The 71,618-nt window shown below is 43.3% G+C and overlaps 4 protein-coding genes across 11 annotated transcripts in view; 1 reads left to right on the top strand and 3 right to left on the bottom strand.

Annotated features, from left to right (window-relative positions):
- Positions 1-18,187: 18,187 nt before the first annotated feature.
- LOC110528373 (zinc finger protein 76) lies at positions 18,188-31,199 on the bottom strand. 4 transcript variants are annotated; one of them, XM_036983972.2, is made up of 13 exons: positions 31,098-31,199; positions 28,173-28,272; positions 27,959-28,042; positions 27,770-27,847; positions 27,388-27,578; positions 26,977-27,162; positions 25,161-25,362; positions 22,574-22,753; positions 20,765-20,968; positions 20,573-20,664; positions 20,139-20,300; positions 19,906-20,019; positions 18,188-19,819 (listed from the first exon to the last, which is right to left on the bottom strand). In XM_036983972.2, exons 2-13 carry the CDS (start codon positions 28,243-28,245, stop codon positions 19,730-19,732), a joined length of 1,656 nt encoding a protein of 551 aa, XP_036839867.2. In that variant the 5' UTR covers positions 28,246-28,272; positions 31,098-31,199; the 3' UTR covers positions 18,188-19,729. The 4 variants fall into 4 exon arrangements, with proteins under 4 accessions (XP_036839867.2, XP_090097898.1, XP_090097897.1 ...); XM_090241772.1 differs by having other exon boundaries at positions 20,573-20,661; XM_090241771.1 differs by lacking the exon at positions 31,098-31,199 and adding an exon at positions 29,111-31,074.
- Positions 31,200-31,424: 225 nt separating this feature from the next.
- On the bottom strand, positions 31,425-42,825 carry LOC110528371 (bombesin receptor-activated protein C6orf89 homolog). Of its 5 annotated transcripts, none has more exons than XR_016497396.1 (8): positions 42,460-42,822; positions 41,633-41,920; positions 41,097-41,262; positions 40,834-40,982; positions 40,498-40,646; positions 36,125-36,260; positions 35,639-36,004; positions 31,425-34,317 (listed from the first exon to the last, which is right to left on the bottom strand). XR_016497396.1 is itself a non-coding variant. In XM_021610391.3 (8 exons), exons 2-8 carry the CDS (start codon positions 41,819-41,821, stop codon positions 34,235-34,237), a joined length of 996 nt encoding a protein of 331 aa, XP_021466066.2. In that variant the 5' UTR covers positions 41,822-41,920; positions 42,460-42,825; the 3' UTR covers positions 31,425-34,234. The 5 variants fall into 5 exon arrangements, 4 of the variants coding, with proteins under 4 accessions (XP_021466066.2, XP_021466067.2, XP_090097916.1 ...); XM_021610391.3 differs by having other exon boundaries at positions 35,881-36,004; positions 42,460-42,825; XM_021610392.3 differs by having other exon boundaries at positions 35,881-36,004; positions 41,633-41,953.
- A 205-nt stretch (positions 42,826-43,030) lies between these two features.
- LOC110528372 (ADP-ribosylation factor-like protein 8A) lies at positions 43,031-55,498 on the top strand. Its single transcript, XM_021610393.3, has 7 exons — positions 43,031-43,498; positions 51,298-51,378; positions 51,504-51,577; positions 51,773-51,866; positions 52,898-52,965; positions 53,063-53,133; positions 53,236-55,498. The coding sequence occupies exons 1-7, from the start codon at positions 43,376-43,378 to the stop codon at positions 53,289-53,291; spliced, it is 567 nt and encodes a 188-aa protein (XP_021466068.1). The 5' UTR covers positions 43,031-43,375; the 3' UTR covers positions 53,292-55,498.
- Positions 55,499-70,162: 14,664 nt separating this feature from the next.
- The window catches only part of LOC110528370 (G protein-coupled receptor 37-like 1), a 4,682-nt gene continuing 3,226 nt past the window's right edge, over positions 70,163-71,618 (bottom strand). The window contains exon 2 of the mRNA XM_021610390.3: positions 70,163-71,618. This exon is cut by the window's right edge and continues 1,251 nt beyond it. The gene's annotated coding sequence lies outside the window, so the exon portion shown is untranslated.

Here is a 71,618-nt window from a genome sequence, read left to right as displayed (position 1 = left end):
TGGACGAGACCTGGGCTCGGGAACATGACATTCCTCTCAGACAGTTAAGGGAGTCCACGGCCTTGTTCGCCCTGGATGGTAGTCCTCTCCCCAGGATTCAGCGTGAGACGCTACCTTTAACCCTCACTGTTTCTGGTAATCATAGCGAAACCATTTCTTTTTTAATTTTTCGTTCACCTTTTACACCTGTTGTTTTGGGCCATCCCTGGCTAGTTTGTCATAATCCTTCCATTAATTGGTCTAGTAATTCTATCCTCTCCTGGAACGTCTCTTGTCATGTGAAATGTTTAATGTCTGCTATCCCTCCTGTTTCCTCTGTCTCTTCTTCACAGGAGGAGCCTGGTGATTTGACAGGGGTGCCGGAGGAATATCACGATCTGCGCACGGTGTTCAGTCGGTCCAGGGCCACCTCTCTTCCTCCACACCGGTCGTATGATTGTAGTATTGATCTCCTTCCGGGAACCACTCCCCCCCGGGGTAGACTATACTCTCTGTCGGCTCCCGAACGTAAGGCTCTCGAGGATTATTTGTCTGTAGCTCTTGACGCCGGTACCATAGTCCCCTCCTCCTCTCCCGCCGGAGCGGGGTTTTTTTTTGTCAAGAAGAAGGACGGGTCTCTGCGCCCCTGCATAGATTATCGAGGGCTGAATGACATAACAGTGAAGAATCGTTATCCGCTTCCTCTTATGTCTTCAGCCTTCGAGATCCTGCAGGGAGCCAGGTTTTTCACTAAGTTGGACCTTCGTAACGCTTACCATCTCGTGCGCATCAGGGAGGGGGACGAGTGGAAGACGGCGTTTAACACTCCGTTAGGGCACTTTGAATACCGGGTTCTTCCTTTCGGCCTCGCTAACGCTCCAGCTGTCTTTCAGGCATTAGTCAATGATGTCCTGAGAGACATGCTGAACATCTTTGTTTTCGTTTACCTTGACGATATCCTGATTTTTTCACCGTCACTCCAGATTCATGTTCAGCACGTTCGACGTGTCCTCCAGCGCCTTTTAGAGAATTGTCTTTTTGTGAAGGCTGAGAAGTGCACTTTTCATGCCTCCTCCGTCACATTTCTCGGTTCTGTTATTTCCGCTGAAGGCATTAAGATGGATCCCGCTAAGGTCCAAGCTGTCATTGATTGGCCCGCCCCTAAGTCACGCATCGAGCTGCAGCGCTTTCTCGGCTTCGCGAACTTCTATCGTCGTTTCATCCGTAATTTCGGTCAGGTGGCAGCTCCTCTCACAGCCCTTACTTCTGTCAAGACGTGCTTTAAGTGGTCCGTTTCCGCCCAGGGAGCTTTTGATCTCCTCAAGAATCGTTTTACATCCGCTCCTATCCTTGTTACACCTGACGTCTCTAGACAGTTCGTTGTCGAGGTTGACGCGTCAGAGGTGGGCGTGGGAGCCATTCTTTCTCAGCGCTCCCTCTCTGACGACAAGGTCCACCCATGCGCGTATTTTTCTCATCGCCTGTCGCCGTCGGAACGTAACTATGATGTGGGAAACCGCGAACTGCTCGCCATCCGGTTAGCCCTAGGCGAATGGCGACAGTGGTTGGAGGGGGCGACCGTTCCTTTTGTCGTTTGGACTGACCATAGGAACCTTGAGTACATCCGTTCTGCCAAACGACTTAATGCGCTTAAGGCGCGTTGGGCGCTGTTTTTCGCTCGTTTCGAGTTCGTGATTTCTTATCGTCCGGGCTCTAAGAACACCAAGCCTGATGCTTTATCTCGTCTCTTCAGTTCTTCAGTAGCCTCCACTGACCCCGAGGGGATTCTCCCTGAGGGGCGTGTTGTCGGGTTGACTGTCTGGGGAATTGAGAGGCAGGTAAAGCAAGCGCTCACTCACACTCCGTCGCCGCGCGCTTGTCCTAGGAACCTTCTTTTCGTTCCCGTTCCTACTCGTCTGGCCGTTCTTCAGTGGGCTCACTCTGCCAAGTTAGCCGGCCACCCTGGCGTTCGGGGTACGCTTGCTTCCATTCGCCAGCGTTTTTGGTGGCCCACCCGGGAGCATGACACGCGTCGTTTCGTGGCTGCTTGTTCGGTCTGCGCGCAGACTAAGTCCGGTAACTCTCCTCCTGCCGGCCGTCTCAGGCCGCTTCCCATTCCCTCTCGACCGTGGTCTCACATCGCCTTAGATTTTGTCACCGGACTGCCTTCGTCAGCGGGGAAGACTGTTATTCTTACGGTTGTCGATAGGTTCTCTAAGGCGGCTCATTTCATTCCCCTTGCTAAGCTTCCTTCTGCTAAAGAGACGGCACAAATCATCATCGAGAATGTTTTCAGAATTCATGGCCTTCCGTCAGACGTCGTTTCGGACAGAGGTCCGCAATTCACGTCTCAATTTTGGAGGGAGTTTTGCCGTTTGATTGGGGCTTCCGTCAGTCTCTCTTCCGGCTTTCACCCCCAGTCTAACGGTCAAGCAGAACGGGCCAATCAGACTATTGGTCGCATCTTACGCAGTCTTTCTTTTCGCAACCCTGCGTCTTGGTCAGAACAGCTCCCCTGGGCAGAATACGCCCACAACTCGCTTCCTTCGTCTGCGACCGGGCTATCTCCTTTTCAGAGTAGCCTCGGGTACCAGCCTCCGCTGTTCTCATCTCAGTTCGCCGAGTCCAGCGTCCCCTCCGCTCAGGCTTTTGTCCAACGTTGCGAGCGCACCTGGAAGAGGGTCAGGTCTGCACTTTGCCGTTATAGGACGCAGACTGTGAGGGCTGCTAATAAGCGTAGAACTAAGAGTCCTAGATATTGTCGCGGTCAGAGAGTTTGGCTCTCCACTCAGAACCTTCCCCTTAAGACGGCTTCTCGCAAGTTGACCCCGCGGTTCATTGGTCCGTTCCGTATTTCTCGGGTCATTAATCCTGTCGCAGTTCGACTTCTTCTTCCGCGATACCTTCGTCGCGTCCACCCGGTCTTCCATGTCTCCTGTATCAAGCCCGTTCTTCGCGCCCCCGCTCGTCTCCCCCCCCCCCCCCCCCATCCTTGTCGAGGGCGCACCCATCTACAGGGTCCGCAGGATTTTGGACATGCGTCCTCGGGGCCGTGGTCACCAGTACCTCGTAGATTGGGAGGGGTACGGTCCTGAGGAGAGGAGTTGGGTTCCCTCTCGGGACGTGCTGGACCGTGCGCTGATCGAGGATTTCCTCCGTTGCCGCCAGGTTTCCTCCTCGAGTGCGCCAGGAGGCGCTCGGTGAGTGGGGGGGTACTGTCATGTATTGTCATGTTGTGTCTTTCTGTCCTTTCCTTTCACCCTGTCTCCCTCTGCTGGTCGTATTAGGTTACCTTTTCTCCCCCGCTTTCCCCCAGCTGTTCCTTGTCTCCTCTGACTACCTCATCCACCCCTTTTCCCACCTGTTCCCTTTTTCCCTCTGATTAGGTCCCTATATCTCTCTCTGTTTCTGCTTCTGTCTTTGTCGGATTCTTGTTTGTTGTGTTTCATGCCTGAACCAGACTATCGTCATGTTTGCTGTAACCTTGTCCTGTCCTGTCGGAATCTGCCGGTCTATCTGAGCCTACCTATGTTTGGTTATTAAAGAAGCTCTGTTTAAGTTAATTCGCTTTTGGGTCCTCATTCACTCACCGTAACAAATTCAGCTTCCCTGACACAAGATCTGCTTTGGCCCTTGGGAGGTAGACAGGGGGTTTAGAGTGGTACAGTGACACATTAATGTATTACGTAATATTTGCAGTGAACATGTTGCTCATATAATAGTGATTATGTTCAGCACAACAACATGTTCCCTGTCTAAAATGCCCTGTCAATTTGACCTGCTGGATTGTAAAATTGGCTCACAAATACAATAAATACTGTTGCAGTATCTCTGTTGGCAGGTGCCGAGTTTGTAGATTGACGTGCAGCAACTGACGTTCACCATGGTAGCTTACGTTTGCCTGCATTTTTCCTGAAGTACAAGGTACAGTAACTGTTGAGAATAGTTGTGATGTTGTACTCTTGGTTTCTACAGAGAGACAGACAGGAGTGACGTCAGTGGGGGCTCTCTGTCTGCAACACACCTGACTGAGTCAAAGGGGCGCTGTGTGTGTGTGTGTGTTTGTGTGTGTGTGTGTGAGTGTGTGTGTTAGAGAGAGAGTTGTTAAAACTGTCTACTATTTATTCAGATGACAACTGAACACTCACAGCTTGAAAAGTAAACTCAAATGGTAATTGTATGTGTGTTCATTTGATAATTCTAGTCAGTTTGTCGTTTGATTCGGTCCATGGTTGGGACATAGATCGGAGGTGTTATACATATCTCTCTCTCTCTCTCTCTCTCTCTCTCTCTCTCAAGAGCATTAGTGAGGTCGGGGACTGATGTTGGGCGATTAAGCCTGGCTCGCATTCAGCGTTCCAATTCAGGTGTTCAAGGTGTTCAATGGGGTTGAGGTCAGGACACTGTGCAGGCCAGTCAAGTTCTTCCACACCGATCTCAACAAACCATTTCTGTATGGACCTTGCTTTGTGCACAGTGGCATTGTCATGGTAAAACAGGAAAGGGCCTTCACCAATCTGTTGCCACAGTTGGAAGCACATAATCGTCTACAATGCCATTGTATGCTGTAGCATTAAGATTACCCTTCACTGGAACTAAGGGGCCTAGCCCAAGTCGTTATTCCTGCTCCACCAAACTGTACAGTTGGCACTATGCATTGGGGCAGGTAGCGTTCTCATGGCATCCACCGAATCCAGATTCATCTGTCAGACTGCCAGATGGTGAAGTGTGATTCATCACTCTAGAGAATGCGTTTCCAGTGCTCCAGAGTCCAATGGCGGCGAGCTTTACACCACTCCAGCCAAAGCTTGCATTGCATATAGTGATCTTAGGCTTGTGTACGGCTGCTCAGCCATGGAAATCCATTTAATGAAGCCCCTGATGAACAGTTCTTGTACTGACGTTGCTTCCGGAGGCAGTTTGGAATTCGATAGGGAGTGTTGCAACCGCTTCAGCACTCTGCGATCCTGTTCTGTGAGCTTTTGTGGCCTACCACTTACACGACTGAGCCTTTATTGCTCCTAGATGTTTCCACTTCGCAATACCAGCACTTACAGTTGACTGGGGCAGCTCTAGCTGGGTAGAAATTTAACGAACTTACTTGTTGGAAAGGTAGCATCCTATGACGGTGACACATTGAAAGTCACTGAGCTGTTCAGTAAGGCCATTCTATGTTTGCCTACGGAGATTCTATGGCTGTGCGATTGATTTTATACACCTGTCAGCAACGGGCTGAAATAGCCGAATCCACTAATTTGGAGGGGTGTACACATACTTTTGTGTGTGTATAGTGTATGCTGACCAGAAAAATTATGGGTATGTACATTTCTGTAGGTCATTGCCTTAACAAAAGCTCCAGTCTGTCCTGTTGTGTCTGTAATGGATCCATGCCCTCCTTCCCCCTCTCCTTCTCACAGCCAGAACTCTGTGGGTTAAAGGGCTCATTGACAACTGAATGGATGACCTCTGACCTGTAGGCAGCTGCTGGGGCCAGTCAAACTTTGTTTATAGACCTGTCTGTTTTCTCATTGGTCGATGGCGGTATCCAGGCAGGTTTCTTGGTTTCGCTCCCCCCTCTTTCTTTGCTTCTCTCTGTCTCTGTCTCTATTGCTCTCTATTTCTGTGCCTTGCTCTGTCTCTTTCTGTATCTCTTTCTCTCTCTCTGTGTCTTTGTCTCTGTCTCTGTGTCTATGTGGGACTCACTGACTTCCCACAATTCCCACAACAAAGTAAAAACGTGTTCTTCATGCTGCAGTATATGCTACTAACAGTCACTTCTAGAAGTAGAGAGATAGTAAACAGTAATGCTAGTATGTCTCTTCTTCCCCAAGTGAAATAGAGATTCAACAGCTTATTTGACAGAGCAGTCCCCACATGTAGTTGGGTTCCCCTATAATCATATTCATTTAGAATCCCTAAGTTATAGGATCTTAAAGCTTTTTTTTATTTCTCTTTCATCTCTCTCATTCTTCTTTATGATACCCTTCCCTGCCCTGAGGCTACCAGTGTGTTGTCTCAGCTCAGGCTTCATCCCCTAGTCTGCAAGCAAAAACACACACACACCCCCCTCCCACAACCCACCATAACTCAGAGTTGTTTGGCCTTGGCCACCCCAGACCGTCCCATTGTGGAGGGAGACACACCAGTTGGTGTGCAGTGTGAGCGGGCGGGTGGTTGGGTAGATCCCCTTTGAGGCCATTTGGCTAATCCCTGGTGCTGGGTACTGTAAAGACCAGACACTCTCCCCCCAATTACCCCAGAGTGGGCTGAGGAGCTGGGCCAGCCAGCGGGCTGGGGGCCCCTCGCCCTTGAGGGCTGGCCAGCTCAGTCCTCCAGGATTTCCCCGACCCTGAGGCATGGGGATAATTGGTCTGGCGCTTCACAATGGTTTAATTTCTGTGTCATTACTGGAGAATGTCAGGGTTTGTTGTTGTTTTTTTTAAAGGGGTTGTTTCAGGTCAACAGTGCAACTGTGGGCTCTATTCAATCCGTATCGTGGAAGTTTTAAAGGCAATGATCCGTTTTAAAGGCAATGATCCTGCGTTAGCGAAATTGCATTCTCTGTAAAAGTTGCATATATCTGCTCAGTCAGAAACTACCTTTATATTTCTATCACACAATCTGTAACTCTTCAGTGGTACAGATGGAATAGAGCTCCAAGTCTCTACTGGACAGTAGGGCCTGTCTGTTGTTTGGTTGTAGTACCTCGTTTAGAGATGGTTGAGTTTATTGAAATATGCATATCATCCAGAATGTAAACAAGATTGTAAGCAATTGAATCAATACAATCAAAACAATTGTATGTAATTGATATGATTCCCAAAATCATGTTTGTACGGTGGTACTACATAATAAATATGTACTGTGATACTACATAATAAATATGTACTGTGGTACTACATAATAAATATGTACGGCGGTACTACATAATAAATATGTACTGTGATACTACATAATAAATATGTAAGGCGGAACTACATAATAAATATGTACTGTGATACTACATAATAAATATGTACTGTGATACTACATAATAAATATGTACGGTGGTACTACATAATAAATATGTACGGTGGTACTACATAATAAATATGTACTGTGGTACTACATAATAAATATGTACGGTGGTACTACATAATAAATATGTACGGTGGTACTACATAATAAATATGTACTGTGGTACTACATAATAAATATGTACGGTGGTACTGCATAATAAATATGTACGGTGGTACTGCATAATAAATATGTACGGTGGTACTACATAATAAATATGTACTGTGGTACTACATAATAAATATGTACGGTGGTACTACATAATAAATATGTATGGTGGTACTACATAATAAATATGTACGGTGGTACTACATAATAAATATGTACTGTGGTACTACATAATAAATATGTACTGTGGTACTGCATAATAAATATGTACTGTGGTACTACATAATAAATATGTACGGTGGTACTACATAATAAATATGTACGGTGGTACTACATAATAAATATGTACTGTGGTACTGCATAATAAATATGTACGGTGGTACTACATAATAAATATGTACTGTGGTACTGCATAATAAATATGTACTGTGGTACTGCATAATAAATATGTACGGTGGTACTACATAATAAATATGTACGGTGGTACTACATAATACATATGTACGGTGGTACTACATAATAAATATGTACGGTGGTACTACATAATAAATATGTACGGTGGTACTACATAATAAATATGTACGGTGGTACTACATAATAAATATGTACGGTGGTACTACATAATAAATATATACGGTGGTACTGCATAATAAATATGTACGGTGGTACTACATAATAAATATGTACTGTGGTACTACATAATAAATATGTACGGTGGTACTACATAATAAATATGTACTGTGGTACTACATAATAAATATGTACTGTGGTACTACATAATAAATATGTACTGTGATACTACATAATAAATATGTACTGTGGTACTACATAATAAATATGTACTGTGGTACTGCATAATAAATATGTACTGTGGTACTGCATAATAAATATGTACGGTGGTACTACATAATAAATATGTACGGTGGTACTACATAATAAATATGTACGGTGGTACTACATAATAAATATGTACTGTGGTACTACATAATAAATATGTACTGTGGTACTGCATAATAAATATGTACGGTGGTACTGCATAATAAATATGTACGGTGGTACTGCATAATAAATATGTACGGTGGTACTGCATAATAAATATGTACGGTGGTACTACATAATAAATATGTACTGTGGTACTGCATAATAAATATGTACGGTGGTACTACATAATAAATATGTACGGTGGTACTACATAATAAATATGTACTGTGATACTACATAATAAATATGTACGGTGGTACTACATAATAAATATGTACTGTGGTACTGCATAATAAATATGTACGGTGGTACTACATAATAAATATGTACGGTGGTACTAAATAATAAATATGTACTGTGATACTACATAATAAATATGTACGGTGGTACTGCATAATAAATATGTACGGTGGTACTACATAATAAATATGTACGGTGGTACTACATAATAAATATGTACGGTGGTACTACATAATAAATATGTACTGTGATACTACATAATAAATATGTACGGTGGTACTACATAATAAATATGTACTGTGGTACTACAAAATAAATATGTACTGTGGTACTGCATAATAAATATGTACGGTGGTACTACATAATAAATATGTACGGTGGTACTACATAATAAATATGTACGGTGGTACTACATAATACATATGTACGGTGGTACTACATAATAAATATGTACGGTGGTACTACATAATAAATATGTACGGTGGTACTACATAATAAATATGTACGGTGGTACTACATAATAAATATATACGGTGGTACTACATAATAAATATGTACTGTGGTACTGCATAATAAATATGTACGGTGGTACTACATAATAAATATGTACTGTGGTACTACATAATAAATATGTACGGTGGTACTACATAATAAATATGTACGGTGGTACTACATAATAAATATGTACTGTGATACTACATAATAAATATGTACTGTGGTACTACATAATAAATATGTACTGTGGTACTGCATAATAAATATGTACGGTGGTACTGCATAATAAATATGTACGGTGGTACTGCATAATAAATATGTACTGTGGTACTACATAATAAATATGTACGGTGGTACTACATAATAAATATGTACTGTGGTACTACATAATAAATATGTACTGTGGTACTGCATAATAAATATGTACGGTGGTACTGCATAATAAATATGTACTGTGGTACTGCATAATAAATATGTACGGTGGTACTGCATAATAAATATGTACGGTGGTACTGCATAATAAATATGTACGGTGGTACTACATAATAAATATGCACTGTGGTACTGCATAATAAATATGTACGGTGGTACTACATAATAAATATGTACGGTGGTACTACATAATAAATATGTACTGTGATACTACATAATAAATATGTACGGTGGTACTACATAATAAATATGTACGGTGGTACTACATAATAAATATGTACTGTGATACTACAAAATAAATATGTACTGTGGTACTGCATAATAAATATGTACGGTGGTACTACATAATAAATATGTACGGTGGTACTACATAATAAATATGTACGGTGGTACTACATAATACATATGTACGGTGGTACTACATAATACATATGTACGGTGGTACTACATAATAAATATGTACGGTGGTACTACATAATAAATATGTACGGTGGTACTACATAATAAATATATACGGTGGTACTACATAATAAATATGTACTGTGGTACTGCATAATAAATATGTACGGTGGTACTACATAATAAATATGTACTGTGGTACTACATAATAAATATGTACGGTGGTACTACATAATAAATATGTACGGTGGTACTACATAATAAATATGTACTGTGGTACTACATAATAAATATGTACGGTGGTACTACATAATAAATATGTACTGTGATACTACATAATAAATATGTACTGTGGTACTACATAATAAATATGTACTGTGGTACTGCATAATAAATATGTACGGTGGTACTGCATAATAAATATGTACGGTGGTACTGCATAATAAATATGTACTGTGGTACTACATAATAAATATGTACGGTGGTACTACATAATAAATATGTACTGTGGTACTACATAATAAATATGTACTGTGGTACTGCATAATAAATATGTACTGTGGTACTGCATAATAAATATGTACGGTGGTACTGCATAATAAATATGTACGGTGGTACTGCATAATAAATATGTACGGTGGTACTACATAATAAATATGCACTGTGGTACTGCATAATAAATATGTACGGTGGTACTACATAATAAATATGTACGGTGGTACTACATAATAAATATGTACTGTGATACTACATAATAAATATGTACGGTGGCACTACATAATAAATATGTACTGTGGTACTGCATAATAAATATGTACGGTGGTACTACATAATAAATATGTACGGTGGTACTACATAATAAATATGTACTGTGATACTACATAATAAATATGTACGGTGGTACTGCATAATAAATATGTACGGTGGTACTACATAATAAATATGTACGTACGGTGGTACTACATAATAAATATGTACGGTGGTACTACATAATAAATATGTACTGTGATACTACATAATAAATATGTACGGTGGTACTACATAATAAATATGTACTGTGATACTACAAAATAAATATGTACGGTGGTACTGCATAATAAATATGTACGGTGGTACTACATAATAAATATGTACGGTGGTACTACATAATAAATATGTACGGTGGTACTACATAATAAATATGTACGGTGGTACTACATAATAAATATGTACGGTGGTACTACATAATAAATATGTACTGTGGTACTACATAATAAATATGTACGGTGGTACTACATAATAAATATGTACTGTGGTACTACATAATAAATATGTACGGTGGTACTACATAATAAATATGTACGGTGGTACTACATAATAAATATGTACGGTGGTACTACATAATAAATATGTACGGTGGTACTACATAATAAATATGTACGGTGGTACTACATAATAAATATGTACGGTGGTACTACATAATAAATATGTACGGTGGTACTACATAATAAATATGTACGGTGGTACTACATAATAAATATGTACGGTGATACTACATAATAAATATGTACGGTGGTACTACATAATAAATATGTACTGTGATACTACAAAATAAATATGTACGGTGGTACTGCATAATAAATATGTACGGTGGTACTACATAATAAATATGTACGGTGGTACTACATAATAAATATGTACGGTGGTACTACATAATAAATATGTACGGTGGTACTACATAATAAATATGTACGGTGGTACTACATAATAAATATGTACTGTGGTACTACATAATAAATATGTACGGTGGTACTACATAATAAATATGTACTGTGGTACTACATAATAAATATGTACGGTGGTACTACATAATAAATATGTACGGTGGTACTACATAATAAATATGTACGGTGGTACTACATAATAAATATGTACGGTGGTACTACATAATAAATATGTACGGTGGTACTACATAATAAATATGTACGGTGGTACTACATAATACATATGTACTGTGGTACTACATAATACATATGTACGGTGGTACTACATAATAAATATGTACTGTGGTACTGCATAATAAATATGTACGGTGGTACTGCATAATAATAAACATGTCTGTAACCTATTCACTGGTCCAAGAACATGTTGGTTGAAATGGCAAATGATTTCTCAATCTGTCTTTCTCTCACCCCATGCCAACACATCATTTCCTGTTGGGCTATAAATGAAACTTTCGCTTCCTTTGTCTAAATCTCCCTAAAACACCATTTAATTTGTTTCCCGGAAAATACTGTAGAAAGATACTGCTGACACTTGTGTTTCATAGTCGCAGCTGGAGACTAAGATGTGGCAAGAAATAATGTTTTGTTTATTTCGATAATCCTAAAGTAGTTCACAACAGAAAAGTGTTAGGAAGCCACTGTCTGAAGGGAAAGATAGAGCAACAGGCCCATGGGTTATTAGTCGTATGACCTTGGATATGACTGTAATGACACCCAGAGCTCCTTCCTCTGTGACCTGTCTCCTGAGAGACCATTTGATGTGAAAGTGTGAACGGTGGCTCTCGACACTATATTTACAGGTTTACCTCCCTGCCCCATACATTACAATAGACCCAAGTATTGTCTCTCACTTGGCTGTCTGTCTGTGTGCTTGTGTGTGTGAGGGAGAAATAGACTAGAGGGGCTTCTCAATAACATTCTCATTCTCCTATCCTCTCCCACTCATTATCTATCCATCTCCTATGTGTTCCATCTCATGTGAAACCATTTGTCTCTGTTGTGCTTGGTCTTTCTTTCGCCCACCTGTCTCACTTCTCATTTAGCCTACTGTCAAAATGGCGGAAGGGAACTGAGACGTACTGTATCTGTGACGCTAACTGGGGGAAGCCCCTATGGAGAGGGGGGGGGGGGGGGGGGGGGGGGTTGTTAACAGTAAAAATGCAGGTTTTAACTTTTATGTAAGTTTTTGTTGTTGTTTCTACTGAAGTGATACTGTAAACAACAAAACAATTGTAGGACACAAAGCCACAGTACCTGCAGGACTTTCTCTCCAACCTGTCTAGAAAAGACCCATGCTCTTTATCTTTGTGCTGGGATTTTACCTCAGATAATTAAACTGAAGTGTAGGAGCATGACTCTTTTTTTCCCTTCTCAAAACCCTTATATTTTTCTTCTTTATCAGGGAACTCATGTCACTCATCTTACTTGTACAATCGTACAAAACCCAACCCTGAGTGTTCCTTTATGAGTAGAAACATACAAACAACCACATTATCTACTGTATATACAGATTAGATCAGAGCTTCTCTTGGTTTTTATAAGTAATAACAATGAGCAAGAAAGACAGGGTTTAGTGAGTTACTTTGAATAAGAATGAAAATACATTACAGTTAGCTCTGCCCCAGCAAGTTCTGAGTGCTCAGTGCTAAACATGATGTAAAAATGGGGACTTCTCTTCTCATATAACAGAACGTTCAGATAGAAATGTATTGAGTAGAACAGAAAATGTCACATAACTGAACAGTTTCATGGTCCTGAATGACCCTAGCAGCTACCTGTGGACCTAAAGTCAAACCCACTGGAACAGGGAGACATTCGTCAAACAGCAGTAAACTCCAGAAATAGGCCACCTTAAACATGCAAAGGTGAGACTTTAAAAGGACAGGCTGAGTTTTATGGGTTGTGTGAGTTTTTTAGCAGCTGTTTACCAACTCTCCCTCCTCTTGGCCCTCTCACCATGTCCCCCTCTTCTCTCTCACCCCCTAAATCCCCCGCCATCACTACCCCAACCCCCTTACCTCACAAAGCCTAGATTGTTCCCTGTTGATGCCGGGAACTCGACCTAATCCAAGGGCAGCTGTCTGAATAAATCCCCCCCCCCCCACACACACCCCGCTTGTGGTCAGACATTAAAGGGGTGCCCCCTCCACTCCGTCCCAGACTCCCTCCCAGACTCTTGTCAAATCCTCCCCCTCTCCGGTCTTCCCCCATAACAACCTCCCACGTACCCCTAATCTCCCCATCCCAAAACAACTCCCACATGGCAGTCCCCTCCATCCCCCTCCACTGGCCAAACACTCTCCAGCTGTAGCTCACTGAGCAGTCCTCCTTTGCCATGTTAACCCCTTAGTGGTACCCACACCCTCACTTACCTAAACACACAATGGTGCCCTATGTATGCTCACACACCTAAGCACAGACAGACATGCACAATACTAATACAAAACTCATGACATTACACAAAGTTCATACAAAACTACCTAAATGCACAGAATCCGACTAAGCCACACATACAAAAGAACAACCACAGTGTGGTTTGTTTTTCTCTATTGCTGGGTTTTCCATCATGTTAGACAGCATGGGGGAGTAGGGAGGATGTGGTGAGTCAAGACTGTCAATCACAGAAAGTAGCTGTGAAACTGAGAAGAAAACAAATAAGATGTTCTTTACCGTGACATCAACCCACTGATACACACCTGGTTAGATGACAGTCTATGTGTCAAAGGATATCATTAGAATTTTTTTTACCTTTATTTAACTAGGCAAGTCAGTTAAGAACAAATTCTTATTTTCATTGACAGCCTAGGAATAGTGGGTTAACTGCCTGTTCAGGGGCAGAACGACAGATTTGACCTTGTCAGCTCAGGGGTTTGAACTTGCAATCTTCCGGTTGCTAGTCCACCGCTCTAGCATTTCCCTACACCCGCAATAACATCTGCTAAACACGTGTATGTGACAAATAAAATGTGATTTGATGAGTTACTGTTACAAAGAGAGGGAAATAAGTTAGTAATGACATGTTTTTTCTTAGTATATCATACTGCATCTTCCACTGTAAGTATGAACAACTGGTGGTCAGGTCTGCTAAAGGTTTTGCTTGGACTGCTGTTCCTGCTAATGTTCTGTGGGCCTTTGTGTCTGTGCGTATGTGCACGTGCGCGCAGGTGTGTGTGATTCTCTCTGACTGTGTTGATGGAGAGGAGGATAGGGGCATGGGGAACCCTTATGGAAAACAAGCATGTTGAGTGCTTGAAAAACAAACACTACTCCACTTAAGTGGGCCTTGCCACTGGCCGCCACCACACCCAGGCCCTCCTCTCCTATCTGGCCCTGATAACAGCTCCAATGTCGGAGAGCAGCCGTCTGGGTTTTTTACCCACTGGCAAACGATAATAAGCCAGCAGAATGGAGACAAGATGTGGGTCAACACACAATACTTAGCAGGGCCTTCCCTGAAGGGAGAGGATTTCGATTTAGACTGACTAGGCTGGTCCCCCAGGTTGTATTCCCCCAAGGTCGTGACATGTTGGGTGTTGTTTCTCCCTCCTCTCTCCCCCTTGAGCTGTTGTCATCTGCTTATTGGGTCAGGGTGATATGATCAAACCCAGACCTCTGGGGTGACTGAACAATAGCCAAACTACTCTACGTCAGAGCAACAGTATGTGTTACAAGGCCCAAATCCCCATCATCAGTGGCAAGTAGCCTAGTGGTTAGAGCGTTGGGCCAGTAACCAAAAGGTCATTGTAAATAAGAATTTGTTCTTAACTGACTTGTCTAGTTAAATAAAAATCAGTGTGACGAAAAGACTGAGAAAGGGGGCAGGAGGGTGGGGTGCCTTGTGAGAATTTGCCTACGAGGAGATAAACCCCCACCACCTTCTGTATTATTGGCCAACGTGCAATCATTGAAAAACAAACGGGACGATCTACGATCAAGATTATCCTACTAAAGGGACATTAAAAACTGTAATATCTTATGTTTCACAAGACTTGGCTGAACGACGACACAGATAATACAGAGCTGGCTGGCTTCTCTGTGTTTCGGCAGGACAGAGCACGACTCCAACACCATCATTAAGTTTTCTGATGACAAAACAGTGATCACCGACAACGATGAGACAGCCTATAGGGAATAGGTCACAGACCTGGCAGTGTAGTGCCAGGACAACAACCTCTTCCTCAATGTGAGCAAGACAAAGGAGCTGATCGTGGACTATAGGAAAAAGAGGGCCTAACAGACTCCCATTAACGTCAACGGGACTGAAGTGGAGCGGGTCGAGAGTTTCAAGTTCCTTGGTTTCCACATCACCAACAAACTATCATGGTAAAAACATACCAAGACAGTCGTGAAGAGGGCATGACAACACCTTTCCCCCTCAGGATACTGAAAAGATTTGGCATGGGTCCTCAGATCCTCAAAAGGTTCTACAGCTGCACCATCGAGAGCATCCTGTACGGTTGCATCACCGCCTGGTATGGCAACTGCTTGGCATCTGACAGTAAGGCACTACAGAGGGTAGTGCGTATTTGTCCAGTACATCACTGGGGCCAAACAACAGGACTAATGATGAAGCCTTTTCTATAATGAATTGTGTGTCAGCATGCTTGTGTATGAGTAAATGAGAGATCCTGCACGTGTTTGTGTGTCAGCATGCTTGTGTATGAGTAAATGAGAGATCCTGCACGTGTTTGTGTGTCAGCACATCATTCCAACACACAGATTCATATCACTCAGATCTGGATAACAGAGGGAGGAGCCTAGGTCACTCCTCGACCTCCTACACAGGTTGCACTGTACACCTCTGGCAAGAAGCCAGCTCCTGTGAATGTCTCTTTGTTCATCAGATTAGTAAACCAAGATGACAGCTGATTATACTAACGGTGAGGTGTGTTGTTTTAGTTATGGCTAGAGCCAGCCACCCTATCAGCCACAAACACAACACATGAGAGGTCTTACGACGTCAACCAACCCAATCAAAAACATTTTTGTTGTTTATGAGACCCACCTAATGCTTTTAGGCCACCAAGTCAACAAAACCAATGTTAAATCAGCAAGTAGTCAAAGTATCCTGAAATTGTAATCTGAAGGGAATCCTCCCCAACCCACCAGTCCCAACGCACTATTTATGAAACACTAGTCTGGCATCACTTAGCTGAAGGAGGTGATTATAGGCTATAAGGGGGTTTCACTGAGTGTTCTACTTCAGGGAGTTTGTGTGTGGGAAAGTGTGTGAGATTTGAGTGTGTTTTGGTGCTAGGCCTTGAGATGTGTGTGTGTGTAGTTGTGTGTGTTGGTACTAGGCGTAGGCCCTATTCTCCCCATTCTCCTTTCAGACAGGATGCAGCCAGGGCCGCTCTAACACGTGTCAGTAATCAGAAGAACTACAGGAAGCGAGGGAGCACGGAGAGCTGGGAGGACCACAATAGAGTAGGTTGTCCAAAGCTCCTCTCTCTCTGGCTCTGCTCTATATTTCTCCTAACCTCCTCTTACATGTCTTTCTTTGTACCTCTCCTCGGTTCTCCTGTCTCAAATCTCTATTTACAGTTTCACCTCTCACTCTCCCTTTACACCAACTCCTTTGGCTCTGCTCTCTCTACCTTCTCTCTCTCACTCACTGCAGCTGTTGGTCCCGATGAGGCGTTATGTCACAGCGGCCCCTGCCAATCAGGTGCTGTTGTCAAGGGAGAACAGAGCAGCAAAGCAGAGGAAAGGAAGTAGGAAGGGTGGAGAGGAGGAAGGGTTTGGTGTGTCCTGTGGTCTGCCTGGTGGGAGCTGGTGTAGATTATGGGTGTGTTCCTCTGCCCAGACGTTGCTGACGCATTACAGATCTAACTACACCTGGCAAGGTACTGTATTTTACGTATCAGATAACCACAACATATGTTATAGCAATCTGTCTGACGATGACGTGGCATCCGACCATTGGTTGATGCATGTAAAGTCTGAGCAGGGGAATGTGACCAAAACACGGTTGTTAAAGGCTCTCCTCCTTCTGAACAGCTATGAGATCCAGATCACCATACCTCCGTGTTTAGTTCATTTTCTTGGCCTGAACAACAACCACCACCACCACGAGAGTCGTGATAAAGGGGGGACTAGTTGGAGTGTGACGGGGCTGGAATGCACTGATCCTGGGGATGAGAGAGGGCTGGGCTGCTGCTTTGCCATCTGCCCCTTTGTGTGAGAGGCTGGAGGGTGCAGGGAGGGGGTGGGCACAACAAGTGGCAACCCATAACAAATGAGAAAGGTGGAGACAGCTAGTGGTGGAATGCAAAGATTCAATGGTGACCACATGTTTTGTCTCTCGTTAGTTTTAATCCCAGGTTATTTTTCCACCCTTTTTTCTTTAGCCATGATTTGAGTTGTTTCATTAAAACATGCATGAGTGAATTATCATTCAAGACTCATCTGTCTCTCCTGTTTCCTTGACCTATTATTACATTAAGATGCACTGTTTGTACAGTGACGTTTTATGGTGTTACTGTCTTTGTCTTGTTAAAAAATAACTTTTAAACATGCACATTATGCCGTAAACAAAACATCTCATAGGAGAGACTTAATCAAAGACAAGAAGCTAATCTTTCTGAAAGAAGGAAAACACCATAGCTGACTGAGGTCTTTCTCAAAAACATTTTCTTGGTTGAGGGATATTTTAGGTGTGAGTCTGCCCTCTGGTGGTGAAAAGACAATCAGAAATAATATCAGCCAGAAAAGCATTGTGAGAGACACACAGCAACGGTAAAGCTATTTATTGACAAATGTACACCTCGGCAACGTCAGCATAGATCCAGATACACGTTGCAGCTTGATACCGCTGATTTTGGGCTCTGTAGTTTTGCAGTTCATTTCTTCAATGACGTAGACAAGGCCAACTTTTAGCTCCTCAGACAGACAGTCTACCTCTGAACAGTTTCACAAGTGTTTCAGTTGAAAGAATCCATCTGTTTAAGAGCACTCTTCAAACCAAAACTTCAGAGTAGACGCAGAAGTACACAGTACTGGAAAACTCACTGCAATCAGACAAATACAAAACCAACGTTCTTGTATCATGATATGCCAATTTGAAGAACGTATAAAAGCGTCTGCTATCACGATATGCCTATTTAGCAGACACTTATCCATTCTTGTATCACGATATGCCCATTTAGCAGACACATATCCGTTCTTGTATCATGATATGCCCATTTAGCAGACACTTTTATCCGTTCTTGTATCATGATATGCCCATTTAGCAGACGCTTTTATCCTTTATTGTATCATGATATGCCATTTAGCAGACGCTTTTATCCATTATTGTATCATGATATGCCATTTAGCAGACACTTTTATCCTTTATTGTATCATGATATGCCATTTAGCAGACGCTTTTATCCTTTATTGTATCACGATATGCCCATTTAGCAGACGCTTTTATCCATTATTATATCATGATATGCCATTTAGCAGACGCTTTTATCCATTATTGTATCATGATATGCCATTTAGCAGACGCTTTTATCCATTATTGTATCATGATATGCCATTTAGAAGACGCTTTTATCCATTATTGTATCATGATATGCCATTTAGCAGACGCTTTTATCCATTATTGTATCATGATATGCCATTTAGCAGACGCTTTTATCCATTATTGTATCATGATATGCCATTTAGCAGACGCTTTTATCCATTATTGTATCATGATATGCCATTTAGAAGACGCTTTTATCCATTATTGTATCATGATATGCCATTTAGAAGACGCTTTTATCCATTATTGTATCATGATATGCCATTTAGCAGACTCTTTTATCCATTATTGTATCATGATATGCCATTTAGCAGACGCTTTTATCCATTATTGTATCATGATATGCCATTTAGCAGACTCTTTTATCCATTATTGTATCATGATATGCCATTAGCAGACGCTTTTATCCATTATTGTATCATGATTATGAAGACTAAAGGTAAAATCAAACTGGAGCTAGCTTTAGTGCAGGTGCTGCTTCTCAGAAGCAGCAGGATGAGTATGCTACTGTATTGTGGCTAAAACAAACAAAGATCAATCTGCTCATGCTCACATCTGAACATTCTAAAGCCAGTCTCCATGACAACAGCTTCACGGAGTCTCTCTCTGATTGGTTCCCGAGATAGGAGTTCTGCTCACTCTGTGCCTGTTGCAGGAGACAGGGCTCCAGGAGTGCTGTGGAGCTGGTCGGCGCTAAGCAGGTACCGTGTCGTACCCAGGGAAAGATGCTCTGTTTGGGGGAGGTAGGTGTGTCTCAGCAGATCTCTCATGTGTCCTCGTCCTGAACCAGCCCTCCCTGCTGGATGGCAGCTGTCGCCATGCTGATGGCCTCCTCCAACGTCTGCTGCTCCTCCAGCTACACACACACACAATTAACAAATCAGTGTAATGCTCAGTGTCACTTACAGGTTGTTAATCTTGGTGTGTGTACTCTATACTGACCTGAACAGCAATCTGGGTGCCATTAGCCGTGGCCAGCAGTGCGACCTGCTGGTAGTGAGGGCCGGAGCCCTGCAAGCCGCCTGTCATAATACCCTCCGATGTCACTATGGCAACCTGGAGAGGAAAGAAAAACCACATGATGATCCACTTTACAGGACAAACATTGACATGCAAGAGCAAATACTGATTCACACAGATAGCTTAGTGTGGGCTAAGATGTGTGTGCAACATACTGGCTGCAGCTCCTTGCCCTCCCCTGTAACCATGGTGATGTGGTGGTGTCCCTTGGCGGCCATGTCTGTCTGGTGGGTCGGCAGGGAAATGGTTGTGCCGTCCTGCGTTACCATGGTGATGGCCGTGCTGAGTGCCTGTAGGTCCTCTGTCGACAGACCCACCTGCCAGAACAGAACCAATCAAACTGAAGGACAGAGAACCAACCGTTTTTTATAATACAGTAAAGCTCTGATAAATGCAACAGCTTGAGGTTGTCTTGACAGCATGTGCTAAACCGAAGCATGCTGCAATCAAATGAATGGGAATGGAAAACTATTGCATGTTTCAGGAGTTGACTGCATCCACAAAGTCTTTGGTGGGACAGCTGAAAGCTTATGCTATTTTCTATCTATATCACACAAGCTGAATTACTAGATAGGAAATTATTAACTACCTGAGAACCAATGATAACCTGGGAATCCGACCCATCCTCTTTCTGCTCCGCCCCCTCCAGGAAGGAGGCCTGTGATTGGTCATCCACCGCTTCTGCAACAGAGACAGAGGCAGCCAATTAATTAATGAATACTGTTCACCTTCTGTCCTCAGCTGGTGTTTGTTACAGGAGTGTGTGTGTGTGTGTACATACCTTCCCCGTCCTCTGTGGCCTCAAAGTCTCCGTGCGTGGTGCGTTTGTGCATGGCCAGCGTGGAGGTCTGTCTGTAAGTTTTGCCACAGTGGTTGCAGGTGTAAGGTTTGCAGTGTGTGTGAACCACATGGTGCTTGTACAGGCTGGAGTACTCTGTAAATCGCTTCCCACAACCAGGGACTGTACACAGGTAGGGCTTCTCCCCTAGAGGAGAGAGAGAGAGAGATAGAGAGGGAGGGAGAAAGAGTGGAGCACTTAGTTCATGTCAATTTTAACTGGGTGGTTCGAGCCCTGAATGCTGACTGGCTGACAGCTGTGGTATATCAGACCGTACACCACGGGAATGACAAAACATGTATTTCTACTGCTCTAATTACGTTGGTAACCAGTTTATAATAGCAGTAAGGCACCTCGGGGGTATGTGGTATATGCTGTATCCACGCACTCTGCGTTGCGTGGTACATAAGACCACACCTCCTCGAGCCTTATTGCTTAAGTATCTAACAAAGCAGTAATGTAACCTCTCACCTGTGTGTACTCTCATATGATTTAAGTAGTGTGTGTGTCTTACCTGTGTGTATTCTCATATGATTTAAGTAGTGTGTGTGTCTTACCTGTGTGTATTCTCATATGATTTAAGTAGTGTGTGTCTTACCTGTGTGTATTCTCATATGATTTAAGTAGTGTGTGTGTCTTACCTGTGTGTACTCTCATATGATTTAAGTAGTGTGTGTGTCTTACCTGTGTGTACTCTCATATGATTTAAGTAGTGTGTGTGTCTTACCTGTGTGTATTCTCATATGATTTAAGTAGTGTGTGTGTCTTACCTGTGTGTACTCTCATATGATTTAAGTAGTGTGTGTGTCTTACCTGTGTGTACTCTCATATGATTTAAGTAGTGTGTGTGTCTTACCTGTGTGTACTCATATGATTTAAGTAGTGTGTGTGTCTTACCTGTGTGTACTCTCATATGATTTTAGTAGTGTGTGTGTGTGTCTTACTAGTTTGTACTCATATGATTTTAGTAGTGTGTGTGTGTGTCTTACTAGTTTGTACTCATATGATTTTAGTAGTGTGTGTGTCTTACTAGTGTGTACTCTCATATGATTTTAGTAGTGTGTGTGTGTGTGTCTTACCAGTGTGTATTCTCATATGATTTTAGTAGTGTGTGTGTCTTACCTGTGTGTATTCTTATATGATTTTAGTAGTGTGTGTGTGTGTCTTACTAGTGTGTACTCTCATATGATTTTAGTAGTGTGTGTGTGTCTTACCAGTGTGTATTCTCATATGATTTTAGTAGTGTGTGTCTTACCTGTGTGTATTGTCATATGATTTAAGTAGTGTGTGTCTTACCTGTGTGTATTGTCATATGATTTAAGTAGTGTGTGTGTGTGTGTCTTACCTGTGTACTCTCATATGATTTTAGTAGTGTGTGTCTTACCTGTGTTTATTGTCATATGATTTAAGTAGTGTGTGTGTGTCTTACCTGTGTGTACTCTCATATGATTTTAGTAGTGTGTGTGTGTGTGTGTTTCTTACCTGTGTGTACTCTCCTATGATTTTAGTAGTGTGTGTGTCTTACCTGTGTTCATTGTCATATTATTTTAGTAGTGTGTGTTTCTTACCTGTGTTTATTGTCATATGATTTAAGTAGTGTGTGTGTGTCTTACCTGTGTGTACTCTCATATGATTTTAGTAGTGTGTGTGTGTTTCTTACCTGTGTGTATTCTCATATGATTTTAGTAGTGTGTGTGCATCTTACTAGTGTGTACTCTCATATGATTTTAGTAGTGTGTGTGTGTTTCTTACCTGTGTGTATTCTCATGTGGTTCTTGTAGTTGGTAGCACTGGCAAAGCCTCGTCCACAGGATGGTTCAGGGCACATGTACGGGCGTTCTCCTGTGTGTGTTCTGATGTGGACTTTCCTGATGTTAGAGGTGGTGAAGGAACGACCACAACCTTCAAACGGACACTTAAACGGCTTCTCACCTGACAGAAGGAGAAGTGTCAGGGGAAGATATGGAGAGAAGGAATGAAAGACAAAAGAGGGAGACAAGGGGGATATTAGATATGGGAAAGAGCACTTACAGCCCTGGAACACACACCTAAACACTGTCCCATCTAACAAAGAGGGAGGGGAACAAGGAGGGAGAGAGAGCGTAAAAGGATTAGACAGGGTGGAGAAATACAGAGATGAGGAGACTGAAGAAAAGAGAAAATGACAGTAAGAGGAAAAGTAGTGGTGGGGGAAAGTGTGTGTGTGCCCGGGTCCTACCACCCGTCCCCGTCCGTGTCGCCTACTACCCGTCCCCGTCCGTGTCGCCTACTACCCGTCCCCGTCCGTGTCGCCTACTACCCGTCCCCGTCCGTGTCGCCTCCTACGACCCGTCCGTGTCGCCTCCTACGACCCGTCCGAGTCGCCTCCTACGACCCGTCCGTGTCGCCTCCTACGACCCGTCCGTGTCGCCTCCTACGACCCGTCCGTGTCGCCTCCTACGACCCGTCCGTGTCGCCTCCTACGACCCGTCCGTGTCGCCTCCTACGACCCGTCCGTGTCGCCTCCTACGACCCGTCCGTGTCGCCTCCTACGACCCGTCCGTGTCGCCTCCTACGACCCGTCCGTGTCGCCTCCTACGACCCGTCCGTGTCGCCTCCTACGACCCGTCCGTGTCGCCTCCTACGACCCGTCCGTGTCGCCTCCTACGACCCGTCCGTGTCGCCTCCTACGACCCGTCCGTGTCGCCTCCTACGACCCGTCCGTGTCGCCTCCTACGACCCGTCCGTGTCGCCTCCTACGACCCGTCCGTGTCGCCTCCTACGACCCGTCCGTGTCGCCTCCTACGACCCGTCCGTGTCGCCTCCTACGACCCGTCCGTGTCGCCTCCTACTCCCCGTCCGTGTCGCCTCCTACGACCCGTCCGTGTCGCCTCCTACGACCCGTCCGTGTCGCCTCCTACTCCCCGTCCGTGTCGCCTCCTACGACCCGTCCGTGTCGCCTCCTACTCCCCGTCCGTGTCGCCTCCTACTCCCCGTCCGTGTCGCCTCCTACGACCCGTCCGTGTCGCCTCCTACGACCCGTCCGTGTCGCCTCCTACGACCCGTCCGTGTCGCCTCCTACGACCCGTCCGTGTCGCCTCCTACGACCCGTCCGTGTCGCCGCCTACTCCCCGTCCGTGTCGCCTACTCCCCGTCCGTGTCGCCTACTCCCCGTCCGTGTCGCCTACTCCCCGTCCGTGTCGCCTACTCCCCGTCCGTGTCGCCTACTCCCCGTCCGTGTCGCCTACTCCCCGTCCGTGTCGCCTACTCCCCGTCCGTGTCGCCTACTCCCCGTCCGTGTCGCCTACTCCCCGTCCGTGTCGCCTACTCCCCGTCCGTGTCGCCTACTCCCCGTCCGTGTCGCCTACTCCCCGTCCGTGTCGCCTACTCCCCGTCCGTGTCGCCTACTCCCCGTCCGTGTCGCCTACTCCCCGTCCGTGTCGCCTACTCCCCGTCCGTGTCGCCTACTCCCCGTCCGTGTCGCCTACTCCCCGTCCGTGTCGCCTACTACCCGTCCGTGTCGCCTACTACCCGTCCGTGTCTGTGTCGCCTACTACCCGTCCGTGTCTGTGTCGCCTACTACCCGTCCGTGTCTGTGTCGCCTACTACCCGTCCGTGTCTGTGTCGCCTACTACCTGTCCGTGTCCTACTACCTGCCCGTGTCCTACTACCTGCGTGTGTCCGTGTCCTACTACCTGCCCGTGTCATACCTGCACTTGTCCGTGTCCTACTACGTCCGTGTCCTACTACCTGCCCGTGTCCTACCTGCGCTTGTCCGTGACCTACTACCTGCCCGTGTCCTACCTGCGCTTGTCCGTGTCCTACTACCTGTCTGTATCCTACTACCCGCGTGTGTCCGTGTCCTTCTACCCGCGTGTCCGTGTCCTACTACCCGCGTGTGTGCGTGTCCTACTACCCGCGTGTGTGCGTGTCCTACTACCCGCGTGTGTGCGTGTCCTACTACCCGCGTGTGTGCGTGTCCTACTACCCGCGTGTGTGCGTGTCCTACTACCCGCGTGTGTGCGTGTCCTACTACCCGTGTGTGTGCGTGTCCTACTACCCGTGTGTGTGCGTGTCCTACTACCCGTGTGTGTGCGTGTCCTACTACCCGTGTGTGTGCGTGTCCTACTACCCGTGTGTGTGCGTGTCCTACTACCCGTGTGTGTGTGCGTGTCCTACTACCCGTGTGTGTGTGCGTGTCCTACTACCCGTGTGTGTGCGTGTCCTACTACCCGTGTGTGTGTGCGTGTCCTACTACCCGTGTGTGTGTGCGTGTCCTACTACCCGTGTGTGTGTGCGTGTCCTACTACCCGTGTGTGTGCGTGTCCTACTACCCGTGTGTGTGTGCGTGTCCTACTACCTGTGTGTGTGCGGACATGCTTCTGGAGGTCTCCGGAGGTTTTGAAGGCCTTGAAGCACATGTCTTCAGGACACTTGTATGGTTTCTCTCCAGTGTGTGTCCGTAGGTGACTCTTCAGGCCGTAACCTGTAGCAAACGCCTTTCCACACGTCAACACATCACACCTGTATGGCCGGACACCTGTGTGAGCCCTCTCATGCACCTGACAAGACAGGGTCAACGTTAATGTAACATGAATATCTTCTCAAGTGGGAACAAATGTGTGTACAGTGGCAAGAAAAAGTATGTGAACCCTTTGAAACTACCTGGATTTCTACATAAAATGGTCACAACAGACAAACAGTCTGCTTAAACTAACACAATCATTTGTGTATTTGTCTTGTCTATATTGAATACATAACTTAAACATTTACAGTGTAGGTTGGAAAAAGTATGTGAACCCCTAGGCTAATGACTTTTCCAAAAGCTAATTGGAGTCAGGAGTCAGCTAACCTGGAGTCAAATCAATGAGACGAGATTGGAGATGTTGGTTAGAGCTGCTTTGCCCTATAAAAAACACTCACAAAATGTGAGTTTGCTATTCACAAGAAGCATTGCCTGATGTGAACCATTAAGAATTGTTGCCTTGCATAAAGCTGAAAAAAAAATGAAAAAAAAAAAGTATCTCTGAAAGCCTTGATGGTCATCAGTCCATGGTAAGACAAAGTGTCTATAAATGGAGAAAGTTCAGCACTGTTGCTACTCTCCCTAGGAGTGGCCGTCCTGAAAAGATGACTGCAAGAACACAGCGCAGAATGCTCAATGAGGTTAAGAAAAATCCTAGAATGTCAGCTAAAGACTTCTCTGGAACATGATAACATCTTTGTTGATGAGTCCACGATACGGAAAACATTAAACAAGAATGGTGTTCATGGGAGGACACCACAGAAGAAGCAACTGCTGTCTAAAAAAAATAGCTGCACATCTGAAGTTTGCAAAAGTGCACCTGGATGTTCCACAGCGCTTCTGGCAAAAATATTCTGTGGACAGATGAAACTACAGCTGAGTTGTTTGGAAAGAACACACAACACTCTGTGTGGAGAAAAAAAAAAGGCACAGCACACCAACATCTCATCCCAACTGTAAAGTATGGTGGAGGGAGCATCATGGTTTGGGGCTGCTTTGCTGCCTCAGGGCCTGGACAGCTTGCGATCCTTTTTCTGTCCATGAATTCCCAAGTTTATCAAGACATTTTGCAGGAGAATGTTAGGCTATCTGTCCGCCAATTGAAGCTCAAGACAAGTTGGGTGATGCAATAGGACAACGACCCAAAACACAGAAGTAAATCAACAACAGAAGAAAATACACCTTCTAGAGTGGCCCAGTCAGAGTCCTGACCTCAACCAGATTGAGATGCTGTGGCATGACCTCAAGAGAGCAATTCACACCAGACATCACAAGAATATCGCTGAACTGAAACAGTTTTGTACAGAGGAATGGTCCAAAATTCCTCCTGACCGCTGTGTAGTTCTGATCCGCAACTCCAGAAAACGTTTGGTTGAGGTTATTGCTGCCAAAGGATGTTGCACTGTGAATGTTCACACTGTGTGTTCAATAAAGATAATTGTGTGAGTGTTATTAGTTTAAGCAGACTGTGTTTGTCTATTGTTGTGACCTAGACAAAGATCAGATCAAATTTTATGACCAGTTTATGCAGAAATCCAGGTATTTCCAAAGGCTTCACATACTTTTTCTTGCCACTGTATGTGTGTGGTATCTTAATGTGGGGTACTGTGGTCCGAGGGTCAGTGTGTGCTGTAGAGGGTGTGTGTGGTACCTTGAGGTGGTGTGCTGTGGTGTAGAGACGTCCACAGCCCTCGTAGTCACAGCGGAATGTCTTCTCAGCCGTCTGCTGACCCTTAGGGGAACCCCACGACCCCATCACCTGTACAATAGGCTCTATGTCCTGCAGTCCATTGGTACTGCTCATGGTCTCATCCACCTCCACCTCAGACCCCGTCATCTGGGGAGAAAACAGGGGAGAACAGAGTTTGAGAGCATTATATTGATTAAAAGTACAACATGACTTATTCCACCAGAAGTAGAACTGCATAGTATCTGTGAGAGAGAGAAAGACACATGGGGGGGGGGGGAAACTGAGCGTTCAAGAAAAATAACAAAAAAAATATTTACAGGAAACCGTGAGTGACAGAACACGAGTGATACAACAGCAGGAAAAGAGCGAGACCTTGGCGTAGTTCTCCAGGGTGGTGATGGTGTCTGTGTCCACGGTGTCGTCTGTAGCTAGCTCCTCCAGGCCACCCCCTGGCTGCAAAGTCAGGATGGTGCTGCCAGTCTGCAGGCCTGAGGGGTGGTGGATGTACGCCGTGCTGCCATCCTCCAGCTGCACCGCCTCCACCGCACTGGGATCATACCCATCTGCAGGGGTTAGAGGTTAGATGGTCCTCTTTGAAAATGTTTGAGATGACTTCCCTTCCTCCTTTGCAGAAGTAATAATAACTGATGTGTGGCTGGATAATGATAAAACAAGATGATGATGACCCTATTGCTTCAACAAGCCAACCTTTCCTAGAGTGGTGAATACAGCATCTGGTTAGATGCTAATATACCTTTGGGTGTGTGGTGGATGTATGCCGTGGTCCCGTCCTCCAGCTGCACTGCCTGGCCGTCCTCAAAGGGCAGGGGCTCTGGGGAGACGACAGGAAAACAGCATCAGGAGAGGTATGAGCTCACAGAACACACAAAAGGTTATTCACAAACCCTCCGGCAGACATGTTGTTCTGAGGGTGTACACGGACCTTTCTGCTGTACAGTAACCTGCTGAATGTAGGCTGTAGTACCATCCTCCAACTGAATAGTATCGCCTTCCACTAGGTTGCCATCTGATGAAATCAGTATATTGTTGATATCAGTGGCAGTCATACATACTCATACTGGTGGACATGTAAATGTTAGCTTTGAGTTGTGCATTTCATAATTTTTTAGCAGTGTGTGAATGTGTGACTTTGTCACCTTTGATGGCTTGTTCAATGTAGGCTGTGGAGCCATCACTGAGGGCAACAGCCTGCAATCCCAAACTCTCCATCCTTCTGCTCAGCTACAGATGCTCTTTCTGACAATAAGAGAGAGACAGAGACACATAGCTACTGAAACTCCACTGCCGAGACAGGCAGTTGCTATGAGCTGACACTCTCCTACTACACACACACACTATGGAGGATCCCCAGCAATCCTGTGTACTGCTGCATTGTGTTGTTTATTATGTAGCTACTGTCCTAACATCTTGCTCTGTAGCAAGGTTATATTCCCTGGGTCAGCTGATGTGACCTCAATGCAGTGATGATGACCTAGGGGTTGTGTGGTAGCTTGACACCTCAACTGTCAATGGACATAGCTATCTGCTTATGATCAAGTTTCTACAAGGGTTTATGGCCATCCGGTTGTCCTGTGCTATTATTGAAAGTTTAGGTAGACACAGGTCAAGAGACACACTCTTGCCTGGATCTAGCTGGTATAGGGTGTAATCATTATCATCCAAGAGTTGCAAACGAGAGTTTCTATTTGACAAATTCAGGTATGTTTATCCCCGTTTTGTTCAGGTTAAGAATAGTTTTTCAACAGAATCGGAGGAACAAATACACCCCTGATCACACGTAAACAGAGTACACTTTCATAGCAGCCACGTTGTATTCCTTTCTCTTCCCTTCTGGACTTTAATGCACAACACATCAGCTGTATGTGACCAGTTGAAAAAAACCTTTCCAAGCCAAATCGCTACACAGCTACTGTACATCGTTGTCACCATATTAGCTAAAGCAATGTCAGCATAGCTAATAGAACTAACACATTAGTAAACCCGCTACAATCATGCAGTAACATTTGTGTACAGTCAGTAAGCAGTTACACAGGCAGGCCCCAGTGGCAATAAATGAGTAACACCAAAAGCTTACCTTGAGTTGGAAGAGTTCCAGTGTTGTGTTGGAAAGTCATAGCCAGCTAGCTAACATAGCATCCCTCTGTTTGAGCAGGGTGTTTCAGTAGGCTACACTAGCTAGCTGCATTTGCTAGCTAAGTAAGAGAAACTGAAAGTGCTTCTTCATTTTGGAAGAAATCAATTTCTTCAAAACTGTTCAACTATTGTCTTTCTCTCTCTGTTGTTCTGCCCCTGAACAAGGCAGTTAACCCACTGTTCCTAGGCCGTCATTGAAAATAAGAATTTGTTCTTAACTGACTTGCCTAGTTAAATAAATATATATATTTTTTAAATGCTCCAATATCTAGTGGAAAGCCTTGTGTCATAGCAACAAAGGAGACCAACTCCATATTAATACCCGTAATTTTGGAATGAGATGTTCGACGAGCAGGTGTCCACATACATTTGCTGTATTAGTGTACACAGAGTGTACAAAACATTAGGAACACCGGCTCTTTCCATGACAGGCTGACCAGGTGAATTCAGGGGAAAGCTATGATCCCTCATTGATGACACAAATCAGTGTAGATGAAGGGGAGGAGACAGGTTAAAGTTTTTTAAAGACCTGAGACCGGTTGTGTATGTGTGCCATTCAGAGGGTGACCCTTTATTTAACTGGGCATGTCAGTTAAGAAAAAAATCTTATTTACAATGACGGCCTACACTGGCCAAACCCGAACGACGCTGGGCCAATTGTGCGCAGCCCTATGGGACTCTCAATCACGGCCGGTTGTGATACAGCCTGGATTCGAACCACGGTGTCTGTAGTGAAGCACCTAACACTGAGATGCACCTCCTGAGATGGCTGCACCACTCAGGAGCAAAATATTGAAGTATATTTGAACAGGGTGTCAATAACTGCAATGCTGCTGGGTTTTTCACACAACAGTTTGTGTTTATCAAGAATGGTCTACCTGCCAAAGCACATCCAGCCAACTTTGGGAAGGATTGGAGTAGACATGGGCCAGCATCCCTGTGGAACGCTTTCGACACCTTGTTGAGTCCATGCCCTGACAAATTGAGGCTGTTCTAAGGGCAAAGTGGGGTGCAACTGAGTATTTGGAAGGCATTCCTATTTTTTTCTACACTCAAATCACATACGTGTTTAACATATGTTATTGCGGGTGTAGCGAAATGCTTTTGTTTCTAGCCCCGACAGTGCAGTAATATCTAACAAGTACACTCAGTATATACTACAGGGATCTACACTAGAGCTAATTGTCACTGTACCGGTTTAGATGGGTTCTTTGTTGGTAATGAGAGAGGTTTGTGAATGGTTTAATTCATTATTCTACAGCTGGTTACTGTAGCGGACCACACAGCTAACGTTAGCTTTCATCCGAGTCAATAATTACTGGGAATATAGTATAACAATATGCCATGAATCCTATAGTTAATTAGTGAAGAAGAAATGTGGACTCATAGTCAATTTCAAATGGCAAGCTAAGTTAACTGCTTAACCAACAGGCTAGAGGTCGAGTGACAGCTAGGCATCTAGTAAGCTAACGTCGCCATTACACTGAAAGGTAAAGTTAGCTGGCTGGCTATGGCTAGTTTTAACTTCAACAAACACATTTTCTTCGCCAACTAAGTCACATAACACCATAAATTACCCTAATAGTAAATAGCTAGCGCCACAACTTTGACTACGTTTACAATATATTTTTTGACGTGACTAACTAGCTAAATAGCTAAGGCGCACGGCAGTAGAAATACAACCAGGCCTCATTCACTACAACACGTTTGCGCTTGAATCAGACATTTGCAACGCAACCGGGTTACTCCCATCGGTAACGCCGATAATCGATCCCTAACAAAGCGTTTTCTATTTCTTGATATTTCTTCTCAAACGCTAAAGAAATCCAGAAAATCACAAGCTCTTTATTTTCCCCTCCATATCCCCCATTTTTATATCCCATCTCTCCCTCGGTTTGACAAGTTGCAGCGCAAACTGGGATACTCACCTCCAGCAGACCGCCATGCACCAGGCACCACAGAAGCACCCGGGAACCTGAATGGTATGAAAACGAGTTGGATCATTACACCACCAGTCACCAGATTGATCTAGGGTCAGTTTTGTCGTACTGACCTCAAAGGTGTTGTTCCCGGGGTGCGTAGGACTGGTTATAGATACTTTTTTTAGGATCAGCAATTTCTGCAGGCTGTTCAGATATGTAAAAGGTGAACATTTACTTCTTGAAAATATGTAGCAGTAGCCAACATAGGAAAAAGCCCTGAAAGTACTTACTTTTTGTCAATCTCTGCATATAACTGACAAGCAACACAGCACACAGTAGAGCAGAAAACATTTATAAACATGATATAAACATTCAGCATCTGACAAGAGTGCAGAAAATCAAACTATTTGATATAATGCTCTCTGATTACGATCCAACACAGATTATTGCACATTTTATAAGGTCTCATTTTTTCAAGGGATATCTGAAAATACAATGGTCAAATCAGTGTGGATTTCCATGACACCTATTAGACACACACACACAGACACTTGTTTTGGTTGTGTGTGTAAACCTAGACTCACATTGCAATTTGATCACACAAAGCTATTATTCAAAGCCAATTTAAACAAGTTGAATTGTCTTGTATTTTCAGCTGGTGTACAAACTGAAAGTAAAAGGCACACAAACAAAATGTAAGAATGGGAAGAATAGAAATCCGGCACATAACAGCTCTACTACCAATTCTTAGACTTGCTTTCAATGAGAATGACAGATATATAACTCACATTTCTATGTGAATTTGGTCAGGTGGCCCAGAAAGTTAAATATTGCAGCTTTAAAGCCAGCAACATACATTACCCTGTTTTCATCAAAGTATCCAGTGCAGCCTGCTTGAAGGACAACATTAGTAGTAGTCTTAACCTTGCTAACAGAAACAAAACTAAATCATTTAACATACTGTAAGTAAGGCGTGATAAGAAAAAGGCAAGCTTGAACTCAAGGCAAATGTTTCAGGATCAGGAAGGAGATGATAGCGGTTGGTGAAAGCTGAGGGCCTTGAACCAAATATATACTTTGAGCAGCAAAGACAATGATAAAGATCTCACCCACCCAACTGGGCTTCGAGTAAAGAGATCAAACACCACCCAACTGGGTTTCAGACTGGGTTATCCACCCAGAAAACTGACTCAAATAAGGACATTTTTTGGCACTATCCTCAGAGTTCATACAAAGGGAATTGGATATGTGTACTACCAAAGAACAGATGCATTCACAGTATGTATATACACAATATGGCAGTAGTACATGCCAATACATCCCCAGTCATGAAGTCTAACCGTAATAACCACTGTTAATAATTTAGGCTTCAATACATGGACATCATTTGAACATGACAAAATAATAAAAGCAGCTCTGATAACAGAATTCCCTTGAAAATACACAGGTACCTGCTCAAATAAAGGAAACACCAACATAGTGTCTTAATATGGTGTTGAGCCATCAGAACAGCTTCAATGAGCCTTGGCATAAATTCAACAAGTGTCTGGACCTCTATTGGAGGCACCATTCTGCCACGAGAAATTCCATAATTTGCTGTTTTGTTGGAGGAAAACGCTGTCTCAGGTTATGCTCCTGAATCTCCCATGTATTCAATTGAGTTGAGATCTGGTGACACACCACTTAAACCCCCTATGCTCCTTTGAGACCCTTCTTTCAAAGTCACTGACATCTCTTCTCCTAGCCATGGTAGATAATGGGCAACCGGGCATTTTTATACATGACGCTAAGCATGATGGGATGTTATTTAATTAACTCAGGAACCACACCTGCTTTCAATATACTTTGTATCCCTCATTTACTCAAGAGTTTCCTTTATTTTGGCAGTTACCAGTACATAATCACATTGTTATTGATGCATTGAGAAAACCAAAGTGACAAGTCTAAAAACAGATTTACTTAAAACGGTGACAATGTATAACTTAACAATATGGCCATAACTTGACATTGTGTAAAATTGTGAATTCTGAGAGATTAAAACTGTATAAATATTATGTTCAGCAATAGAACAGGATCAATTCTCAGAACGGCGACAGTGTGACAACATCAAACACTGACATTGTCAACAAGTTCCGGATAGCTAAAGTGCTTACATGGGCGAATGGACGACAGGGGGAAAAAGCAGAGACAAAACAAAAACTATCAGTGAAAAGAACATTAACATACAGCATTTAAAATTATGGCACAAGCACTTACCGTCAACTATATATTAAATACAATTTCTGCACTTTGTTATCAAAAGCAATTCACCTTAAATGTAGAAATCAATTTTACACATCCTCCTAACCAACTGTCATTGTTACATTAGCAGCGACATGTTGAATTTAGATGAATACAGACCAGTTCATAAGTGAGTAGATGAGGGAGGGCAGCACTGCAAAACTGTCCAATTCTGGATGTGATTTGATTGCAACTAAAATACATAACCAAAATAATCTTGAACATTCCAACTGAACACAGCATAGGAGCAAAGGCCTTCTGATGTTCCAAAAATTAGATCAGTCACCCTCTCCATTTCTCTTCTTTGGGCTGAATGGGAGAACGTTCCAGCCTCTTCCTCACCAACACACATCTCCCAGCCCGAGTGTGGTCCCTCCCTGCTTATAATCATCCAGTTGCCACAGATCTGTGAAGGGATATCAATGAAGAGGCACAGGTAGGGGCTAGAGATGAGTTTGATATTAGGCCAGAGAGGGGTGAGGTTTAGGGATTGGTTTGGTATTAGGCAAGAGAACAGTAGGGGCTAGGGATGAGTTTGATATTAGGCCAGAGAGGGGTGAGGTTTAGGGATTGGTTTGGTATTAGGCAAGAGAACAGTAGGGGCTAGGGATGCGTGTAGTATTAGGGGAAACTCTTCAGTCTCTTTTGTGCCTGTGGAAAGTATACTTTTCCAGACCTAGAGAGGAGGGTGGGACAAGCCTACAAGGGACAGTTAAAAGGTCCAATCACAGGAAGTGATATTCTCAGCCGGTAAAAAGTCTGGACTGGAGTGAGGGTTTAAGAGTTCTGGATGGCAAGTCCAAACCCTCCATCCTCCTCCCCTTTACTCCCATTCTGTCTCGTTCAGTTTTTCCTCTCCTCCCTCAGAAAGTGGAACCGTCACAAACAATGTTCTGGTCTCGGCCGGGGAACAGCTCCATCTGCCAGTAGCGCGGGTCAGCATATACTGGCAGGGTCAAAGCACAAAGGTCAAACTAAATGCAAACTTGTATAGGTCTATAAAAAAAAAAAGGATTTTGTTACAGCCTAGCACAAACTAGAGGTCGACCGATTATGATTTTTCGACGCAGATACTGATTATTGGAGGACCAAAAAAAACAGATACCAATTAAATTGGCCGTTTTTAAAATGTATATACATCTATAATAATGACAATTACAACAATACTGAATGACCAATGAACACTTATTTTAACTTAATATAATACATCAATAAAATCTATTTAGTCTCAAATAAATAATGAAACATGTTCAATTTGGTTTAAATAATTCAAAAACAAAGTGTTGGAGATTAAAGTAAAAGTGCAACACGTGCCAGGTAAAAAAGCTAACGTTTAAGTTCCTTGCTCAGAACATATGAAAGCTGGTGGTTCCTTTTAACATGAGTCTTCAATATTCCCAGGTAAGAAGTTTTAGGTTGTAGTTATTATAGGACTCTCTCTCTATACCATTTGTATTTCATATATCTTTGACTATTGGATGTTCTAATAGGTACTTTAGTATTGCCAGCCTAATCTCGGGAGTTGATAGGCTTGAAGTCATAAACAGCTCAATGCTTGAAGCATTGCGAAGAGCTGCTGGCAAACAGTGTTTGAATGAATGCTTATGAGCCTGCTGCTGCCTACCACCACTCAGTCAGACTGCTCTATCAAATCATAGACTTAATTATAACATAATAACACACAGAAATGAGCCTTAGGTCATTAATATGGTAAAAACCGGACACTATCATTTCGAAAACAAAACGTTTATTCTTTCAGTGAAATACGGAACCATTCCGTATTTTATCTAACGGGGGGCATCCATAAGTCTAAATATTCCTGTTACATTGCACAACCGTCAATGTTATGTCATAATTATGTAAAATCCTGGCAAATTAGTTCGCAACGAGCCAGGCGGCCCAAACTGTTGCATATACCCCGACTCTGTGTGCAATGAACGCAAGAGAAGTGACACAATTTCCCTAGATAATATTGCATGCTAACATTAATTTCTTAAAACAATATATACTTGTGTATTGATTTTAAGAAAGGCATTGATGTTTATGGTTAGGTACATTCGTACAACGATTGTGCTTTTTTCACAAATGCACTTTTGTTAAATAAGTAGGCTGTGATTCAATGATAAATTAACAGGCTCCGTATCGATTATATGCAATGCAGGACAAGCTAGATAAACTAGTATTATCATCAACCATGTGTAGTTAACTAGTGAATGTTAAGATTGATTGTTTTTTTAAGGTAAGTTTAATGCTAGCTAGCACCTTACCGTGGCTCCTTGCTGCACTCTCAGAACAGGTAGTCAGCCTGCCACGCAGTCTCCTCGTGGAGTGCAATGTAATCGGCCATAGTCGGTGTCCAAAAATGCCGATTGTTATGAAAACTTGAAATCGGCCCCAATTAAATTGGCCATTCCGATGAATTGGTCAACCTCTAGCACAAACACACCATATTCAAATAATGAACTAAAAAATTAACACAGTATACGTGTAAGTACATTTGTGTTCTCACCCATATCTCCCGGTCCCAGCCAGAGGTTGAAGGAGCTACAGTGTTTTTGACAGCGGTGGACAGGGACCACTCGAACCGTGGGTAGCCCTTCTCCTACCACCAGCCAGCCCAGCACACGCACCCCCTAAAACACACACACACACACACAATACCACTGTACCAACATGCTGCTGAATCACACCAAACACCATAACAACAAACATGCATGTTTGTATATTTGGGCTGTGTTAGAGGCCAGACTCACTCTGCTCTGAGAGTTGGCACTATGCGTGACCAGGCAACGCTGCAGTGTTGTTCCAGCGCTGTCCAGTAGAGGACATAGCTCAGCTTTGGGGAACAGCCACCTCAACACCTTCTCTCTGGCACCAGATGCAAACCTCCTAGGGAGTGGAGGGTGGAGGAGAGGTGATTTAGTCAGATGAGAATAACAGAAATGCATCCTTGTTTTCTTTCCTTGGAGACCTGTTTTTAAAGTGACCAAGTCATGCTCATTACAGTGCAGTCAGAAATAGTATTCAGACCCCTTGATTTTCCCCCCACATTGTTAAGTTAGTCTTATTCTAAAAAAATATATATTCCCCTCAATCTACACACAATACCCCATAACAACAAAGCCAACAGGTTTGAGATTGTTTATTTTTAAATATCACATTTACATAAGTAGTCTGACCCATTAGTAGGTACTTTATTGAAGCACCTTTAGCAGTGATTACAGCCTTGAGTCTTCTTGGGTATGACACCACAACTGTATTTGGGGAGTTTCTCCCAGTCTTCTCTGCAGATCCTCTCTAGCTCTGTCAGGTTGCTGCACAGCTATTGTCAGGTCTCTTCAGAGATGTTCGATCGGGTTCAAGTCCGGGCTCTGGCTGGGCCACTCAAGGACATTCAGGGACTTGCCCGAAGCCACACCTGCATTGTATTGGCTGTGTGTTTAGGGTCGCTGTCCTGTTAGAAGGTGAACTGTTGCCCCAGTAGGATGTCCGGAGTAGGTTTTCATCGAGGATCTCTCTGTACTGTGTCGTTCATCGTTCCCTCAATCCTGACAAGTCGTCCAGTCCCTGCCGCTGAAAAACATCCCCACAGCATGATGCTGCCACCCCCATGCTTCACCGTAGGGATGGTGCCTGGGTTCCTCCAGACATGACACTTGGCATTCAGGCCAAAGAGTTTAATATTGGTTTCATCAGACCAGAGAATATTGTTTTTCATGGTCAGAGTCCTTTAGGTGCCTGGCAAACTCCAAGGGGGCTGTCATGTGCCTTTTACTGAAGAGTGGCTTCCATCTGGACACTCTACCATAAAGGACTGATTGGCGGAGTGCTGCAGAGATGTTTGGGTTTCTGGAAGGTTCTCCCATCTTCACAGAGGAACTGACCAAGGCCCTTCTCCTGCGATTGCTCAGTTTGGACGGGCGGGGGTTCTAGGAAGAGTCTTGGTGGTTCCAAACTTCTTCCATTTCAGAATGATGGAGGCCACTGTGTTCTTGGGGGACCTTCAATGCTGCAGACATTTTTTTGGTACCCTTCCCCAGATTCTGTCTCAGAGCTCTACGGCCAATTCCTTCAAACTCATGGCTTGGTTTTTGCTATGACATACACTGTCAACTGTGTAACCTTATATAAACAGGTGTGTGCCTTTCCAATTCATGTCTAATCAATTGAATTTACCACAAGTGGACTCCAATGAAGTTGTAGAAACAGCAAGGATGTGCAATGGAAACTTTCAAATCTCATAGCAAAGGGTCTGAATCATTATGGAAATAAGTTATCTGTTTTACCTTTGCAAACATTGTTTTCACTTTGTCATTATGGGGTATTGTGTGTAGATTGCTAAGGAAAAAAAAAAAAAAATGTATTCAATTTTATAATAAGTCTTAATGTAACAAAATGTGGAAAAGGGAAGGGATCTGAATACTTTCCAAATGCACTGCATGTGTGTGTAGTTGTGTGTCTGTGTTTATCTACAGTGCCTTGCGAAAGTATTCGGCCCCCTTGAACTTTGCGACCTTTTGCCACATTTCAGGCTTCAAACATAAAGATATAAAACTGTATTTTTTTTGTGAAGAATCAACAACAAGTGGGACACAATCATGAAGTGGAACGACATTTATTGGATATTTCAAACTTTTTTAACAAATCAAAAACTGAAAAATTGGGCGTGCAAAATTATTCAGCCCCTTTACTTTCAGTGCAGCAAACTCTCTCCAGAAGTTCAGTGAGGATCTCTGAATGATCCAATGTTGACCTAAATGACTAATGATGATAAATACAATCCACCTGTGTGTAATCAAGTCTCCGTATAAATGCACCTGCACTGTGATAGTCTCAGAGGTCCGTTAAAAGCGCAGAGAGCATCATGAAGAACAAGGAACACACCAGGCAGGTCCGAGATACTGTTGTGAAGAAGTTTAAAGCCGGATTTGGATACAAAAAGATTTCCCAAGCTTTAAACATCCCAAGGAGCACTGTGCAAGCGATAATATTGAAATGGAAGGAGTATCGGACCACTGCAAATCTACCAAGACCTGGCCGTCCCTCTAAACTTTCAGCTCATACAAGGAGAAGACTGATCAGAGATGCAGCCAAGAGGCACATGATCACTCTGGATGACCTGCAGAGATCTACAGCTGAGGTGGGAGACTCTGTCCATAGGACAACAATCAGTCGTATATTGCACAAATCTGGCCTTTATGGAAGAGTGGCAAGAAGAAAGCCATTTCAGATATCCATAAAAAGTGTCGTTTAAAGTTTGCCACAAGCCACCTGGGAGACACACCAAACATGTGGAAGAAGGTGCTCTGGTCAGATGAAACCAAAATTTAACTTTTTGGCAACAATGCAAAACGTTATGTTTGGCGTAAAAGCAACACAGCTGAACACACCATCCCCACTGTCAAACATGGTGGTGGCAGCATCATGGTTTGGGCCTGCTTTTCTTCAGCAGGGACAGGGAAGATGGTTAAAATTGATGGGAAGATGGATGGAGCCAAATACAGGACCATTCTGGAAGAAAACCTGATGGAGTCTGCAAAAGACCTGAGACTGGGACGGAGATTTGTCTTCCAACAAGACAATGATCCAAAACATAAAGCAAAATCTACAATGGAATGGTTCAAAAATAAACATATCCAGGTGTTAAAATGGCCAAGTCAAAGTCCAGACCTGAATCCAATCGAGAATCTGTGGAAAGAACTGAAAACTGCTGTTCACAAATGCTCTCCATCCAACCTCACTGAGCTCGAGCTGTTTTGCAAGGAGGAATGGGAAAAAATTTCAGTCTCTCGATGTGCAAAACTGATTGAGATACACCCCAAGCGACTTACAGCTGTAATCGCAGCAAAAGGTGGCGCTACAAAGTATTAACTTAAGGGGGCTGAATAATTTTGTACGGCCAATTTTTCAGTTTTTGATTTGTTAAAAGTTTGAAATATCCAATAAATGTCGTTCCACTTCATGATTGTGTCCCACTTGTTGTTGATTCTTCACAAAAAAATAGTTTTATATCTTTATGTTTGAAGCCTGAAATGTGGCAAAAGGTCGCAAAGTTCAAGGGGGCCGAATACTTTCACAAGGCACTGTACATATGCACGCACACCAGGTAGCCTAGCGGTTAAGAGTGTTGGGCCTGTATCCTGGAAAGGTCTCTGGTTCGAATCCCAGAGCCAACTAGGTGAAAAATCAATGTGCCCTTGAGCAAGGCACTTAAACCTTAATTGCTCCTCTAAGTCGCACTCGATAAGACCCAGGGTGGAAATTGTACTTTTTGTTCCAACGGCCACTGTGGCATGCAGATCAAAACAAATCTACCAGCCACTCTTATTTTCTTACCAGCCTAAGTGTTTTTTCATCATAATCACACCAAAAATCACAAATGAGTATGCTTTGTAATGTGGTATATTGCTGAATTCAATTTCATTTTTGTGAACTGTCTTTTAACCAATGTATGTCAAATAAATCATTTAGATACAATAGTAAAAAGTAAAACCGCTTAACAATTCTACAACTGAACATCAACAAGTGCCTTCCCTGCCACAAAATTCTGAGTGATACGACTTGTTAATTATTATTACTTCAGGGTACATATGTTTATTTATGAGCACACAAATAAATTCAGGAGCACAATTAAATTATGTGAGTGTCTTAATGATAAGACATGACTAAACATTTACGAATAAAAAGGTTTTTGCAGTGTTCCATGCTCAATCAAGCACAAATATTTGAGTGATTAGGTGACAATTTTTCAGCTGCCCCTTTAAAAAGGGGCAGGCCATTACTGTGGTGGCAGCACTCAGTGTCTGTCAGGGATGAGATTGAGAATCTCTGTGTCAGACAGTTGCAACAAACGCAAAATAATATTGAACAACTAGCCAAGAAACATGAGGACAAAGCCACACTTTAGTAGCCTTTCAGGTCAATTTGACTAACTTCTACATTTGGGCTTCGGTTTAAAATAAAATTAAAATAAATATTTAAAAAATGTTCCCAAATGCTGTGTGACCAGCCGCCAATGTGGCTGGTGATATTTTTACCCACCAATGCCAAAATCTACCCGCATTTGGCGGGTGTTAATTTCCCACCCTGCTAAATGTCTAAAATGTCAAATGTAATGTAAATGTACCAGAGCAGGGTAAAGTTTGCAGGGCCCTGTGGAAAACCCTCATCATGTGACAGTAGGTTATCTTCCTCCAGTAGTATACTCATGGAGCTGGAGTGGGCTGAGTAGAGCTCCTCTAGCTGCTGCCTCTGCAGACACAGAGACTCCCCACCCTACATAAAGACAGAGGACATATGTCAGGCACAGCCGCAGACAAGACTAACTGCTGATGTTATCTAAATGAACTAGCTCAATAAAGATCATTCTGTGGTGGATCCGTAAACAATGAGCAGACTTGACCCTCACTTTCAGGGAAATTGTTGTTTTTCAGTCTTTCTTTATTGTTAGTGGTGGTCGTACCTTGAGCAGCACAGGCTGTGGACCTCTGCGCATGGCTGCAGACTCTCTGAGTGTTTCAGGGACCTCCAGCACAGAGGACACCTCAGCACAGCCAGAACAGTTGACCAGGCCCTGTTGCAGAGCCCCTGCACTCCACCACTCATGGAAACCTACAGGAGAGAGAGAGAAGCTGCTGTTACACACACTGGCTAGGAACAAAGACCCATTGTCTATAGTGAACAACTATGGATAGTGTCTAAAATAGTGTTTTAGACTTACTGTACCTTGCAGGTTGTATTTCTTGGCAATGGGCAGAGCCAGCAGTCTGATGTGGCTGAGGGGGGATGACCAGTTATGTCCCCCCGTGTACGTCACACCTAGCTGGGGCCGAGTCTGGGGGTAGGTGAAGGCCAGCACCACCACCACCAGAAAGCCTACTGCTACCACAAACTACAGTATGGAAAAAGAGGAACTAGTGAGAGGATGGTTCATCAATGCAGGGATTGATATTAAGGGTTGCCTTATTGACCAGGGCAAGTGACCTGAGCAATCATGCAAGATGAGCCTGCTCTGTGGTTTCCCCATTGGGTAGGTGATTGTGTTTTACTGAAAACAAACAAAATGCAAAGAATTCTATCAGTCTGTTCTTTCTGGTTCCTCCCATGTAGGTGCAAATAGCCACTTTAGATTTTTCTGCAAGCGATCAATCTTTGGGCAACCCAAAAATACTCCTGACTTTCCCGATGGGCAAGTGCCTTTTAGACAGTCCCTGTGTATGATCTTACATGAGTGTGTGTGTGTGTGTGTGCGCGCATCTTACCTTGATGGTGGCTCGAAGGATGGGGAATTGTGGTGGGTCTCTTCGAGGCTCGTTGGTCTCCAAGACTTGTTTGATAAACTTCTCGATCTCCCGCTCTGACATGCCATAGCGATACCCCGACTGGCGGAGAATATCGATGCTCTCAGACAGCTTGTCGTAGATGCAAGGCTCACTCAGTGTGGTGCCCATGGCAAACAATGCGGTCCAACTGATTTCAGTCAACAGTTAATTTAGGAGGACAGTGCCTCTAGCCTTCCGGTTGCAGCTGCGTCACTCATATTGTCTTCCCTGTTTGAAGTTGAAGAGGTTGGTAAGAAAGCACTTCCAAAGCCCCAGACAGAAGATACACAAACAATGCTGATTATTTGGCTGAACATGGCATTGGACTGTGGTCAAAACAGACACCGTGTCAATGTCAACACATGCATATGTGAACTTTATGCAATAAGTAGTAATTTGCATGTGTGAACAATATCAACAAACAATTTAGAGGTTAAAAAAAAAGAAAGTTGGACAGAAGCTAAACAGGCAGATAAATCTTTCCTTCGAAATCCACAATGTACAGAACGCATCTAACGTTACTAAGTTCAACTCGAAGTCAATCTAACCATTGTATATATTTATGTTATTCTAACGTTGTCGTTTTACCTTTATCATACAGTGAGTGTGCCAGCGACAGCAGTGGGGTAAACAAATAAACAATGCTAACGTTAGCTAGCTAATTGGCTAGGACCCTAACTTAGCTTTTCTACTTTTAACAGGTATAGCTAGCTAGATTTCATAAGATCAAGGAAACGTCATATTTCAAACAGTGATCTTGAACTCACCGTTTTTTTTAAATTGTTCTTTTTTTTTTTTTTACAGATCTATTGTCTCGTTCATATTTAGCTTCGTGTCGACCAAGCAACCTTTCCCACTTGCTTGCTGTTTGAGAATTTGCGGTCGTCACTAGTTACCACAGCCTTAAAGTCATAAACCACCTCCGCCAATTTCTACAATTTATCTTCTTAAAATCAAATTTTAGACCGAACTTTAATCACACTGCAAATAACCCCAACCTAAATATTTGTTTTCATAAACTTTTATGATAGGCCTATAGACAATTTTACTTTGTGGCTGTGGTAACTAATGGAAACCAGAATTTACCGATGTCACTTGACTTCCCTGTTGGACAGATTCACCTTGAGACTGTCAACAGCAGATTCGTGTAGTAAAACTCAAGATTGATGTTTAAAAAAAACAATTGGTAAAATATGAATTATATAGTCTATATTAATACACTTGTTATTTTTGTATTGGCAGTATATATATATATTTTTTTACATGTATATGAGAAATGTGTTGATGAATCTGCTTTGTCATAAAATGTTATATTTTTTTGTAATATGCAGCTATTTTATCAATCGGCAGAGGGCGCATTTTCGTGAGTGGATCGCAACTAAGCTGGACCCGTTGAACCTCCTTTCACCAAAGCGCCCCTCAGCGCATTGTTTCGCGGATCAGCTGTGAGTGGATCTAAAACCCCACCCAATGAGGAAGGAAAGAAGTGAAGCGAAGCAATACCGACCTCAGGAAAATACGAGGCTTCAAAGCGATTGTCATTCATTAAAGGCGTAAAGTCAAAACACCGCCGTTTATATTGCGATTTTTAAAGACCGAAAATTAAAGACCTTTGAGCGCCGCGGCGGTGAAGACAGCCAGTCAGCTGATATTTTGCTACCAGCTCCTAGCCGCTCTCTCAAGATGATAGCCCTCTTTAACAAGCTGTTGGACTGGTTCAAACAGCTATTTTGGAAGGAAGAGATGGAATTGACACTGGTCGGTCTGCAGTATTCGGGAAAGACAACCTTCGTGAACGTGATAGCGGTAATTTCGCTGTTTACTCGCTCTGTGTCTGTATGCGCCTTCATAAAACTACAGTCATTAGTGTGCACCGATTTACGACGGGAATAGACCGTGGTACAAAGTAGCGGTCCCGTGATTGAAACGCCACTCCACCCTTTAATTGCTACAGTGTCGCAGTACTATTTGTAATCAGGACATTTTCGACCTAGGCAGAAATGAATATGCTATATGTGTGTGGAGTGAAAAATGGTCGTATTTAATTGCAAATAGGACGGATGGTAGGCTATATTAATTGGCCTATTTGATTTATTGAGGGATGGAGACTGGCTGGCTATTTCATCATATGATGTGTTCGCTAGTAGTGATGACGACATCACAAGTGACGTCATAGTTTATGCTGTCGTGAAATACACGCATTACAACCTTGAAATGGGGCACTGTTATTTCATTGTACACCAGAGTTACACAACCTAGTGTTCCACACTGCAGGCTACACTTGGCTGCACAATATTTTATCTCTGACACCAGCCGTAGGCTAGATGACAGTTGGGCTGCTACATACATTAGCCTCAAATACATGCTTCCTCTTTGACTGTATGCATTGTATCACCCAGAGCCCTCATTTGTTACTACTTTATGACAACAACAGCCCTTCCACCTGCTCCATTCAGTGTGTGTCCTCATTTGACTCCTGTTGGCCTGATGAGGATTTGTGGGATTGTAGTGATATCATCTGCAGTGTGGTAGTAGGTTGATGGATGTATAATGGTTTGTCAATTCTACAGGTTTATGAATGGTATGTTGAATGAAGAGGAAATAATTATTACCCTATCTTTATTGTTAGAATTTGTGTTAATACTGTAGACGTGTGTGTGTGTGTTCACCCTTCTACCGGTGCTGATGAGTATTCCCTCTAAGAACACGTATAAAACCAGGCTGTGCAGAAGAAGGTCATCTGTGTATAAATTCACACCTTACAGTCAGAGCACATTAAATTCAACCTGGACATTTGTCACATGCACCGAATACAACCGGTGTAGGCCTTACAGTGAAATGCTTACTTACAAGCCCTTAACCAACAATGCAGTTTTAAGAAAAATAAGTGTTAAGTAAAAAATATATAAGTCAAAAAAGAAATTAAAGAGCAGCAGTAAAATAACAGTAGCGAGGCTATATATAGGGGGTACCGGTACAGAGTCAATGTGCGGGGGTACAGGTTAGTCGAGGTAATTGAGATAATATGTACATGTAGGTAGAGTTAAAGTGACTATGCATAGATAATAAACAGAGAGTAGCAGTGGTGTAAAATAGGGGGGTGGGGGTGGCAATGCAAATAGTCTGGGTAGCCATTTGATCAGCTGTTCAGGAGTCTTACGGCTTGGGGGTAGAAGCTGTTATGAAGCCTTTTGGACCTAGACTTGGTGCTCCGGTATCGTTTGCCGTACGGTAGCAGATAGAACAGTCTATGACTAGGGTGTCTGGAGTCTTTTGACAATCTTTAGAGCCTTCCTCTGACAGATGGCAGGAAGTTTGGCTCCAGTGATGTACTAGACCGTACGCCATGCCCTCTGTAGTGCCTTGCGGTCGGAGGCTGAGCAGTTGCCATGTCAGGCACTGATGCAACCAGTTAGTGCAGCTGTAGAACCTTTTGAGGACCTGAGGACCCATGTCAAATCTTTTCAGTCTCCTGAGGGGGAATAGGCTTTTACATGCCCTCTTCACAACTGTCTTGGTGTGTTTGGACCATGGTAGTTCGGTGATGTGCACACCAAGGAACTTGAAGCTCTCAGCCTGCTCCACAACAGCCATGTCGATGAGAAGGAGGGTGTGCTCGGTCCTCCTTCTCCTGTTGTCCACAATCATCTCCTTTGTCTTTATCACATTGAGGTAGAGGTTGTTATCCTGGCACCACACGGCCAGGTCTCTGACCTCCTAGGCTATCTTATCATTGTCGGTGACCTACCCTTACCACCTGGGGGTGGCCCGTCAGGAATTCCATGATCCAGTTGCAGAGGGAGGTGTTTAGTCCCAGGGTCCTTAGCTTAGTGATGAGTTTTGAGGGAACTATGGCGTTGAACGCTGAGCTGTAGTCAATGAATAGCATTCTCACATAGGTGTTCCTTTTGTCCAGGTGGGAAAGGGCAGTGTGGAGTGCAATAGAGATGGCATCATCTGTGGATCTGTGAGGCAGAATGCAAATTGGAGTGGGTCTAGGGTTTCTGGCATAATGGTGTTGTTGTGAGCCATGGCTACAGTTCATGCACTTCATGGCTACAGATGTTAGTGCTACGGGTCGGTAGTCATTTAGGCAGGTTGCCTTAGTGTTCTTGGCCACAGGGACTATGGTGGTCTGCTTGAAACATGTTGGTATTACAGACTCAGACAGGGACAGGTTGAAAATGTCAGTGAAGACACTTGCCAGTTGGTCAGCACATGCTGTAATTCATTTGGCCCTGCGGCCTTGTGAATGTTGTCCTGTTTTAAAGGTCTTACTCACATCAGCTATGGAGAGGGTGATCACACAGCCGTCTGGAACAGCTGATGCTCTCATGCATGCTTCAGTGTCGCTTGCCTCGAAGCGAGCATAGAATTATTTTAGCTCGTCTGGTGTGCTCGTGTCACTGGGTAGCTCGCGACTCTGCTTCCCTTTCTGGTCTATAAAAGTTTGCAAGCCCTGCCACATCCAACGAGCGTCGGAGCCGGTGTAGTACGATTCAATCTTAGTCCTTTGTTGACACTTTTCCTGTTTGATGGTTCATCGGAGAGCATAACCTTAAATAAAGGTTAAATAAATAAAAATAGTGGGATTTCTTATAAGTGTCCGGGTTAGAGTCCCGCTCCTTGAAAGCAGCAGCTTTACCCTTTAGCTCAGTGTGGATGTTGCCTGTAATCCATGGCTTCTGGTTGGGGTATGTACGTGCGATCAGTATGGGGACGACGTCATCAATGCACTTATTGATGAAGCCAGTGACTGATGTGGTGTAATCCCTAATGCCTTCGGAAGAATCCCGGAACATGTTCCAGTCTGTGCTAGCAAAACAGTCCTGTAGCTTAGCATCTACGTCATCTGACCACTTCTTTATTTACAGAGTCACTGGTGCTTCCTACTTTAGTTTTAGCTTGTAAGCAGGAATCAGGAGGATAAAATTATGGTCAGATTTGCCAAATGGAGGGCGAGGGAGATCTTTGTACGTGTCTCTGTGTCCGGAGTAAAGGTGTTCTAGAATTGTTTTTGTTCTCCTCAGGTTGCACATTTAACATGCTGGTAGAAATTAGGTAAAACTGATTTAAGTTTCCCTGCATTAAAGTCCCTGGCCACTAGGAGCGGCGCCTCTGGATGAACGTTTTCCTGTTTGCTTATGGCGGAATACAGCTCGTTGAGTGCGCTCTTAGTGCCAGCATTGGTTTGTGGTTGTAAATAGACAGCTATGAAAAATATAGATGAAAATTCTTGGTAAAGAGTGTGGTCTACAGCTTATTATGAGATACTCTACCTCAGGTGAGAAAATCCTTGATACTTCCTTAATATAAGATTTTATGCACCAGCTGTTGTTTACAAATGTACACAGACCGCCACCCCTTGTCTTATCGGAGGCAGCTGTTTTATCTTTTCGATGCAGTGTAAACCCTGCCAGCTGTATGTTATGCATGTTGTTGTTTAGCCACGACTCTGTGAAACATAAGATATTACAGTTCTTAATGTCCCGATGGTAGGATATACGTGATCTTAGCTCGTCTATTTTGTTATCCAATGATTGTACGTTGGCTCATAGGACTGACGGTAGAGGCAGATTACCACTCGCTGTTGGATCCTTACAAGGCACCCTGACCTACGTCCCCGAATGAGAGGGATTTGGGCCTTGTCTCAAGTAAATCCTTCTCATCTGACTCGTTAAAGAAAAAATCTTTGTCCACTACGAGGTGTGTAGTCGCTGTCCTGATATCCAGAAGCTCTTTTTGGTCATAACAGACGGTGGCAGAAACATTATGTACAAAATAACACGCAAAAACACACACAATAGCACAATTGCCTTAGGAGCCCGTAAACCGGCAGCCATCTCCTCCGGTGCCATTCTTGCATCTACCTGCTCCAGCTGAGCCCAATCGCCCAGCCACATTCCCAGACCATGCCTCAGACTCTGCCCTTGCTCCCAGCCCAACCCCAGACCCTGCACTTGTTCCAGCATCACCTGAGCCCAATCCCCATCCTCATCCATTACCCAGCCCCTGCTCCATCCACAGCCCCAGGTCCAGCCCATCCCCAGCCTCATCCCATCATCTGGCCTCATCCCATTACCCAGCCTCGTCCAATTACCCAGCCCCATCACCACCCCCAGGCCCACTGTTTAGTTCATGGCTTTCAAACTTACTGTCTGCGGGGCCATATCCGTCTGGTTTCACAGACCGTCCAATACCCAAGTTACGGATCCTTATGGTGTATCTGTTTAGCTGCCACAGGTGGCAGTGAGTGGGGTTGTTCTGTCTTGTTGTTTGAGAATGCTCTGGATCTGGTCTTGGCTCCCTACTGAGTGCTAGACAGGGATTTGGGAAGACGGTGGCATAGAGACTCGTCCTTGTTTGTCAGATCCTCCCATCTGGGCCTTTTGTGGTCTCATCCGTCTCATAACAGTCCCATTGAGCGGCAGTTAAGTGTCCTTTAAGTCTGCTTTTATTACACAACTGAAGGCCCAGAGGTGGACTTAGCCATACACTGGGCAGTAGGCAGAGGTAGTAGGTGGCTGCAGTATGACCACTTAGTGAGAATGTGTATCTTTAAATGCGTAAACATTTTGGGATGACATGTTCAGATTGAGATGTGATGTATAGAGTAGAAATGGTGTTCGGTTCCACTTAATAGAGAGGGGACCATATCAATTCTAGACATTACATTTCTATTTCCAGGTTGTTGTGAAAGCATTGAAGCAAGCTCCCACTCATGCTCAGAAATCCAAGTACAGATATGTTGGCTCTGCTATAGGCTATGTGTTTCTGGTTAATTCAGATGGGGTAGATGAGGTGACATACCCCCAAGTAAAGCATGTGAGACTGAGGTCCAGTGATCTCAGCTATATAAATGCAATATAGTATAGCTAGGTGCCTGAGTCTTTCCGGAGCATGTGACCTGACCAGGGAAAACTATAGGCACCGTTTCCTAGTTAGACTCAGGTCACATGGTCAGGAAACTCTGGACCCTTATTATATCATCATATCCAGACAATGACATCTTACTTAACAGTGAGTTTCATGGGATGTTGATACCATGTTGTGAGGACAATGGCCCTACTTGACAGTGTTCTCCTGAGGATCAGAGGGATACTCTGGGATGCTCTTGGATACTCTGGGATATTAAGGTCAGATGTTGTTCAGTGGTTATAAAGGTGATACAAAGGCCTCACTTATTTCCTCCCGAGATAATGAGGTCACTCCATAATCTAATCAATAGGTTGGCTGTAGGCTAATCCTGTTGACCTTCTACATAGGACTTTGAGTTTATACAGTGGGCCAAAAAGTATTTAGTCAGCCACCAATTGTGCAAGTTCTCCCACTTAAAAAGACGAGAGAGGCCTGTAATTTTCATCATAGGTACACTTCAACTATGACAGTCAAAATGAGAAAAAAATCCAGAAAATCACATTGTAGGATTTTTAATGAATTGATTTGCAAATTATGGTGAAAAATAAGTATTTGGTCAAATGGAATTATATATATTTTTTTACAAAAAAATGAATACATTCTAAAATAGTTTCCCAACCCTGTTTGTAAGCTTTTAAATGATATCAAACTCAATGTATCTTTTCCAGTAATGAAGACATGGATGTCTCATGGTATGGTGGGGTATTGCCAATGGGGCCAACTTTGAGCCATTCTCCTGAATGTTTTGGCATTCAGGTCCCAAAAGTAACTTTCTGACCTCTTCTTCCATGAGGTAACATTTAAATCTAATGGGATGCTGTCAAAAAGTGATTGAATTGAAATGGATTTACAGTTCTTTGGTATTAAAGTGTCGGTGTGTCTGGCTGAAATATAGTTCCTGGTTACATTGCTCCACCAGTGCTTTAGCCTTGTCTGAAACACCTCCAAATAAAATCCAATTTTATTGGTCACATACACATATTTAGCAGATGTTATTGGTCACATACACATATTTAGCAGATGTTATTGGTCACATAGACATATTTAGCAGATGTTATTGGTCACATAGACATATTTAACAGATGTTATTGGTCACATAGACATATTTAACAGATGTTATTGGTCACATAGACATATTTAACAGATGTTATTGGTCACATAGACATATTTAACAGATGTTATTGCAGATGTAGTGAAATGCTTGTGTTCCTAGCTCCAACAATGTAGTAGTATCTAACAGTTCACAACAATACACACATCTAAAAGTAAAATAATGGAATTAAGAAATATATACGATCAGGACAACATGATCAGGGCAACACATCGCCTCGGGAGGAAGGAAATTGAGCTAGGAGCAGGCCCTATATTAAGAAAGTGTCATATTTATGTCAAGTAGAGATATGGCCTTGTGCTGTATAGGGTAGCAGTGTCCTACTTGTGCTTAGTATACTGCTTTAACCTTGCCTCAAGAGAACTGACTTAGAAAATGAAGTGCATCAGGTGATGGTGTGGAATAACCTGTTTTGTAATTTTAGCCCAAGGACAACAGCAACGGAGGCGTTTTCGAGTTGTTCATTTAATAGGAAGCAGCGGCAATGGCTGCACATGATGCTCTCAACTTGAAAAGATTGTTCATCACAGACAGTAGAGTAACAGGATTTTGACAGCACAAGACGAAGGCTTTCTTCTTGAGTTAACCTACAAGTGCCTCAAATGGAGTCACACAGGAAGGTTTATATTGTAAACTAATTTATAATTGGAGATTAGATGGACATTACCACTGCATATATTGGAACATTTCCATATTTTCCTCATCAGATAAACTAAACCCATTGTTTTCCTAAAAGGTTACTGTTAGTACTGCTGTCTAGACTGACCTCTAGTGTCAGCGCTCTGCAGATTAATGACTAGTCAGAAATGTCAGCTCCAGGGAGAAGTTTCCCCTAGATACAGATCTAGGTTCAGCTTCCGCTCCCCCAATTCTAACCTTAACCATTAGTAGGGATTGGGGAAAATGCTAAACTGACCCAAGACCAGTGTCTGGGGACAACTTCACCCTGCACCAAAAGTCAACCTTTGAAAGCCCCAACAACACTGTGATCTAGGCAGACACAGTGACACCTAGCATGAGACATCAACCAGGAATTTGACTTATTGTTTAAGCGTGGAACCTGTAGGATATTTCAGTGACTTTTTGTCAGCTTACTCTGAAACAACTCTCTCTCTTCTGTTTAAAGAAAAACCTATTGAATATGTTATTGGTATTACTACCTCATTTGACAATGTTAGCTTCTCTTTATTATAGTCTAGAAAGTTAGGACTATTGCAGTGTATATATCAAAGGTAGCTAGATAACTCATTGATCCTGCTTCATGAAATGTGCTACCACCTTGCTTTCAGAGTGACACACAATGTACATATCCACACATGTACATATATTAAGGCCTGAGTGTGTACAGTACAGGAACCTTATTTCTGTGTCTTTACACACCTCTCTGCATGTATCTTATGCTGTAGTCTGGTGAGTGTGGTGAAGGTGCTGCTGGTTGTCGGGATCAGGTGACTTGTGGTCATGTGTCAGACTTCCACATAATTAGTGACTCACTGTTATGATTAATGTGTTTGTTATTCTACTGAACAGTTTATCTACCCCCCCCCCCCCCCTACCCTTCCTTCCCTCCCTCCAGTCAGGACAGTTCAGTGAGGACATGATTCCTACAGTGGGCTTCAACATGAGGAAGATCACCAAGGGCAACGTCACCATTAAGGTCAGAGCAACAGACTTGATAATTACCCTTGGTACTAATGCTGATAGTATTACTGATCGTTTGTGTTTGTACGACTACCTTTTTGAGACTGAAGTGGTGTTTGTGTGTGTTCTGTTGTTCTCCAGCTGTGGGATATTGGGGGTCAGCCTCGATTCCGGAGCATGTGGGAAAGATACTGCCGAGGTGTCAGTGTCATTGTGTAAGTACACACACTAGGGCTGGGAATTGCCAGAGACCTCACGACACAATATTATCACAACACTTAGGTGCCGATAAGATATGTATTGCAATTCTCACGATTCTATATGTATTGTGATCCGATACTGTAATTTTGTTGTGATTCGATGTTCCAAACATATTGTTCACCATGTGCCTCTCTCGCTCTCTCTCTCAGTTACATGGTAGATGCTGCAGACCCAGAGAAGATTGAGGCCTCGAAGAACGAACTACACAACCTCCTAGACAAACCCCAGCTACAGGGGATCCCAGTGAGTATGGAAGAGGGCGATATGAGTGAAGGTATTATAAAGGTATTGGGCATCAGAAGCTCACCCTGAGCAGACTCATAGTGGCATCTGTCACGTACCTAACAACACCCCCCTCTCTCTGTAGCCCAGACATGAATAATGAATGTGTGTCTGAGTGATGTGGGCCTGATTTATCGAACCAAAGGGAGGGATAGATGGAGAGGGAGGAAGAGACAGACAGACAGAAAGAGAAGGGAGGGAAAGTTTGATGGTAAGTGAGATATAAGTCGAGGGGGAGTAAGGAGGGAGAGAAAGAGAGGTTTAAGAGAGACAGGGGAGAGAGGAATGGAGGGAGAGCGAAACAGTGGGCGGTGCTTGAGCATTGCAGATGCTTCTAGTTTTACTAGCATCTCCAAGGCTAGTGCTGTAGCATTGCAGGAGAGATAGAGGGATTGAGGGAGGGAGGGAGGGACGGACAGACAGAGGGAGGGGAGTGTGTGTCTGTCTGGGTCCAGACGTGTATTGACTGGGGGGGGAGATCATTAGCAGGCCTGGGCAGTGCAGTGAGATCCATACAGGATGATCCTCAGAGTAACGTTAGGGGAGAGAAGGTTTCCTCCTTACATCTCTTAACATATCACTGCTCTCATTGCGATGATGATAGGGGCCTAAAAGACAGGGAATGGATGGCAGGAGTAGCATTAACACACTGTCACCCTAACTACAGATGCTACAGCTGACCAGTGGGAAGACATGTTTATTTAAAGCAGTGGAGTGTGGCTGTCAACCATTTTTAAATGAGAGGAAGAAGATGAATAACAGTTTGTCTGGCTAGCTAGCTACTCCCCCATTCACAACAATTCTCACAAAATGCCTTTTATTTCTCCACTCTAGCAGATATTGGCTTTCAACAGTAATGATCAGCTCTAGTTAGTGTGTTGTAAAGCCTGTGGAATGTAAAGTTGAAATGGAATGGGTTTGCAGGAGAAAAGCCTAAAGGCAGGTGCATTGGCAAAGAAAACACTCATGTGGTTTCCCTTGAATTCTCTCAGGTACTGGTTTTAGGGAACAAAAGAGATGTTCCAGGTGCCTTGGATGAGAAGGAGCTGATTGAGAGGATGTGAGTATCGGAGCTGTGACATTTCCTTTTGTAAATGAAGCTTACTATGTGTGTGAAGTTTTCTTCTCTCTAACACTATCCTCTCTGCCTAACCTAGGAACCTGTCAGCCATCCAGGACAGAGAGATCTGCTGTTACTCTATCTCCTGCAAGGAAAAAGACAACATTGGTGAGAAAACAAATGGTTGATTCAAAACGACCTAATTATCTGATAAGGACTTTTTGTTTCTTTGGAGTATTTGAAACAAATGGACTTTCTATCCTCTGGCAGACATCACACTACAGTGGCTGATCCAGCATTCCAGAACCAGGAAGACAACAACATGAGGGCTCAACTCACTGGACGACCCCTCTCCCCTTCCTCTGCCCTAAGACCAATCGTACCCCTCCTTCTTGCCTCCTCTTCTCTTCCCTTCTCTTATCACCCTGGTTCCATTTCTAGCCCCTTCCTTTATCTCGTACACCTTTGGGTGTTAACAGATCTGACAGGATTGGATAGGTGTGAGAAATATGTCAGAATATGGACCCAGCGTCACAATGCTTATACAAATCAAATGTATACATATCTAATCTTCTCGGATCTGTGAACATGGAATAGATAGAGACTAGGAGAAGGGGCTGTCCTCTCATCCTCAGCTCTCCTTTCTTCTTACCCATCTGAGATCCCTATATTTTACTCTTTAAAAACAGCCCTTCTTCCTCTCTCTACCTGATTCCATTCTTGTAAAGAGTGTGTGAAAAATTATGATTTGCACTGTTTAAATGGTTTTGTTTTCTACCTATATGCATTTTTTACACCATGTACTTCAGACTGAACAAAGTGGACTCCGAGCAACTCTTGTTTTCGTTGACTGTTATAGATTTGTTTCTTTTTTAAAAAATGTATATGTACTATACTTGTACAGTGTGGATCTGATTTTGATGAGGTTCTGGTCAAGGAGGTAATCTATTTTCTCTTGCTTAAATGAATCATGTGTTGTTCAAAGTGCAAACTACTCACACACACACTCACTCATTCTGCCTACTAACCTGCATCTTCACAGCTGTTCCCATAGCAACATGGTGGCCATTTTGTCTTTCTACTGGATCAGGTGACAAGCTCTGACCAATGATTTGATATTTTATCAAACACAATTATTTCTAATTTCTTTTGCATGTTACCTAACTGAAAGGAAATGCATTCCTCTTCAATAGGAAGGATGTATACATTTAATACAGAGGTCAGCTCACAAGTTTACAAGACATCAAAGAGAATTGTTCCATACTGATGCAACAGAACTCAATAATGTTTTATACATGTTCGATATCCTTGACAATAAGTAAAACAATTTGATGGTCATCTTATCCAAACAAACATATTATTCACCTTGATGCTGCTCTATTTGAACATATTTTCTCATATCACAGTCAGTCTGTTTTGCGTTTGGAATTGAAACAATGTAATATACGATTTATATCGTGTTATTTGGGGTAGTTTTAGACCCTGATTTGAGTTGTACATATTTTTATCATCAATATCAGTTTAAACTATAATTGCAACCGTTTACTTGAACCTTCCTTTAGAGGCCTACATGACCCTGTCAAACAGTCATGTTTGCTTATGGCAACTGATGGATTTGGAGAGGTTTGATGGAGGGGTCAAGTAAAGTGTAACAATTGCAACCTTGAAAGAGTTTCTCCGATAATTTAGCTAGCTATTCCTAATGTTATTTAACAATATTTGAAGATGGCAACTGCAGCTACTTGGCTATTTTTATGTCACCTGACATTAGCATGCATTGACATTCACAAGCTTTTCTGTCTGACATGTATGTTACTAACAAACACATGTCCATGAATGTTAATGAATGCTATGTGCCATCTCATATAACAATGTTTAATATTCATAAGGAAATATTTATGAACTATTTTAGTGTTAGGTTTTCTTTGTTTTTATGTTTTGAACATGAAACCATGAAAAAAGATTCAATACTAAAATCATGTTCTAAACATACCTCATGGAGCACAGAAATGATGTAAAGCACACAATAACCAACTTGTTTTTTGTTGTTTTCAACAGGTTTTGTCTGATAATTCACTCTAAATATGAATCAAGCCGTTGGCTCCTCTACAGTTTCTCCCTGTTGGATTTTGAGCTCAGCCTTTAATGTAGTGTCATGCAGTTGTAGGGTGCTTCCCAGTAGTCTACCGTGGCTTCCTCTTCTTTGAATCCTTTCCTCCTTTCCTTCATCCGCACAGACATGACAGAACTAGACTGGTGAAAAAAAAGAATCCATCCATATCGCTTTCACACATGCTGCCTTTTCATATCAGTGCAGATGAAGGAAAGGAGATTAGTAGACGAAGCCCCTTCAGAATATTGAGATGCAACCTCCTAGTCCCATCATTCATTTCAACACCACTCCATTGACTTATTGCCAGTTTAAGGTTGCTATTTGTTATTTTAAGTTGAATGTTTGTACCTGACATAATGTACAATGAGTGAATTGGCTTGAAGCCCTCAAAGTAAAAAACGGTCTTGTCTCTAAAATAAAGTGAAAGGTGTAATTTGTTCCACAATGCACCTGCCATGCTACCCTGCCGCTACAGTAACAGACAGTGATGTGTTATTGGTTGACAGTGAAGGACCAGCTTTGTCTTATTCCTCTGCCTAAAAACAGGAGTTTCTTGCCTAATACTGAACAGGCCTGGGCCCAGTTTCCCAATAGTGATGGAATTTAGGCTTACAAGTGTTTTAATGATGCATCTTTCTTACAACGGCTAAACACTTCGCTGAGAGAATGGTTGCTAAGTCCATGGTTGGAGCATGTGTCGATACAGATAGGATCAAAAGAAGATAGCACTGCTCTCGGATCAGCTTCCTCCATTCAAATATTACCTTGACATTAGAATTATTTCACAATACTGATGACGAATCAGCTCCAAGAGAGATATTACCACCTACGGCTGCAAACATTGATGCGGCTAATGCTTAGGCTACTCAATACAAATTAATTATGTACATAAGTTTACATATGAAATATACTGAACAAAAATATAATATATAATATAAATGCACCATGTAAAGTGTTGGTCACATGTTTCATGAGCTGAAATAAAATATCCCAGAAATGTTCCATACAGTATGCACAAAAATCTGATTTCTCTCAGGTTCTGTGTACAAATTTGTTTACATCCCTGTTGGTGAGCATATCTCCTTTGCTGAGATAATCCATCCACCTTACAGGTGTGGCATATCAAGACGCTGATTAAACAGCATGATCATTACACAGGTGCACCTTGTACTGGGGACAATAAAAGCACACTAAAATGGGCAGTTTTGTCACACAACACAATGCCACAGATGTCTCAAGTTTTGAGGGAGTGTGCAATTTGCATGGTGACTGCAGGAATGTCCGCAAGAGCTGTTGACAGAAATGTATTGTTCATTTCTCTTCCATAAGCTACCTCCAATGTCATTTTAGAGAATTTTGCAGTACGTCCAACTGGCCTCACAACAGTAAACCACGTGTAACCCCATCCAGGACTTTTTGGGTGCTTGCTGTCCTCACCAGGGTCTTGACTGCAGTTCAGCATCCCCTTCGATGGCCACTGGCACGCTGGAGAAGGGTGCTCTTCACAGATGAATCCCGGTTTCAAGCGTACTGAGCAGATGGCAGACAGTGTGTATGGCGTCATTTGGGCGAGCGGTTTGCTGATGTCAATGTTGTGAACAGAATGCCCCATGGAGAGGTTATGGTATGGACGGGCATAATCTATGGTCAACGAACACAATTGCATTTTATCGATGGCAATTTTAATGCACAGAGATACCTTGACAAGATCCTGAGGCCCATTGTTGTGCTGTTCATCCGCCGCCATCACATCATGTTTCAGCATGATAATGCACAGCCCCATGTTCCAAGGATCTGTACACAATTCCTGGAAGCTGAAAATGTCTCAGTTTTTCCTTGGCCTGCATACTCACCAGACATGTCACCCATTGACCAATTTTGGGATGCTCTGGATTTTGTGTACGACAGTGTGTTCCAATTCCCGCCAATATCCAGTAACTTCACACAGTCACTGAAAGGAGTGGGACAACATTTCACAGGCCACAATCAAATTGTGTTGTATGAGGCAAATGGTGATCCATAACCCTACCTTTTGTTAAGGTATCTGTGACTAACAGATTCATATCTGTATTAACAGTAATGTGAAATTCATAGATTAGGGCCTAATGAATTTATTGCAATTTTATATGTCGCTTGTTTCTATTAATTGAAAAGCCATTGGCAACTTTGTATTTTTAGTTACCGTTGTTCTGAAGTTATCGGCAGTCACAGAGAAACGGATCAACCATCTGATTCTATGTTTAGCATAGATCTTCTGTACATAAAGTGACGTGGGAGGGCACAACAACCAACTACAACGTTAATAATGATGCTTTTGGGAAACATCTCAGAGATTTAACGACGCTCCTATGAATGTTCTAACGATGAAATTTGCCGTAAGATGCTTTTGTGAAACAGGGCTCTGGTTGTGTTGGGTTTTATTCAGGTTTGGGGTCAATTCCATTTCAATTTAGGAAGTTAACCAACATCCAATTCCAAATTGTACTAATTGAAAAGCATTGTGGAGAATTGGAATATGAATTTCAGTGTATTTCCTAAATTGTCTGGAATTAAAATGGAATTGACCCCAACCCTATCATTACTGTCTACTGGAATTAACTCTGCCTATTCTGTATTTTAAAAAATAATACAATTAAGTTTAATACACCTGACTGCTTTTGGGGAGAGTATGCATATTTCTCATGAATTGGAATCTGTACTAATAAACATGTATTAAGTGTTTTTAATAGTTTCAGATGGGATCTTGTAAATAGCCACTTTCATAGGGATAGGGGACAGTATTTTCACGTCCGGATGAAAAGCGTGCCCAAAGTAAACTGCCTGTTACTCAGGCCCAGAAGCTAGGATATGCATATGCAGATTTGGATAGAAAACACTCTAAAGTTTCTAAAACCGTTAAAATAATGTCTGTGAGTATAACAGAACTGATTTGGCAGACCCCGAGGACAAACCATCCAGGCGGAAGAAAAATTGAGGTCATAGTATTTCCCATGAGATTTCTATTGAAAGCCCTATTTAATAGGATCCTGGTTGCAGGTCCTATGGCTTCCACTAGATGTCAACAGTCTTTAAAAATGGGTTGATGTTTTTCTTTTGAGAAATGAAGAAGTATGGCTGTTCTTTGTAAGTGTCACTCCAGATGGATTCTACTGTTTGGTGCGTGTGAACTGGAACGCTCTTCACGTTGTTTTTTTGTATTGGAAACAGTTTATCCCGTCTTAAATTTGATAAATTATTTACGTTTTAGGACACCTTAGGTTGGATTTGGAACGTTGTTTGAAATGTTTGGACCAAGTTTACAGGTAGCGTATTAGATACTTTGTAGTCGTTGGGCGAGTTGGAACCGGTGTATTTCTGAATCAAACGCGCCAAAAAAAATGACATTTTGGGGATATAAAGAAGGACGTTATTGAACAAAATTAGTATTTGTGATGTTTCTGGGACATTTTGGAGTGCCAACAGAAGAAGCTCTTCAAAGGTAGGGCATTTATTATATCGTTTTGTGTCGCCACCTGATTTTCATGTGTTTGTATGCGGGGCGCTGTCCTCAGATAATCGCATGGGCTGCTTTTGCCGTAAAGCCTTTTTGAAATCTGACACTGCAGCTGGATTAACAAGAAGTGAAGCTTTACTTTGATGTATTACACTTACATTTTCAGTTATCTTGAATATTGATATTTCTGCAGTTTGAATTTGGCGCTCTGCAATTTCACTGGATGTTGTCAAATCGATCCCGCTAAAGGGATTGGCGCACGAAGGGATCACTAACAGGTTAAACTAAAACAACTCTCCTGAATATCAGGCCTGATGAATATGATCATTCTTTTAATGTAAACATACAACCACTTTTCTTACAGCAGCTCCCTGGAACCACATCAATATGTTGTGATAGATGTTATGTCATCATTATGACATTATTACAAAGGCATTGTGATTAAGTGTATGCCATTTTTAGTAGGAAAGATGATGGGTTGTCTGTGTCTGTCTTATGTGAGTGAACTTGTGATTTTTGATGAGTGGATGGGTTATCTTTAGTACATCTGAAATACTGCTGCCATTGAGAAGCTTAAAACTGTTTGTTTCCTCTCTCTCTTTCTTAATACATAATATACATAATATAAATGAAACCAAACTGACCAATTCCCAAATAAAAGACCAATAAGGCTACATTAAAACATTGAATATATCATCTCATATTGTTACATAAACTCAGCAAAAAAAATGAATGTCTTCTCACTATCAACTGTGTTTATTGTTAGCAAACTTAACGTGCAAATATTTGTATGAACATAACAAGATTCAACAACTGAGACATAAACTGAACAAGTTCCACAGACATGTGACTAACAGAAATTTAATAATGTGTCCCTGAACAAAGGGGGGGGGGGGGGGGGTCCAAATCAAAAGTAACAGTCAGTATCTGGTGTGGCCACCAGCTGCATTAGGTACTGCAGTGCATCTCCTCCTTATGGACTGCACCAGATTTGCCAGTTCTTGCTGTGAGATGTTACCCCACTTCTCCACCAAGGCACCTGCAAGTTCCTTGACATTTCTGAGGGGAATGGCCCTAGCCCTCACACTCCGATCCAACAGGTCCCAGACGTGCTCAATGGGATTGAGATCTGGGCTCTCCGCTGGCCATGGCAGAACACTGACATTCCTGTCTTGCAGGAAATCAAGCACCGAACGAGCAGTATGGCTGGTGGCATTGTCATGCTGGAGGATGAGCCTGCAGGAAGGGTACCACATGAGGGAGGAGGATGTTTTCCCTGTAACGCACAGCATTGAGATTGCCTGCAATGACAACAAGCTCAGTCCGATGATGCGGTGACACACCGCCCCAGACCATGACGGACCCTCCACCTCCAAATCGATCCCGCTCCAGAGTACAGGCCTAAGCATAACACTCATTCCTTCGACAATAAACGCGAATCCAACATCACCCACGGTGAGACAAAACTGCGACTCGTCAGTGAAGAGTACTTTTTGCCAGTCCTGTCTGGTCCAATGGCAGTAAGTTTGTGCCCATAGGCGACGTTGTTGCTGGTGATGTCTGGGGAGGACCTGACTTACAACAGGCCTACAAGCCCTCAGTCCAGCCTCTCTCAGCCTATTGCAGACAGTCTGAGCACTGATGGAGGGATTGTGCATTCCTGGCATAACTCAATCAGTTGTTGTTGCTATGCTGTACCTGTCCCGCAGGTGTGATGTTCAGATGTACCGATCCTGTGCATGTGTTGTAACACGTGGTCTGCCACTGCGAGGACGATCAGCTGTCCGCCCTGTCTCCCTGTAGCGCTGTCTTAGGCATCTCACAGTATGGACATTGCAATTTATTGCCCTGGCCACATCTGCAGTCCTCACGACTCCTTGCAGCATGCCTAAGGCACGTTCACACAGATGAGCAGGGACCCTGGGCATCTTTCTTTTGATGTTTTTCAGAGTCAGTAGAAAGGCCTCTTTAGTGTCCTAAGTTTTCATAACTGTGACCTTAATTGCCTACCGTCTGTAAGCTATTAGTGTCTTACAATGAGAATCTGTGAAGTTATTTGGATTTTTACGAATGATCTTTGAAAGACAGGGTCCTGAAAAAGGGACGTTTCTTTTTTTGCTGAGTTTATAAAAATATTTACATCATGGTTCATGAATGTCTCTGCAACATCAGTAAACTACAATAAATCTTGTGAACCACGGTAAACCAATCTTTACTCCATGCTCCCAGCATAAAGAGGAGATAGTGACCAAGCCATGAGGTCAAAGGAATTGTCCGTAGAGCTCCGAGACAGGATTGTGTCGATGCACAGATCTGGGGAAGGGTACCCAAAAATCATGCAGCATTGAAGGTCCCCAAGAACACAGTGGCCATCATCATTCTTAAATGTAAGCTCGGTCAAACTGAGCAATAAGGGGAGAAGGGCCTGGGTCAGGGAGGTTATCAGGAACCTGATTGTCACTCTGACAGAGCTCCAGAGTTCCTCTGTGGAGATGGGTGAACCTTCCAGATGGACCACCATCTCTGCAGCACTCCACCAATCAGGCCTTTATGGTAGAGTGGAAAGACGGAAGCCACTCCTCAGTAAAAGGCACATGACATCCCACTTTGAGTTTGCCAAAAGGCACCTAAAGGACTCTCAGACTCTGAGAAACAGGATTCTCTGGTCTGCTGAAAACAAGATTGAACTCTTTGGCCTGAATTTTTTATTGAATTTTATTTAACTAGGCAAGTCAGTTAAGAATAAATTCTAGGAACAGTGGGTTAACTGGCAGACCGACAGATTTGTACCTTGTCAGCTCGCGGGTTTGAACTTGCAACCTTCTGGTTACTGGTCCAACGCTCTAACCACTAGGCTGCCCTGCCACCCCAATGCCAAGTGTCACATCTGGAGGAAACCTGTCACCATCCCTACAGTGAAGCAAGCTGGTGGCATCGTCATCCTATGGGGATGTTTTTCATCGGCAGGGACTGGGAGACTAGTCAAGATCGAGGGAAAGATGAACGGAGCAAAGTACAGAGATCCTTGATGAAAACCTGCTCCAGAGCGCTCATGACCTCAGACTGGGGCGAAGGTTCACCTTCCAACAGGAATATGACCCTAAGCACACAGCCAAGACAACGCAGGAGTTGCTTCGGGATAAGTCTCTGAATGTCCTTGAGTGGCCCAGCCAGAGCCCGGACTTGAACCCGATCAAACATCTCTGGAGAGGCCTGAAAATAGCTGTGCCGCGAAACTCCCCATCCAACCTGACAGAGCTTGAGAGGATCTGCAGAGAAGAATGGGAGTAACTCCAATATTGGGCCAATATTGTAGTGTCATACCCAAGAAGACCCAAGGCTGTAATTGCTGCCAAAGGTGCTTCAACAAAGTAAAGGGTCTGAATACGTAATAATGTAAATGTGATATTTCCGTTTTTTATTTGTAATACATTTGCTTTGCTTTGTTTTTGCTTTGTCCTTATAGGGGAGTGGGTGTGTAGATTGATGAGGGGGGAAATGATTTAATAAATTATAGAATAAGGCTTTAACGTAACAAAATGTAGAAAATGTCAAGGGGTCTGAATACTTTCCCGAATGCACTGTATATTCCACAATTTGATGACATCACTGAACTGTTCTTTGAAAATTGTTGATGTGGTCAGCATGGTCGGACAAAACACAAACTCTAGGTTTCTCTGAGGACACGAGTGACTTTACCTAAATGTCTGTCTGTCTGTCTGTCTGTCTGTCTGTCTGTCTGTCTGTCTGTCTGTCTGTCTTTGTCTGCTACTCTGTATATGTTGCTATTTGGGATATGTTCCGCATTGCGTCCAACAACAACATTGATGAATACGCTGATTCGGGGAGCGAGTTCATTAGGAAGTGCATTGATGATGTTATACCCACAGCAACGATTAAAACATTCCCAAACCAGAAACCGTGGATTTATGGCAGCATTCGCGCGAAACTGAAAGGACAAGAGGAATACCTATGTGAGAATGCTGTTCATCGACTACAGCTCAGCATTTAACACCATAGTACCCTCCAAACTCGTCATCAAGCTCGAGACCCTGGGTGTCGACCACGCCCTGTGCAACTGGGTACTGGACTTCCTGACGGGCCGCCCCCATGTGGTGAGGGTAGGTAACAACATCTCCACCCCGCTGATCCTCAACACTGGGGCCCACAAGGGTGCGTTCTGAGCCCTCTCCTGTACTCCCTGTTCACCCACGACTGCGTGGCCATGCACGCCTCCAACTCAATCATCAAGTTTGCGGACGACACTACAGTGGTAGGCTTGATTACCAACAACGACGAGACGGCCTACAGGGAGGAGGTGAGGGCCCTCGGAGTGTGGTGTCAGGAAAATAACCTCACACTCAACGTCAACAAAACAAAGGAGATGATTGTGGACTTCAGGAAACAGCAGAGGGAGCACCCCCCTATCCACATTGACGGGACAGTAGTGGAGAGGGAGGTTTGAGAACACTACAACGCCACGGGGTGAGCTAAGCAAGGAGATGGTGAAAGGTTCCCCGTTGCCACCCAGAACTCCAGTGAGATGGATGGAGGAACACCAGACTATCCTTGAGAGGCTCATCCACAGACTATTGAATCCACCTCTACTAGCCTATTCCGACTTCGTCTAAACCTTCCCACTCCACACTGACGCCTCAGAACAAGATCTTAGAGCTGTTCTTCACCAACGACAGAATGGGAAGCTCAGAGTTGTCGGGTATGTTTCAAGAACTCTCACGCCTGAGGAGAAGAACTACCACCTTCACTCTGGCAAACTTGAGTTCCTTGCATTGAAGTGGGCTGTGTGTGAGAAGTCCAAAGACTACATCTTCTATGCTCCACATTTCACCATCTACATGGACAACAACATCCTGACATGCAGTTGAAGTCAGAAGTTTACATAAACTTAGGTTGGAGTCATTAAAACTTGTTTTCAACCAATCCACACATTTCTTGTTAACAAACTATAGTTTTGTCAAGTCGGTTAGGACATCTACTGTGTGCATGACACAAGTAATTTTTCCAACAATTGTTTACAGACAGATTATTTCACTTATGACTGTATCACAATTCCAGTGGGTCAGAAGTTTACATACACTAAGTTGACTGTGCATTTAAACAGCTCGGAAAATTCCAGAAAATGATGTCATGGCTTTAGAAGCTTCTGATAGGCTAATTGACATCATTTGAGTCAATTGGAGGTGTACCTGTGGATGTATTTCAAGGCCTACCTACAAACTCAATGCCTCTTTGCTTGACATCATGAGAAAATCAAAAGAAATCAATCAAGACCTCAGAAAAAGAAAGCAAGAGAGAGCAATTTCCAAACACCTGAAGGTACCATGTTCATCTGTACAAACAATAGTATGCAAGTATAAACACCATGAGACCGTTCGGTCTCCGTGAGATGAAAGTACTTTGGGGCGAAAGGTGCAAATCAATCCCAGAACAAAAGCAAAGGACCTTGTGAAGATGCTGGAAGAAACAGGTACAAAAGTAACTATATCCACAGTAAAATGAGTCCTATATAACCTGAAAGGCCGCTCAGCAAGGAAGAAACCACTGCTCCAAAACCGCCATAAAAAATGCCAGACTACAGTTTGCAGCTGCACATGGGGACAAAGATCGTACTTTTTGTAGAAATGTCCTCTGGTCTGATGAAACAAAAATAGAACTGTTTGGCCATAATGACCATCGTTATGTTTGGAGGAAAAAGGGGGAGGCTTGCAAGCCAAAGAACACCCGCAGACAAGGCAGGCCCATCACCATAAGCACAAAGAGTCTCAGCTTCCCCAGCTCCCAATGCCGAACACAATTGCCAGTGTACCGAAGCCAATGAGTGGAAAAAAGGTCTGAATTGGGCTGCCTGTGTAAACACAGCCATAGTGGCAATGCATAAGACCAAGATGGCGGACGGAAGACAGGGTGGTGCGGCATGTGCCGCTTCTCATTCGAATGCTGTAATTTTATCTAAACCATCAGGTGTAGGCCGACCCCAGCTAAGCAACTCATGCAAAGGGTTAAAGCGCAATTATGTGTTTTTTCTCCAGTACTCTGCCATGATTGTCAGTTATGTAGCAGAAATGAAAAAGTGTGTGCGAGCAAGGAGGCCTACAAACCTGATTCAGTTACACCAGCTCTATCAGGAGGAATGGGCCAAAATTCACCCAACTTATTGTGGGGAGCTTGTGAAAGGCTACCTGAAACGTTTGACCCAAGTTAAACAATTTAAAGGCAATGCTACCAAATACTAATTGAGTGTATGTAAACTTGTGACCCACTAGGAATGTGATGAAAGAAATAAAAGCTGAAATAAATCATTCTCTCTACTATTATTCTGACATTTCACATTCTTAAAATAAAGTAGTGATCTTAACTGACCTAAGACAGGGAATTTTTACTAGGATTAAATGTCAGGAATTGTGAAAAACTGAGTTGAAATGTATTTGGCTAAGGTGTATGTAAACTTTCGACTTCAACTGTATGTCATGAGCACAGCCAAGCTGAACGCAGTTGGCCACAGATGGGTTGGAGAACACTCTGACTTCCGCTTCGACAGAACAGGCAAAGTCAATGTTGACGCAGACACCCTCTCTCGTCCCCTGGATATCACCAAGTACGTGGCTGAATGCAATGAAGAGCTACCAGGTGAAATGGTCCGTGCAACATGGGAAGGGAGTCAAGCAGCAAAAAGAAAATATGTGGCTTGGATTGCAGCCCTCGACATCTCTGAAGGCATCTCAAGAGAACACCACACCAGCGAACCCCTGTCAACCATCAACCACAAAGAGCTAGAATGGGCCCAGCCATCGGAGAGCTCATGAGGTTGAAAGAGACAAACGATCCCTGACCAGCGATGCAAGATGAGGAGTGAGTGGCTATACCAGGAAATTGTTGATTGAGTGGGGAAAGCTGTGCATCGACGATGAAATCCTGTTCCAGAAGGACAACCAAAGAAGGCCTACTAATCAATTATAAGCACCTCCACAATGACATGATTCATGTAGGAACAGAGAGAGTCCTCAGCCTGGCAAGGGAAGTGTTCTACTGGCCATTCATGAAGAGGGATATAGAAGAGCATGTTACTCGGAGGTGTCCCTGTATCAAACAAAAGCAGCCAGTCACACATGTAAGAGCAGCTATGGGCAGTATCACATCAAGTTCCCCCCTGGAGCTGGTGTCTATTGACTACATGCACCTAGAACCCAGCAGAGGTGGTTTCAAAAACATCCTGGTGGTTCTAGACCACCTCACAAGGTTCGCCCAGGCTTTTCCGGCAAACAACAAGTCCGGAAGAACAGCGGCTGAAAGAATCTTCACCGACATCATACTAGAGGTCTTCATGGATCCATATCTACATGAATAACTGAGACCTGATGCGGGAACCGAGCAGATCCGGATCCAGAATTTTAAATAATGTCACCGGTCTGTGTTGGATCTGATATGATTGTCATGACCTTGGGAATGTGTAATTTTAACTGACTTGTCCGGAAGGATCCATACAGATCGGGACACGACTGCTGCGGTAGAGAGAAATTGTATAATTTATGCTGCTGCTCTTTGCTTTTCACGAGAGTGGCACGTGTAGCATGTTGTTGGGAAATCATAAGTCATGTGGGGCAAAAGTTATGAGATATCTGATCAATGGAGGAAGATGGAATTAAAATGATGGAAAAAAAAGTTAAAGGAGAAGGATAGGCTACAATGACCAAGAGCCAACAGTTAGGTTGCTACTTTAAAGTCTGAGTGGAGTTGTTGTTGTTGTTTGTAACAGTGTAGCCTTAATTAGCCTAACTACTTAGCTAGCTAGCTTCACTAACTTCTCTCGGTTTGATGCAGTCAAAACAGATACTATGTACGTAGTCATATTGGATGATAAATAACCTAGCTATGGCGGCTATTAGTCCACTATAGCGTGAGTCAGCTTGGTTCGTTGCTGTCTCTTCCTCTTTTTTCGTGTCACTCACTCACACTCAAAGTAGCTTACACACAGCACGGTCCCTGCTAGAGCGTCACCTCTTTACCTCTTCTTCCTCACACTTTATCAGCTCCGGTTAGTAAAGTAGCTTAAAAATATACTTTTCTGCTGCTTCTCTCACTCGGATCGGACCGAGTCTAGATCCAACCAGATCTATATGGAACAGATCTAGTTGTCCTCTGGTTCGTTCGGAACAAGTCCCTATATTTAAAAAAAATATTTATGCATATTTGGTCCGGATGGGAAAGCCCCAGGTCAATTTCGCGAAGGCCTCTACTTCGTACAGAGGTTTGGATACCCCTCGAAGTTACACCACAACTAGGGTAGAGAATTTGAGAACAATCTTTTGAACAATCTTTTGCTGCAGCAACTGACAGGAGTGGGTCACTCAAGAACATCACTGTACCACCCTCAGGGAAGCCCAGCTGAGACATTCAACAGAATGTTGAACCCAGTCCTGAGAATGCTTGAGGAGAAGGAGAGGGAAAGAACACCTTCCACAAGTGTTGCATGCATACAACTGCACAAGGCATCAGTCCACGGAATACTCACCCGTCTATATGCTCTACGGTCGCCAACCACACCTGCCAATAGAGATGCTGTTTGGCCTGACAGCTGAAGAGGAGACAAACTCACCCGAAGGCTATCCTGAGAAGTGGACTAAGAGAATGACTGAAGCATACAGAATAGCATCTGAGAACAGCAAGCAGTCAAGTGCAAGGGGAAAAATTTACTATGACCGACAGATGAACGGTGTAGTCCTACACCCAGGTGATCGAGTCCTGAACGAAAGTTTAAAAAAAAAGTAAGGTCCTATGCCAGTTGGGGAATTCCCCCCTCACTACATCCCACCGCCTTTCATGCCTTATTCACCTTCATACTTACCATCTGCACCTTACCACACCTTCATGCCTTACACTTACTCTATACACTGAGTGGACAAAACATTAGGAACACCTTCCTAGTATTGAGTTGCACCCCCTTTTGCCCTCAGAACATCCTCAATTCATCGGGGCATGGACTCTACAAGGTGTCGAAAGTGTTCTACAGGGATGCTGGCCCATCTTGACTCCAGTGCTTCCGACAGCTTTGTCAAGATGGCTTCATGGTGGATCATTCTTGATACACATGGGAAACTGTTGAACATGAGAAACCCAGCACTTTTGCAGTTCTTGACACATTCAAACCGATGTGCCAGGCACCTACTACCATACCCAGTTCAAATTAACTTCAATATTTTGTCTTGTCCGTTCACCCTCTGAATGACACACACACACAATCCATGTCTCAATTGTCTCAAGGCTTAAAAATCCTTATTTAGCCTGTCTCCTCCTCTTCATTGTGTATAGTTTTATTTTGTATTGTTCCCAGAGCACATTAGCAAATGAGACCTTGGTCTTAATGTGTTTTTCCCTGGTTAAAAAAACATGACCCCATTGCATTATATGTTTGCAACAAGATTAAACTATTTGTCATCTTTTTGACTGCATTTTTTGAGTGCAGACCCTCTAAAATAAATCTGGAGTTTCTTTGTCGCAATATATTTTCCATGGTAAGTAGAGTTATATTTGTTTTCACTTGTCCAGGAGCCTACAGTATGTGTTGCACAGACGAGAGCAGTTATTTTATAGCGTAATTGATGTAATTCTCCACTAAAGCCAGCAGGAGGCGGTATAGCATCAGGTTTCAGATAGAGAGGCAGTGTGATTGGCGGAGGGAGAGTCTTGGGAAAAGTCATATGTGTCGAACACTCTCTTCTCATCCTTGAACTTTGTTCTTAACCCTTTCACTCTCTTTTTCTGTTTATCCCTGTCTCTTGCTCTCTCTCTCTCTGACTCTCTATCTCTGACTCTTTAGACTCTCTCTGAATCTCTCTCTTTCGGTCTGTATGACTGTCTGTCTCCCTCTCTCTTTCTCCCTCTCTCACATTCACATGCATAATAGGCTCACCAAACCCAGGAGGTAGTGAAACTCATTAAGTAGTGTTTATGGGTCCAGCCTGCTTGGCACTGGAACCAAGAGCAAAAGAATGAAGAGATTTCAAGATTACAAAAAAAAAAGAAAACATGTCACTTGTTCAGAACGTCCGCCATTTAATCCACAACAGTCTAATCTTAAAAGGCCTGTTTGTTGGATTGTCTCTCAATAGATGTTGGTTTTTCAAGGCCTTACTATGTAAACCAGTGAACCGGTGAATAGAGCCAGTGAAAGAACTGTTTGAACTGGGGTAGTAAGGGACATTAGTGTTATCTTCAGAGGTTTATTGATGTTTCCCATGTCCCTTAAAACCAAAGCCAAACACCCTCACAGAGGAAGTGTCCTGTGGTGGTCCACCACTGGTACTAGTCCTAAGTGAAAAGCAACCCCAGTCACTCACATATAGTTCCCCCCTGCTGTTCGGACTCTGTTCCAGTTCCATCCCCAGCCGTGACAATGACAGGACAGTGACAGAGCGGACTAGGCTGGTTCTGTGTTCTGCTGACAGAAGGGACACATGGAGACAGAGAGGTCCAGAACCTCTGCCCCCTCTGGGAACTGGGCCCAGGGTTCTCTGCAGGGTTCTATCCCCAGGCTTAGAGAGCACTGGACTCCCAGAACTGGTTATGTTTGCATTCTCCAACGTTCTGGAGCTGGCTGCTAGGCTGCAGCCATGGCAACGTGTAGATAGGGCTCTGATCAGAGGATGTATGTTTCCTGAGCCTGCTGAGCCTGGAGTGAACATGACAAACAGAGGGCCTTAACACTATCAGTACACGCACACGTGCACATGCACACGCACACACACACACACCTTAACCTACTTCAGGAGTCACTTCAACCCCACCTCACTTTATCTCAAATGCAGATAAGGTTTTAAAACCTTGTCTGATGAGAAATGTAAGCAGTCTGAGAGGCTGAACCTTCCCATTATGCAGCTTCAGACACTCAATGGTGGCTTGGTAGGCAGAAGAAAATTTAATGTGCAGCAAAGTGCATGAGGCGAGGACTGGTGTATGGGGCAGTACTGAGCGTCTGGCCTGAACAAACGAGAGACCAGACAAATAAGACCCTTCATCCGTTGTCATGGAAACCACAGGGGAACTGAAGGGTTTGGGAAAGTGCGGGTTGTTTTGGTCGCCTAGTGCCCTCTTCTCCCTCTTTCTTCCCCCTCTCCTCTCATCTCTGTCTCTTGCTTCTGTTTGGTGACTGTGAAGGGGACTTGAATGTGACGGTAGCTTGGCAACTCCCCCGGTGGTTGACCATTGTAATGCAGTGAGGGGGCTGGGGAGAAGGCTGAGGAACAATGCTCTTCTTATGAGAGCCCCCTCTCTCAGGCCCAGGCAGAACTAAGTGGGAGGACAAATATTTCAGCTCAGGGAGCCGAGACGGAACACACAGGACAGGGGCAACCAGATGAAAAATCCTCACTGTCAATATCCCCTCTACTGTGAGTGTGTGTGTGAGTGGATGATGGATGAATATGTGTGTCTGTTAGAATGTGTATGTGTGTAGGTGTGTGCATTGTGTGTGGGCAGACGTGGTGGTCTCTTTAACATGACACTGACTTGTTCATGCACTGATGCATGCTTTCCCTCAGCCATGATTTATTTTCCAGTGGAAAACAAGACCACAGACATTGTCTCACTGTTTATTGAGTAGAACTGAATAAAAAATAGACAAAACATCTGATACACAGTCAGTTCCGATAGTAAATACTACCTCAGATACACAATGTTAAATTCAATCCAGACATAATTACAGTATATTCACAATACAAGAGAATACATACCAATTCCCCCAAAAACTATAAATGTTTTTATTTATCGTTTTTTTTACAACATTCATATGATTTGACTGATCTCTTTTTGAGGAAGGAAAGTTATGAGAAGTACAGATTGTATACATGTACAAGGTAATATTGAGGACAATGAAAGTTGTTCATTGGGTCCTGATATCTGAGCAAGTCTAAATGTTCCACTGTTGTGTCACGACAGAATAACACAATATATCAGCATTGTATCGGTCAGATTGTACTCTACACAGATTCACCATTTTTATAGGGATTGGTTAGGTTCTATCTCGACATCTATCAACATATTGACACAAGAGCCATTGTGTGGACTAGTGGTCACATTAAAAGCTTTTAATAATCATGAATAATGTTTATCTGTAGAAGAGATGTGGTGTTAAGATCTGGGCCCGTATCCACACAGTGTCTCAGAGTAGGAGTGCTGATCTAGGATCTGGCCATATAATATTATTCATTATGATCTAAAAGTCAAAACTGATCCAAGATCAGCACTCCTACTCTGAGACGCTTTGTGGATATTGGCCCTGAGCAATGTTAGTAGCTCTGCAGAAGATGCTCAGCAATAGTATGGTTCTTGAGGGGAAACATGTTGAGAAAACCCTGAGCTGCACAGCTAAAATACTACAACACAACAGTGAATTCTTAACACACAAGACAGTTGATTTGCGCCCTATTTCTGGAGAAATCGTAGGAAGACTACACTGTAGTGGTTGTTACAAGTAATATTTACTCCACGTGTAAACAGTCAGTAACCAGTGGTGATGGGTGTTATGACGTGTGTTTGACGGGTACCATTCTACCACATTTCTTCCCTTGTAGATCACTGTGAGATGGAGTGCAGGCCAGGGGAAAAGAGAGGAGTTAGAGAGAGAACAATTAGCCCACAGACAGAGGATCCCTCAATGGCTCTTTTTGTTGTTAATTTCCACTAATAAAACACAGGAAATTAGAAAACACAACTTGAATCCACACCATAATTCACAGCTAAGAGAATTGTTTGCTTTTTAAAATGTTATTTATCAAACGAGAGTATACTAGTAAAAGAAAGTCAAGAAAAGTTAATGTCAGCGTATTCAGCTCTGGATCTCTCCTAGCATTCAGCTGTGCCACTACAATTGATATGTTGTCTCATGTCATAATGGACTGTCTGTAATGATCTTCATCACTTATCTCACGGCTAGGAGGGATTGAAGACAACCAAAGCCCTAGCCATGAGTATATTCAGTAGTCTGTCTGTAACCACAAGTCTCTCAAAACAAATTGCCTTAAACTCAAGAGG

Source organism: Oncorhynchus mykiss, chromosome 7, assembly GCF_057628025.1.
Source record: "Oncorhynchus mykiss isolate SJ-2025 chromosome 7, ASM5762802v1, whole genome shotgun sequence".
Taxonomy (NCBI): Eukaryota; Metazoa; Chordata; class Actinopteri; order Salmoniformes; family Salmonidae; genus Oncorhynchus; species Oncorhynchus mykiss.
Note: the sequence above shows the minus strand (reverse complement) of the source record. Positions and strands in the feature narration are given on the sequence as shown.

Excerpts from the sequence above, each read along its gene's own strand:
- LOC110528372 (XM_021610393.3), top strand. The coding sequence starts at position 43,376 with ATGATAGCCCTCTTTAACAAGCTGTTGGACTGGTTCAAACAGCTATTT. Across the intron at positions 51,379-51,503 it reads AGGGCAACGTCACCATTAAG|CTGTGGGATATTGGGGGTCA; the intron begins GTCAGAGCAACA and ends GTTGTTCTCCAG. Across the intron at positions 51,578-51,772 it reads CGAGGTGTCAGTGTCATTGT|TTACATGGTAGATGCTGCAG; the intron begins GTAAGTACACAC and ends TCTCTCTCTCAG.
- LOC110528373 (XM_036983972.2), bottom strand. The coding sequence starts at position 28,245 with ATGGAGAGTTTGGGATTGCAGGCTGTTGCCCTCAGTGATGGCTCCACA. Across the intron at positions 27,163-27,387 it reads CCCTGGAGAACTACGCCAAG|ATGACGGGGTCTGAGGTGGA; the intron begins GTCTCGCTCTTT and ends TTTTCTCCCCAG. Across the intron at positions 20,665-20,764 it reads GGCCACAGAGGACGGGGAAG|AAGCGGTGGATGACCAATCA; the intron begins GTATGTACACAC and ends TCTCTGTTGCAG.
- LOC110528371 (XM_021610391.3), bottom strand. The coding sequence starts at position 41,821 with ATGGGCACCACACTGAGTGAGCCTTGCATCTACGACAAGCTGTCTGAG. Across the intron at positions 40,983-41,096 it reads CAAGAAATACAACCTGCAAG|GTTTCCATGAGTGGTGGAGT; the intron begins GTACAGTAAGTC and ends TCTCTCCTGTAG. Across the intron at positions 34,318-35,880 it reads GCTGGGACCGGGAGATATGG|TATATGCTGACCCGCGCTAC; the intron begins GTGAGAACACAA and ends TGACCCTGCCAG.